Source organism: Zonotrichia leucophrys, chromosome 1, assembly GCF_028769735.1.
Source record: "Zonotrichia leucophrys gambelii isolate GWCS_2022_RI chromosome 1, RI_Zleu_2.0, whole genome shotgun sequence".
Taxonomy (NCBI): Eukaryota; Metazoa; Chordata; class Aves; order Passeriformes; family Passerellidae; genus Zonotrichia; species Zonotrichia leucophrys.
Window position 1 is genome coordinate 55,191,312 of NC_088169.1, and position 72,089 is coordinate 55,263,400.

A 72,089-nucleotide genomic window follows, 5' to 3' on the forward strand; every position below is an offset into this window, starting at 1 on the left:
TTTCCCCCAAAGCTGCAAGCAACCCTTGACAAATTCACTTTGCTTGCTTGCAAAGGGAGGGGGAATGGCATTGCAGAGCAATATTTAAATGTATTGCTAAAATAGACCCTAGATAAAAAAAAAGGAACCCTTCTGGAGTAATCACTGAGAATGAGGAAAAGGAACCTAACTCCCAAAGACAAAAGGAACAGAAAAAAAACAGACAGCAGTAAGAGAGGAGAAAGGAGAGCAACTCCATTTCTTCACAAATATGAGTGTATGTCTGAGTGCATGCACATAAATTCAGATTTCTGTTTGGAGAGTTGGGGGGGGGGTGAAATGAGGGAAAAAACCACCACTTCTTTTTAGTATATCAATACTTTCAAATATTTCATCAGCTTTAAAATATTTATCTCGTATTCTGGACACTAAACTTTTTGCAAGAGATCTCAAATATTTCCAAAGGGAATTATTTTCACCAAATTATTCTGCTTTATTTCATTCCATTAAAAGGTTTCATGTGAAAGATTTTTTTTCATATTGAAAATATGTTTCACATTTTAGTCTGCATTGTTTGTATGCTTAAACTTAGTTTTGCAGTAGGACCTGATACCTACCTGATGCTTTTAGTTTAAAATTCTCAATATGTCCAGAGAAAAGGTGGCCATCCTTCATAAAGTAATGTCTGGTAGATGAAAAAGTAAGGTGGGAAGTTTATTTGGAAATGTTTATATCTCAAAAGCTGAGTCTGGGAATATTTTTGGAAGTAACTCAGAGGTAGAAAAGTGGTTTCCTAGAACCTGTGTAAGTCTGTGGTGGCACAGGACACGTCTCTGCTTTCCTGAGCGACCTGAATACATCAGCCTCAGCAGTCCTCCCTGTTTAGCTTTCTCTTACACTACGAGCACGAGCCACAATGAGTCATGCAGTACAATGTTTAACATCCTTGGTCTAATGATCTGTGAATATAAATCTCTTTTTTTGGCATACACTATGTCAATTAAGAGCCAATTAAGTCAACTGGTAGACTATGGGATGCTGTAATTATATGTTCATCGTTGAAGGCTGGAAAATTGCCCAAAACTTGTTCTAGTTCTTCAGAATTTTACATAGACACATTTGTAGAAAGCTTTGTTGAAATTAAATATATCAAATTTGAGGTGATGAGCTTGGATTATATAATATGTACTTATTTTTAAATAGAACTTTTATTTTTCACTGTCAAAGTTGTCTAAGATAAATAAAGCACATTGTGTGACATTGTAGTACGACTTTTTTGGTTTTTTTTTGTAGATGTAAGCAGTACTGATAGTTCACTAGCTAGTGTTTTATGATGCTAGTCCATTCTAAGACATGATTTATCCAAGGTGAAACTCCTTAGCAAAACAAATGTTATTGAAGTGGTTCATTGGTTTATAAATATGCAATGAATCAGTAATCAATGAGCTACATGATCAGGATAAATATCAGCAATTGATCAGCTAAACCAAATATTGATAAAAACTGACAAATTCCTGTGCACATTTTTATCAATAGTTAAAAAATGTTACTATTTTCTCCCACCAACACACCCACACCCACAAACACATCCACACACCCAACTTTTATGCATATCCCCTTTCTCAAAGGCTTTGTATGTTACCAACAACCTCCTTTCCTGGGATTGCAAGGTACACTCATGGCTTCTGGTAAAGACATAGGTGTTTGAGCTTTGTCTGTACCTGTACTGCTCCCAAGGGACTGCAGGTGCACAGCAAGTGTCTTGTGAGACAGGATACATCTGAGGGGCTGGTCCCCATGTGTCACCCCATGTGTCACCCTGAAGTGCCACCCAACCTGATGGAGTGCAGCAGCTCAAGGCGGACTCTGGGGAGGCTGCTGTGCCCAGACAGGCAGGAGGTGTGATGTCTTTAGTGCCAAACAAGGTCTGACTGCTGCAGCTTCCCCTACAAGGGGTTTCTCCCTTGCCCTCTCTGGAGTAGTTTCATGTTTTTGTTAGGCTGCTCTTCCACCTGTTCCCTTCTTTGCTTCAAAAGTCTCTTTGGTTCTCATTGGTTACTGTTTAATCCCAATGAGGTCCAGCTTCATCTTTAACATTATCAGTTTGGGGTAAGGATTCTTTCATGTATTCAATTCAAATACTCTCAGTTTATACTGACAGTATTTGAATTGAATATATGAAAGAATGCAGTGCTGTCCAAGCTGTTTGCTAAGGGTGGGATGTGCAATCTTAAGAATTAATAGAATTAAGGGCGAACTTGACCCTTATAAGTGATACATACTGGATATTTCATCACGATTAGCTTGACATTTTTATTTAATTGTCTGGACTTTCTTCTACAGATGTAGATTTTTGAGAACTGTTAATAGATTTAAAAAATAGGCAAATAATGTTTGCACAAAAAATGGTGAGTCATTCATATGCTTCAGAATAATTAAAGAGAATTTTGTTACTCAGAGTGAAAGTGTTAATCCTAAGAATAGAATAATTTGAAATACATTAGTCATGTTTTCAGAAAAGTAATTTCATCATTTGGCAGGATACTTGATTTACCCCACTTACAAATTCTTATGCGTTGACTGTAATTTCTTATATCCAATCTGTTCTAAATTATTAAGATAGTATTACACTCTTGGTAGTGACAGTTACACTTTATTATCTCCTGGGCTTTCGACTGTTTGATATTGTAATATGTAATTAAGTCTGAAGAATGCATATTTGTTTAATGACATTTATAGCTGCTAAATCAAACTTCCATATAATTTTCTCACTGACAAAACCTACTTAGTAAAGAATTTTAAAAGAATTTCACTAATTCTTCAATGAGATTGTATCTGAATTAAGATTGTATTTTTTATTTATCAAAAAACTAGAGCGATTATTAATAATCATGGGTTTTTTTGTCTTTTTTTTCCTGTCTGAAACTGCATCAGTCTCCATAGTCTTTTACTCTCAGCAGGACTTATTAACTCAAACACAGAACTGTGTTTCTTCACATAGCTTCAAGTGGACAGCTGGACAGCTGTAAACAGACATCCTGCATGGACAAAATAACTGAGGGAGAACTTATTTGCATCAGACTGAATAATAATGAAACAAGGAGAAACCTTTCATCAGCAGTGACCCTGAACAAATTACTATTTCTGAAACTGGAAGACCACAGTTTTTCGTTACTTTATAGTATTTTTACGTTTGTATCAAGTCTTTTTTATGTTGTTTCATGCTTGATTACAAGAATAAAGTGATTATGCAATGTCATGTTGAGAGAGTTGACATTTTAAAATGTTTTTTTCTGAGAAAGTAAATGTAGAGCTGAAATGTTATTTGTAGCTCATAAAACCAGATTTTGTGACCTTCCAGTGTTGAAAGTGCATTCAGTGTTGGCAAATGCATAAGCTACAAGTTGATTAATCTTCAACCAATGCATGGGAGTTATTTTTCTTGAAACTACATTGAAAAGAAACTGGGTACTGGCTGTACCAAGGCTTCAGTGGTATATGCTAGAAATGACAGAGCTGAGAAAAGACTGTAATTCAGAAATGACTGGAATAAACAGCCTACTATTGCCCAAGAAAATTATAACTATGGAGTGTACTTTGATGGACACTGCAATTATTTAATTAAATATTTATATATTGAAAATATTTATACCTCATTTAAGTTTAGCATTACCAAACTGTTTCAAGTCAGCTTCATATTTCTGCATTAGGATGTTTGTACCTTATATATTCATATATATATACATATATACATATATATATATATATATATATATATATATATACACCTAAACACACACACACATACATGCAAACATGCAAATATTTTATTTTAAAAATTTAGAAATGCTTTGGAAAGGTGAACATATTTACAGTAAATTTCTTTGTGTTCCAGTCTAGTTCTTGATTTCACAGTTCTACTGTGATGCAGAGGCATGATGCAGTCTCAAAGTTACTATATTGACTTACTCATAAAACAGTGACATTCATTTTAGCTCTAGACAGCTAACAAATTATGTATTGATAATACATAAGGGATGATGCAGAATAAAGTGAAAATTTTAGCAAATAGGCAGGAGATAGTTTGTAGTTTTCACATCTAAACCACAACGTTTTGACTGGTAATGCAATGCATCACCTGAAAACTATTTAATAGACTAAATTATTAATGGTTCTATGCCACCTGTTAAACTACTATTTTGAAATGTTTATTTTTAAAGGCTACTGTTTTGTAAAAAAGGTTGATTTTTAAACCCACTGTTTCTGCTGAGAAGAGAAACTGCAGTCACAGTTATTCTGTACTATCAGTGACTATTTTGTACTATGAACTGATTTAGTGATTGAAATTAGTTTGTTTAAATATTTGAAGTCGAATTTGAGACAAATATTTTTCTCCCTGCTGCACAGTCTAAAAATGAATCCTGGCAGATAACATAAAATCTATAAATAGTTATATTAATACTGTCTATCATGGCTGAGTCTGTAACTCCTGTTCTAGAAGAGATACAGATTTGTCATTACAGGTTGTGGGGAACAGTACTGGTAGATGCTTTCTGAGGCTGCATTTCCCACCAGTCCTTATGCAGATGGACAAAGTCCCAGATGTCCATTAATCAGGGTTAGCTATTCACCTTGTGTGTACACAATAATGATGTGGATATGAAGTTAAGGGGTCAGATGACTAGGTTTCTCTGCTACTAAGAATTACCCCTTCTTACTTTTCAATACTTCAATTTGTTTGAACATCTAAGTTATAAAAGCTCTTATTCTCTTGAAAATAGTTTTCTATTTTCACATTATTTTTCAATAATAATGAGAATATATACAGTCATAATACTTAATAATCTATCCAGCAATGTATGCTTGTATATTATATTATGCTATATTTTTTCCTCCTTACATTCAATATTTCTTCATGCAGGAAATATCTTGCAGTGTGTTTACTACACAGACATGGAAATTTTATCTCACAATTGAAACTTAGTTATCTCTTTTGCAAATAAGATTATTAATAATTTTGTTAATTATTTACTTATTTAATTGCAATGTAGGAAACCATTTCACAAATAAAGTGATTCAAAGGATTTAAATTGCTTTTGTAACAGTACGAAATTACAGACAGGTTGTAAAAATATATTGTTACAGGGGTAAATTTCTTGTTTCTGTTAAAAAGTTCTACAAATAGCATGAAGGGAGGAAATAAGATCAGATTTCTCTACAACAAAGTTGGACACCAACGTTGCAACACTGAGTGTGAACATACTGCTGTGACTCTCTGTAGCAAAGCTGCCTTCCTGGCTCTTCCCATGCAGATTTTCCTTCCAGAATTCTTTCATTTTTTATAAATTTAATACAGAATTATAGGTTGAAAAATGGATTAAAAAATTAATTAACATATTTTTCCTCCTTATTAATTATTGCTCAACATGTGTGAAAGAATTTCTCATCTTTCTTGTGTTTACTTTCTATGTGCCATACATATACATTTGCATATATATATATTTAATCAGAGATGCTGTTTTTCTCTTTTTGTTTTGGTTTGGTATTTTTGGTAGAATAATTCAAAAATAGAACCATGTGAACCCATTATCAGATCAGACATCAAGTAAAATCTGTGTAGACACAGACACTGTGTAGCTTATTTACATAATATACAAGAATGTCAGTGCTGACTTAAATCACATTTATGTTTGTTTAACTGTAACATTAGTGGTTATATGGCGCTTGCCTCTGCTGCTCTGGGATATTGACATTTATTGGTGGACTGACAGTAAATAGTAACTCCCTAAGTTGTTTTTTGAGGTTGATGATGTAAGAAATAAACTCACAAGTTAGGGCTCTCTTGGTGGGGTCTGAACTCAGCTGATGGATACAGTAGCATCCAACAACAGCATTAAGGAATGTAATAAATTGCGTTGAGTATTAAGAGCGAAAAACATGAATAATAATTAGCAGTTAGCATTTGCAGTAGATATTACATCCATGTGACACTTCAGACACTTTAAAAGTCAATCTGTATTTCACACTAGATGCATTATATTTTTATTTCAAGCAATGACATTATTATGCCTGCAGGCAGTCATCAATCATCTTCTGACCTAAAAGTCATGGATCACTGCTATTAGGATTTTATTAAATTGGTAAAGAGAAACTTTGAACTTTGAAGGAGATGACATTTTACATGGAGAAAGATAGTACAATAAAAAATCATTGTTGTCATCAACAATAAATGAACACTGAATATGTATTTGAAACAAAAATCAGGCAAAACTGATGTAAATAATATAGACTAGTGTCTGCTTTTCTAACTTATTTTAAGTTTAACTTAATTTTCCCTAGCTAACACAAAGCTTTCAAGGATTTAAACATCCTTTAACAGGATGTTTAAACCATATATCCTTTTTTATCTTTCATTACAACTGAACTAGTAGTATCTCTTCAGAAAATTACAACAATAGAAGGTCAAATAATTTTGTTACTTTTTGCAAAAACATATAAATTTTTAGCTACCTAACTAAATGCTTATAAACAAAGTTACAAATACATTAGTGTCATATTCTTTCATTATTTTCTGCTCAAAAAAGTGTTTTGATAAAACATGCATCTGACTAAGAGTTTTAGTACTGGGGTTCTATTGCATGTTTTGTATTTAAAAGAAGTGATTAGTATTCTCCTATTGTACAAACCAGAACTAAATATGTATGGAAAAATAAACTTGAAATTTCTTCCTCCTCTTTCCTTACAACATAACTTTCCAATAAGAAAATCTCAGATATTTTTAAAAGATGCTTTGGAAGGATTGTAAGGAGCCCTTGAAACAAGATCAGTGAGGTGCAGTGAGGGAAGGGAGAGAAATTAACACATTTTCAACTCTTTTGATTCAAGAAGTCTATCACTGATTTCAATGAGGTCAAAACCAAAGGAAGGATGACATTAAAAAACCAAATTATTCAATACAAAGTTATTTTTTCCTGCAATCTGCATTAATTTTAACTATTTAATAAACTCATTATTTTTTTTTTCTTAACTAGACTTTCCTCTAAAATTCTACATTTAGTCTATTCACCTCTTGCACCAAGAGTGGTGGTTTTCTTTGAACTCTTGGTTGTGAAATAATACATTTTTCTTATTCTCTCCTTTCTCAGAAGTATCCAAGTTGGTGGAAAGCAGTCATGAGAAGCAAATGAAAGCATGAAGGAAAGAAGAAGAAAACAGGGACCTGGAGACCACATATCCCTATTGTTTTGAACACAAGTACAATCGATTTATAAAAAGAGTCAAATGTGTTTTACTCTTAATATTAGCATAAGCTTCCTCTATGGCCTTCCCATAGAAAAAAATATAGCTTTATGGAAAATTCTGTTGTATGGTATTAAGACAGCCATATGGTTTCAACCCTAAAATAACTTTGCATTTAGAAGTTTAAATAACTTCAGTTTTAAAAACTGATTCACTCCAGTCACCTTTAAATCTTCTTCTGATTCCTAAAATGTATCTCTTCAGCTGTATAGTCAGTTATGAAGCCTGTGCATCAGTACAGCTCAACAGCCACAAAATATTTAACAGCAGAATTGTTTTTATAACAGAGTTCTTAATGGGGATTTGATGATGTAACAACAGATGTCTACCACATGAACACCTTCATGTGAACCAGTCACTCTCAGCTCCCTCTAAAAATGCCAGAGAGAAAGAAAAATTTCTCAGACATGATCTCAAAGACATCTAAAGTAGGTCAGAGAATCCATGTCCTTATATCCTTTTTCCTATATATTGGCTATAAAAGGACACTGAAATAACTAATTTAAATACTTATATCCATGTTTATTTGGATGAATCCCACATTAACTTTATTCTTTGCTGGCCATTTTTTGCTTTTCTTCTGTGATAGTGACAGTAGTAGACAGTCTTCAGATAGAAAATGCCATTTATTTTATTAGCCTAGAACTGTTAAAGGAAGTAACCAGTTAGTGATATGAAAACTTGAATTCTTCAAAAGTGGTTTCTTTTAAAAAAGTTACATCCATTGATGACTGTTTTGAGGGTACACGCCACTTTTTCTAAGAATGTGGGGAAATGAAGTAGGATTGGAGGTTGACAGAATGTTTAGTTGTAAAAAGTCAAGGGAGTCTCCCAGAATTTTATTTTTTTTCTTATCCTTTGAAATAAAAGGTAAAATTTCCTCAGAATTTTGATTCTTGTATAAATCAACAATATGTTTTCAAGCAAAAGATATAGCTGCAATTTTCCTGTATAGAATTTGGCATAAATGTGGTCAGAGGAAGAAAGATTAGCTTTAAATAGGAAAACACCAGTGTGTAAAAAAACTCTGCTAAACAAAGCAATGCAAAAGAAGCAACCTCCTCCTCCACTTTTATGATGGCAGGAACTGCAAAATAACTATACTGAGGATTCATTATCAGTTTGCAGTGATAGCTGGCAATCCCCAGAAAATGAATCCCAGGAAACTAGCAGAGCTTGATTCAGAGACAGTTAGCCTTGGATATGAAATGATCAGAAGCATCTCCATGTTGCAAAATGCTGAGATCCTCCCTTGCTGTTGCACAAGTGTGTGTTTGAACACTGAATTGTCCATAATGAGGTTGAATTTTGGTATATTTACACCTTAGAAAGCATTTTTGCCTATTCTTAAGAAATTGGTTTGATCTGAGTATCTATAGGTGGAAATGGTAAATACTGAAAATGAAACACTACAGGATTTCACTGAATGAAAGAAGAAGGTAGTTTGGAATTCTTAGGTCTTTTTCAGGTTAATAATGTTGACATTACATATTTTAAAAATGTAAACTTATTTTACCATATTTTTTGCAAAAATATCATTTTTAGCATCATCCCCTGAGAACACACTCCCTTTTTTTCCTTTCCCTAAGTTAAAACTCTGTTATAGTTCTGTGTAGTTTATGTGATCACATATTTCAAAGAGGTATACAGCTATAATAATGCTAATACAAGTGGAGAGAAATGTAATAAAAAAAAGAAAAAGAAAAAAATCAGAGCACGTACTATGCTTTACATATAATTATCCATACTGAGTATCATCAATTTCATAATATAATATATAATATATCAATTTGATAGGGGATATTAATTGCATTTTGGAATCAGGCTATATTTTCAATATGAATACATATTTAATGAAGTAGTAGTAGTTGTTGAAAGTGACCTATAAATGAAATTATTTGCAAATATTTGGGGTTTGGCTAATTTTGAGGAAAATGTTTTGAATTTGTATGTTTTTGTTTTAAACCACTAGTAACTATGGAAAAGGTTGTGAAAAGTTTGTCAAAGTTTGTGAGCTTTTGGTTTTCTCTCTTTATTTTTTTTAGGATTTAAGCAGCAGAGAAATATTTTAGATGAGCCTTTTGTTTACATCATAAAAGTGATCAAAATGATGAGACCCAAAAGACAGATAATTTCAGCATGCTTCATGCCTCTTTGTGAAATAACGTCCCTATTGTAAAATTAAGGTGAATTTAGTTCTAATATATATCATAAAAAGGAGATTCTAGGGAGTCTCAATCAAACCACATCTTGTTTTAGCACTCTGTTCAAGATGATTAAATTTCCCATTTTCTGTTCTTGATGGGAGTTGAAAAGGGGAGTTATTTTTATTCCTAGTTCTATCCTCTGCTCATAAAATTATAGATTGCAGATTTTCAAAGAAAGTAAGAAGTCAACTCCCAGATGCATGCACTTCTCAGGAAAGAAAAAAAAAGTTATTAAAAATGTCGGTGCTGTCTTCTTTCAATTGTAATGATCCAGAGGAAAGAAAAAGAAGTGGTATAAGATCAGCAAAAATTCTGCTAGGACCATTCTTATAATATGTTACAGTGAAAAATCTATTGATACACAGCAAAAACCAATGTAAAAAAAATCTATGAAAAAATAGCATTTTGGCAGCTTTTCTAGGCTAAAACTGGCAGTTCAGGACACTGCCAAATCTTTCACAGTGAATACAAAGATATATTTCATATAACTGACATCCCTAACAGGCTATAATAGTTAAAAAGCTTAGATAACACTCAGTATTTAGTTCCCATTATAGATATTTAGGGAAAGAAGAAACTTCTGGCCTTTTCTTGACAGTCATGTCAACAACCAGTCAAAATACGCTAAATTTTCCTGAATGCTAAATGTCTGACACACATGAGTTTGTTTATCTGCAAGAAGGAGGATGAGAAGACTGGTCATGACTTTTTTTCTGAGTAGCCTTGCTACTTGAAAATCTGTCCATTTTAAATTTTAACTATCTTCAAACAGCAAAGCTCCTATTTCATCTTTTCTCATTGTACTTCAGTATATATTCATGAAGGTACAAGGCATTATATATGACTGTTGTTTTCTGTCTGCATTTTTTTAACTTTATTTAAGATGCTGATACAAGTAATTATATACATTCAGTACAAATTAAGAACAAGATAAAGGAAACAAAAAAAGTATTTACTTCATTATTTTATTTTTAGGAATGTAGTATCTAGAAAGTTGATACACAATACAAAGTCAATAGGTAGCCAGATAGTTAAAACTTTTGGGTCAAACTTGAACAAAGTTCAGAATTGTCTGAATGAGGTTTGGGATACAAAAAGGGGAAGATATTTTATATTCAGTACTGAATGGTAATATTTGCCTATGCAAAACATAATATTTAAAAAGGATTGAAACAGAGAAGAAAGAATACTTATAGGAAACATAGTTGGAAATACTGGGTTTAGGGTGATTTGTGTTTAGAGCTTTTTCCCCAAAAATAAACAAACAAACAAAACCACACCAAAAAATAAGTCAACAAAAAGACATCTCAGAAAGATTAAAACTATCTTCACCAACAAATAAGTCAACAAAAAGACATCTCAGAAAGATTAAAACTATCTTAATTTCAAAAGCAATATGCAATACCATTCCACTGATTGGAATTCAACAAATGTTTTACTAATTGTGAGCTTTCTTTTTTTTTTTGTCAGTAGCAGATGCAGTTAAACAAACTGTGACTTCAGACTATTATTACAATATGGGATAGTAGCAGATTCAATTCCAGTGCAGCCATTTTTTGTATATTTTCTGGATTTTGCTGCTTGTCTGAAATTAGGAGTATTGAATAAATTCCAAGTTCTAAAATAACTGTTTACTGTTTCATTCTCACATAATTATGTTGACTTAAGTTTTGATTACCAAACTTCATTGAATAAATAATTATATGTCTAACTAGATCTAGACAGAATTTAACATTAAACTAAGCACTCAAGTCTTCACAGAAAACCAATTCAACATTCTAAATTAGTTTTGATATTAAATGCTGGGCTTTTTCACACCCTGGGCTATATACTCAATCAAATTTAACATTCACAATATACCACTAAAATATATGAATTTTAGAGAGAAGGACAGTTGTCTCCTTGGGAATATGTAGTGGTGGACTGGAATTAGATAGCAGTGTTTATAATTTGGTTTTTTTTTTGTTTTTTTGGTTTTTTTTGTGGTTAGTTGGTTATGATGGTTGTTTGGGGTTTTGTTCCATTCTTCATTCTGATGAAATTTTAATCTATTGTACTTATTAAACAAAATTATTTGGTCTCATCTTAGTTTGGCTATCTGAAATGTACTGTTTTTTCTGAAAACCACCTGATTATTTCAATGATCTGCATATATATACATGAGGAGAATTAGTCATTTATGAGTTGTGACTCAGTGCATCCTAAAATAAACCTCTAAGGCAGATGGATTGACTTGCATTTTAGGGTATTTATCTCTCTGCACCAAAACCAGGCAGAAAATAGCTGTAACAGAAAACAACTTGCCATTTGATGCCACTGTAACAGAAATCATGCTTTCTTCCTCTATCTTCTATAACAAAATCAAAAGTGCCACAAATATTTTTGCTGGTATAGAAGATGTTCACATAGTACGAGAAAAAGAGCATGAAAAATTCTAGAATATGGTTACACAGATGTCTAGATAGAATGCAAAGCCCAAGAAAAATACTTTACTTGAGCACTGTTAATATATGTGGAATCACTGAGTCTAAATATTCCTCACTGTTCCAAGTAAGCCACCAGAAATCTGGTTTATGTGGGATTTCTTGTTTCTAATAGCTTTCAGTGCTATTTTCTTAATTTATCAGTTAGGGATTAATTAAGTCTTAATAGTTAGGAATTAAGTGAGTCTTTGAAACTAGGGAATTAACAGAAAGTATAATTCTGTTTTGTGAATGGGAATACCATGTAATAAAAATAAATCTGAGAAATATGAGATTTATCAGATTTATCTTATTAAACATGAAAAATGTGAGATAAACATATGTGAACAGAATAGGGATGGAACTGCAAGCAAGAGGCTAAAAAACACAACTTAATATCCCTCTCTGTCAATGGCAAAAATTATCTTATTTCTTTACACCCAAGAGTAGAAATAGCAGCCAACTAAGGGAGCTTTTAGCATACAGCCTCAGGGTCCCACAGTTGATCACTGGATCACTTAAGTGTTTAGCTATTTTTTCCCCCTCTGATTTTCTTTTTATATTCTTTTAAATTGAAATTATTTCTCTTCCTTATGGCCAGAATAATGTCTCTGACCTGTAAAACATTAATTTAAACTAATGGTCTTCTTTATTTTTGAAGGGTACATTATCTTTTTGAATCACACAGATTACCTCTATTAATTACAGCATATATTATGAGTAAGAGTATATGGTATATGATACTTATAAAATAGCAGCGCTGTCAAAATCAAACTAAGCTTGAATTTCCTAATAAGTCATGAGGAAAGATGTCATTTATCTCTCAACAAGATTCAGGAGAACTTATATGCATTTTATAGGGTAAGTGAGCACACAAAAAGCTTTTGCAGTTTATATGTGTATATATATATATATTCTTATTTTATATGTGCAGTTTATATGTATATATATATATATATATTCTAATTTTATATGTGTTTGCAATCATGCACCATTCAAATACTTTAAGGGGTGATTGATTTTGATCAGCAGTGTTTGCAGGCTTATAAATTATTGTAGAAGAAAGTTGAAAAATAAATTTTCTTTTTAACATTAAAATCACATAACTTTTCTAAGAGTGAAATCACATTTTAGGACCCCTCAAACAGTAAAGCAGGAGACTTCTCTGTACACTGTCTTAGCTAATCATGTAAAATGCAAACATGTTTATATTTTATCTTGGTAGGTTGGCTGTTTGTGGCTTGTAATGTATTTATGTATGGTGACTGGATACATACCTTGAAAAAAGTTTTTAGAGAAAATACAGTGAATTTTAAAATTCCATCACTAATAGAATCCATTTACTTTGTTTTTAAACTGATAAAATGCCTTAATCCCAAGAATTTGAATGATGATAAATTGGTTAGTAACATTAGCTTTGTGATAGACACTGTCACCTTTATCATTGTGGAGGAACCTAGATGAGAGTTGAGCTAAAAAACTAAAGTGCTGGGTATTGTTTACACTTATAATCCCATCCTAGGGTCTTCTTCTGGGAATAGCTTCTTGTGTTCATAGGCTGTTTAGGTAACCACTGAAAAAATTAGAATGCAAAGAAGCAAGAATCAGAACCAAGGGTACCCACACTTACAGCATTAACACCTTCTTTCTTTCCAGTATCCACAAATCCTAAATGCTTTACTGCCGCCTGTCTTTGCTCCAGCAGGTTCACAGGGCAATGTTTGTTTCTGAAACTTCATTCCACACCTGTGACTGTTATAACTACTGAGCATTCAACTTACTACAAAATTCAAAGTCATAGATTCAGGAGACTGGATGTGTAGTGCTGGGACAGATGCTAAAAGCTGTGCAGGAGATGGAGCTCTGGTCAGTACATGGACTGTTACAGATCCCAGAGTTTATATGTATTGGCAGAATTCACAGAACATTTTAGGTTGGAAAAGACCTCCAAGATAATCGAGTCCAACTTTTAACCAACCTCCACCTTGTCAACTAGACCATAGCGGTAAGTGCCAAACCCAGATGTCCATTTCTTGAACACTTTGAGGGATACTGACTCCAACATCTCCAAGGCTTGACAACCTTGTTCTGTCTTTCCCTTCTTTCAGGAAATGCACTGTGTGAAATTAGGAACATACTTTGACCTTGGAAATCTCTCTTCAAGAGCTTCACTCCTAAATTTTGGGTTCAAAACTGCCAACTACTCTTTGACGTTCCTAACATTTTTAAATTCAAGTGCACCAAAGGCAAAAAATAGCTTAAGACTGACTGCAAATAATTAGCTGATAAGCACTTTCCAAAACACATGTGGGGAAAAAAAAAAGAACAAGTGTTCTCAATCCTGTTTGAGTGAGTACAAGATTACCTCAGCAGACTAGATAGATATAGATATTATGAATATTGACAAAGATATTAGCATGGATATTGATGTTCTTATAGATACAGATATAGATAGCAAGAGAGAGAAAACTTAGCTTTATATATGCAAAACTTAAATTTTAATTCAGTCAAAAAAAGGTACATGACTGGATAAAATTTAATTAATGAGCCTGCTGTCTGTAAAAAGTTTAAACCTTTTGCAACTCTTTCTGCACTCAGTAATAATTGTAGATGAATTACAGCTTGAACTATAAATAGTTTCAGGCAATCAGACATTAAGAAGGCACCTGACATTGCTAACTATTCAAAGATATCAACATTTCATTACTACAAAAGAATATCAAGAATCAACTGAGAGATTGGTGGTATTCTGATGATATTGTGAAGAAAAGGACAACAACAGTTTAAGTAAAGTATTTCTAAAGCTTACTTCATTAATATATTAAATCATTTCACATTGAACAATATAACAGGTTCTATGAAATTTAGTTGTGATTTGTAATTATAGTGGTAGCTTTTCTTTTTTTCAGAATTTTTTTTGAATACTAATGGCTTCACTAAATTTATCTGCAGTATAACTGTTCTAATTTTTCTGTATCACAATAAAGCCTAAGTTTTGATAGTTTTTCTTAATTTCTTCTTATTTTTTTGACATTTACAGTACTTTTTATTAGCTTATCTATATTATTGTTCATACAACTGTCTTTATTTTCATATTACTTCTGTTTATGGAGATGAAATGCAAACTCTACCAATGTAAAATTTGAATTTCTTTCTTTGTTTTCACAGGCCAGTATGCAACTACAATTTATTACAGATCCAGAACACTTAATTAAAGAATTGAACTTCTGCCTTATGTTGGACTTTTAGAGACTTAATCTTCATAAAGTTTATCCCCCACCTGAAGAGGGAAGGTGCCTTTCAATGTCTCCAGAAAAAAAAACAAAACCAAAAACCAAAAACAAACCCCAACCAACCAACCAACCAACCTGTTTGTTTTAATGTAGCATCTGATATGTTTGCTTAAATTTAGCAGATTAGGTCTTTCAGTGGAGGGAGGGGCAGAATAAAATTTTGATAATTATGTTTAAACTGTGTTGACAATAAAATGTCAACTGTGTTGAGTGTGGAAATGTATGGTACCTGTAAAAATCTTGCTAACTTATACAATTATTACAAGGTAAGTAAAATATTCAAATGAATAAGGCTTTGAATAAGATCACCTTAAAAAAAGAGAGAATCTTCACATAAATTCCATTGCGTTGTGGATCAGATTGCTATTATGTTTTATTTAGACCTGGCTGAAACCCATGGAGGCATTTGAATTTTCACTAGCCAAAATTAAATGCACTCAAACCTGGAGAAAAGGTGAAAAACATCACAAAAATTGAGCCACTTAAAATCATTTGAAGCAATTCAAAATGAATAATGTGATTCAAACAAACTTTTTGAGCTTTGAACCTGATTCTGATCTGATCAGCTGCTGTGTAAAGAATAGGTCTGTGTTTGTGTTAACTCATACCAATTGTTGTGCACTTTACTTTTGTTTAGTTACATTGATTGTGGCATATATCATCAGGTTCCAATATCTCACAGGCTGCAGTCAGCTGTGTTTCTTGATTACAAGCCAAAGGATAAAGTTATTTACTAAGGATGACAAAAAAGCGGTCAAAGCTGTAAATCCTCTATGACTTACTGCTTTTTTGTTTGCCTGCTTGTTTTAATCCTGTGCCCACAGACAACTGACATTCAAGGACTTTCCTATTTGTTCTCCAGCACCGATCATGTAATCCCAATTATTTGGGTTTTCATGTTAGAAAATTAAAGTATAAATTGATATAATTTTCTTCTGGCCTTGTTTAAACTGGGATAGAGTTAATTTTCTTCTTAGTAGCCAGTATAGGGGTGATTTGGATTCAGTATGAGAATAATGTTGATAACACAGCGATGTTTTGGTTTTTGTTAAATCCTGCTTACCCTAAGTCATGGTATTTTCAGGTTCCCATGCTCTGTCAGGGAGCAGGGCCAGAAAAGAAGCTGTGGTGGGGAGCAAGGCCAGAAAAGTTGACCTGAACTTGCCAAAGTGGTATTCCATACCAGAATGTTCAGTCTATAAACTGTGGAGAGTTGGCTGGGGTTTACCAATTGCTGCTTGGAGACTGGCTGGGTACTGGTGGTGAGCAATTCTATTCTGCATCACTTGGTTTTCTCAGGTTTTATTCTTCTGTGACTCTCATTATTATTGCTGTGATTGTTTTTATTAGTAGTAGTAATAACAACAAATAATAATGATAAATATTGTTGTTGTTGATGTTGTTGTATTCATTTAATTTATTTAAATTATTAAGGTGTCCTTATCTCAACCTATGAGTCTTATCTTTTCACACCAGGGGAAGAGGGAAAGAGGAGTGACAGAGCAGCTCAGTAGTAGTTAGGTACCAGCTGGGTTTAAGCCATGACAGTCCTGGATGTCCTTCTTCTCCATCTCACTAGAGTCAGGGCCCCTCTGGTACTTGCTATAGTTACAATACATCTACAATAAATTTTCAAACCCTCTTTCTTGACTTTTTTTTTCTATATTTTTTTTGGTCCCACTTCCTAATTATCTTGATATTTATGGTTATAATTGGTAAAAGAAAGACACCACAGCATAAGACTATGTTCTATAAATTATTACAGCAAAAAAAATCCCTCGTGGTGGGATAATTTATAAAAGCATTTTCTGTTCTCTAAGTTTCTGTGAATCTTCTGTGAATATTTCTGTGAAATATTTTCTTTTGAAAGCAATAAGAATATTGTGCAATTCAAATTCAAAATCATGCTAACTCAACCTTTTTAATTTTTAATTTAGTTATAAGGCACAGCTAGTGTAGTTTCCTTGGAAACTATTGGATCCAGCAAAAAAAAAGGAAAAAGTACAATACTTTATACACAAAAGACTCTGTTTTTGCTTACTGGTTAATTCTGCGGGCCACTGAAAATGTTTGCAAAGAATTTTATCCTCAAGAAATACTTGGGAGAAGAAACTTCTCAGACTTCAATCTTAATACAAAGATGTCAAAGTGTTTATGGAACCTTTTTAATCTAATGGTATAACTGCTGATGTAAGTATAAAAGTTACAGAAATGCCTTAACCCTAATCACACAAAAGTGAAAAAATATGTACTAAAACAAGGCAACAGAATGGTAGAAAGTAACACTTTTTTTCTTACTGTGGTGCAAATATTCAGACTTATGTATGTATATGGAGATACTTTCAACTTCTGCAATTTCTATCTTTTGAAATATTTTGCTAGTATGTGGAAATTGTCCGATGCTAATTTTCCTGTTTGAAGTAGCTTTGGATAATTTGCTTGTAGATTTTAAAAAGTACTGCAAAATTATACAGTAAGTGAAATTTTTCACAAAGTGCCTCACATCAAAATCTATTTTCAGGTTCCACAGCCCTCAATGCTATTTGCCTGGAGTCTTCAATGGCAGCTCCTCACACCACAGACATAGTGAGAAGGGAACAGACATGAATATTGAGGAGGCAAGCACTGGGTCTGCATGGGCAGGTGCAGCTTGGCACACACCTTCAGTGCCCAGCACAGTTTGGCAGGGCATGTGCTGGCCATGCCCCAGCAGACACGTGGCTGCATGAGCACTGAGCCTCCTGAGAGGTGGGGTTCAGTCACTGGGACAAACTAGAGAGTGACAATAGAGCTGTGAATTTTCCGGATTGGTACTCGCATGTATACAGCCACTTCGTGTGGCAACCAAAGGAGCTGTTGTTTGCCTACACTGTTTAACAGTGTCTTCTCTCTTGCTCATTGCTGATGTTTTGAATCTCGTCATATTTGTGTATTGACTGAATTTCTGTATTTTGTGATTGTCAGGACTCTTGCTGTCTAAATGAGGTTATATTGCAATTAAACACATGGAAAATCCAGAGGTGGTGTTGAGCTCACTATCAGTGAGCTGAAGTGGTCATCACAGTTTCTTTTGGAACAAATTTTTGTTCTATATGCTTATATGTACACTCATCCGACCCATAGACAATACATAGTTTAAAAGTAGTAAAGCTTTTCCCGTGAATAAAAAAAAAGCCAAGCTAGTAAACTCACAGATGTCCTTCATTCATATTTCCTGATTTTGCTGCTGCGTGTATAACAGTACAATTTCAATACAAATGTCTGTGCTTTAATTGCATGTAGATGGATCTTTACCATCTCATCAAGATGATCTCTCACTTTCTTCTGAAATTTGTACATGTCATCCAGCTTCTGAGGACCCCTAGAAATAGACTTTCTTTTTTTTTACCAAGTGACTCAGAATTTCATTAGTAAAGAAAGTTAGAAGACTTAGAAGCTAGTAGGTGTTCTAATCCTCAGGTTAATACTGTTTTTTTTTCACAGTTTCTATTGTAATGTGGAATCTGTAACGTGTATGCAAAGCAGGATGAATATTTGGGACACACTTCTCTGAGCAGACACATCTTCAGATAATTCTTTGACTGACCTACATCTACTCAGATACCAACATTTTTACAAGCCTCACCTCATTATCTCCTTCTGGCTCACTGTGTGGGATCTACAATTGCTCCAAAAAGAAATTTTGTGTAATTTCAAGAGATACTGTGACTATCTAATAATTTCTATATCTGGGGTTTTTAAATACATTTGGACTACTAAGACTAAATAATTGCATTTTCTTGTTATTTCTTCATGTATGCAACGGTTTAAAGTACTTGCGTACAATTTATGGACTCAAAATAAAATGAAAATAATAAAAATACTGTGACTATCTAAAATTCTATATCTGGGGTTTTTAAATACATTTGGACTACAAAGACTAAATAATTGCATTTTCTTGTTATTTCTTCATGTATGCAACGGTTTAAAGTACTTGCGTACAATTTATGGACTCAAAATAAAATGAAAAATAAATAAAATATACACTTGTACAAGGATTATAGTCTCTCCATGAGAGTATAAAATTGTATGGGTTACTTTTGCAGGTTTTATGTGCGAATTTTTACATTATGAGTTTTTTAAAAGCTTCATTGCTAGTATGTTGAGTTTTTTTTCTGCAGTGATGGAAAGGTGTTTGTCCAGCCTGCAGAGATTCCGATTCAAATTCAATTTTATGCCTATTATATTTGATAAATATTTTAAAAATCGTGCTCTGTTGAATGAGTAAACTATTTTCTGCAGTCCTATTTTCACAAGATTTAATTAGATTTCTTTTTTTAATGTGTGCTAAAAGTTTTGCACAGAAAAGAGTATCTTGTTGGTTTTGCTACTTCTTTTGATTTTTTTACCAGATGCATAGTCACTGGACATTGAATGTGCTTCCATATAAGTAACTTTTTCCATATGCTCTCAGAGCCTTTATTAACACTTCCTTTATATTATCTAGTTCTCTGTAAATAAATTTATCTGCCTGCCCAACAACTGCTAAGGATCCTCTTTTTTTGTGTACATGGATAAATCACCATGTGATGTTTTTCCAATAAAGAACAGAATGGCATGAATTTACACATTATTTATCCATCATTTATAGATTTAAATAAAATAATAATAAAAACAGAGTGGTTTTTTCCCATTGAAATAGTTGTTTTAAATTATTTTATATTTTTATAGATAAATCTGCATATAGGTAATTAAATTTATTTCATCATTGATGAAATTTACCTCCAATTTATACTTTGAAAGTAAAGCTGTCTATTTTTTTTTTTTTTTAGAACATAATAAGGGATTTACTACTCAGCCATAGGTTCATATATTCATGTATTCATTATATGAATACTGCTAATATAACAGTTCTGAACTAGCCAGAACTTTCACCACTACTACACAGTGGTGAAAAGATGTCTGGTAAAATGTAATAATAAAATGGAAGTTGAAACCAGCAAAGACAGAGATGTGTATTTAGTTAAAAAACCCCAAAAAAACAAAAAAGCAAATAAGGAGAAAAAAAAGTATAAACTCCTATTATGATACAACCAGTATCTTCTGTATAAGTAAGAGACCTTAAATGTAGAAAGATAAGATGTACATAATAGTGGAAGAATTTTAAAGAGGAAAATAAGTGGTCTAAAATCAAGCATTGGAAGGGTTATATTACTATCCAAACTTAATTTCTTGAGTCTTGGGAAAAGTATCATAATATACTCTAATGGGGAGCCTCAAATGGTTAATTTGCAAAGGTAGTTTTTGGTAAGTCCACAAGTAAACTTTACACAATTAGGCAAAATCAGCCAAAATTTTCCTGTCTGTCCATTAAGATTCTGTGATATTGAAGGGAAAAGTAATTCATAGTAGGCATCTGGACAAAAGGTGGGCATTGTTTAGGGGGGAAGGTTCATTGGTCCTATAACTTGTTTTGGGTTTTTTGGTTTTGCTTTTTCCCCACAAAAGACAACCAAATTCTCATTGAAATAATAAACAGACTGAAAGAAAAACTTTGACTTAGGAGAAGCAGAGTCATGTCTAGAAATATTTATCTCTCAGCAACCTAAATTTAAAAGGCCCAAGAAACTTTTGGGAAAAAGCATATAGGAAAGAGTCTGGGTTTTTTACATAAATTTACAATTGATAATTTACATTAAATTAACAATGGATCAATTGATAAAATGCTGCAGGGTTTAGTAACTAATCATCAAACTACCTCTAGGTCTGCAAGGTCAAAGTAGACATACTAAATATAGTAAGTGCTGTCTTTTCAATCAAAATGAAAGGAGAATGACTTGCTTCACCCTTAAAAAAAAATAAAGGCTGAGAAATTTTAAATGTAAACATTTAATTTTAGATGTAAAGATTTTGAGAGCTATGGATTAATATTGCAGAGCTGGACAGCTTCATATTTGTGATGTGTTATTTCCTTCAGGGCATTAGATTTTATTACTGATGAGATGAAGCCAGATAAATGATCATAACCAATAACATGGATGGACTATTGTTCTGAAATTTTTCTCAGTAGAGTATTTAAGAAACCAAATATAGAAATGTTTCAAGTTTTTCAAAGTCATAAAGCACTGAAAAACATTTATATCTATAAACGTTCTGCTGTACATATCATGTACATTTTATGCTGTTTCTGTTATTTAGCTATCCTTTCACTTCTAAAATTATATATTTTTAGATTTATACCTTTATTTCACCATTGATAAATTTTATTTAAATAATTGCCACTTTTCTATGGAGTGCCATCTTGAAAATTATTGTAGTGATACTTCAGACATCATGTCAAAGGGTACTTAATTTTCTTTAACAATATTTCCTGTTTATCTCTGTAATGCAAATGCATCCCATTAAAAAGAATTTCTTGTAGACATTTGAAGCAATCAAATGATAACAAGTATTCATCCATCAGTTTGGGATAGCTTTTAACCTATGCTCTCATAATCCTAAGTTTGGTGAAAAATCATTTTGCAATTTTCTACAGACAATTTTTTTCTTTATATTGCTTCAAGAATGATTTTCTCAGTTTCTTGATTTCAAATTAAAATTGACATAATATTAGTAGCATAACTATATCACATACATTAGAGGGAGATTTGGATTAAAAAAAAGAAACTTATGAAGTTGTTGAGCCACAATTTGTAGGCTTTCTTTATGGCTTTTTTTGAAATAAATCATTATATTGGTACCTAGGCTTAGTGCCTCTTCATCATTATTTGACACCTTTCCTTGTCCTCCTTATTGTCCTGGAGTTTTTGAGGGACAATATGAATGTGTGTGCTGTCCAAAACAAAATTTGATGGCCACTCTCTTTTATTTCCTCCAGTGAATAGTATTGCTGCTAACAAGCTCTCAAAACATGTTAAACACCTACACTCAGACATGCTGAAGAGAAACCCATGGAAGAAACTGTCATCCGTAATGGGAAGGGAAGGGAAGGGAAGGGAAGGGAAGGGAAGGGAAGGGAAGGGAAGGGAAGGGAAGGGAAGGGAAGGAGGGAAGGAAGGAAGGGAAGGGAAGGGAAGGGAAGGGAAGGGGAAGGGAAGGAAGGGAAGGGAAGGGAAGGGAAGGGAAGGGAAGGGAAGGGAAGGGAAGGGAAGGGAAGGGAAGGGAAGGGAAGGGATATAATATAACTGCATAGAAGGAGTCACTAGTGTACATTTACAATGGTCACATTTGGCATTGGAATTACCTTCATGCTAGAAGTGAGACACCTTGTTACAAGGTCAAAGGGCATTGGGTATACACAGGTTTTAAGACACATGAATGGTAATATGTGAAAACAAGTATATATTTACTCTAAATTAATAAAGCCATTTTAGATTATCTCTGCAAACAATACATATATTGTTTGACATTCATTAATCAAATCCAGAAGAAATATTCAAGTTCCCATAAATTTTAATTTCCCTCGCTATATGTGCATATATTCATGAATGATATTTATCATTTTAATCATCAGTAGTATAATATTCATTTCTTTCTATCATCAGTAGCAGAGTTTTGGTTCTAAATTTTAATGTTTTTTTTTTATTTTAATCTGTAGAATACATTAAAAATATGTCATGAATTATAGTTCCTGAAATGACAAAAATATACCCATTGGGAAAACCCCCATTTTTATTGTAAAAATCAAGTTCAAATCCACTACAAAATAAAGGACTCTGTTATCTTGAAAATTTAGAAACCTTTCAAAAAAGGAAAGAATTTAAGTACATGCAAATCAACTTTCTTTTCCCTCATGAATGGGGTCTCAGGTCAAGCAACAACAGCCAAACACATTATATTAGTTTGATACACCTTTATATTTACATTTTCATATTCACCATATTCCTTCTACTCTCTTTGTCATTTTCTGGTTGTCATTGCTGAATTACAGCTGATATTCTGACTGCCACATGCAAAACATCCATTTTCCAAGTGTGCAAGTGGAAACCAGATCCATGGAGTGGCCATGCTGCCTTACCTGCAGTTGTGGCTTACAAGATCACAATTCAAACCAATTAGAAAAGATTTGTGGGTCCTCCACTCACAGTGCAGGAACAAGTAAATTCTTAAGCTACTTAATATTGTTGATTGGTACAGAAATGAAGCACATAATTATTCACCAAAAGTCAATCCTTCTGAGAAACTTGAGCTCTAGAAAATTCTTCATTTATATAATACATGGAATACACTATTCTGCTTCTCAAACTACTTTCTCTTACAAGGGCTCACAACTGAAAAATTATAGCTTGGTTAGAAACAATGTATGGATGGAGCAGAAAATAAAATATGAAGCATGAAATGGAAATGTCAGCTGGAAACTACCAACCATCTCCTAGCATTGCTTGTGTTTAAATAGAAAGAAATATTTAGCAATTAGCATGTCAGAGTCTGTCATTTTATTTGCAACTCCATAACTGTACTTTCTGTCTTCAGAGTACAAGTTGTTAATTCTCTTTTGTTTTATATGTCTCTGTTTACGTCAGATACAGTTTGTTATTTTATCAAAGTATTGGAATGTAAATTAGTGAGAAATTATGTGTGATCATTTCAAATTGATTATAATATATATCACACTAGTCTCACATTAAAAAAATGACAGAAGTAGGAGTTCAAATCCATGCTCATCACTTTTATCCAAATGGTTGTCAGTTTTTGTACATTAAAGCCTTCTTCAAAACACTCTCATCACATAAAGAATTTTCCAGAAAGGACTTCTAAAAAGTTGTAGCTGTATTTTTTCAATTACTTATAAAATATTTTTTTTCATCATTGAAGTGTTAGTGAGATCTGTAATGCCATGAATCACATACTTTTCCAATGAGAAACAGCAAACATTACCAGCAATTTTCACGAGTATAAATGCAGTACCTGAACCTATACCCTGTCTGACTCAAGAGACAAGAGGAGAAGAAGAAAGGCAGAAAAGCTAAGCCAAGGCAATGGAAGGCACAGAAGAAAGATGAAGTCCTATATTTCTGAACAGAAGGATCTAATACAAATCTTGATGAAAAGTGTGCAGTCAGAATTAGTTAGTTTATCATGCCTTGCTTCAAGTGAAAGCAGCAGTCATTTCTGTCCCAAATATCATGCTAGAAAATACTGCCATACTATTCTTGGAATCATTCTTATTGCATTTAATTTTTGCCCTTTTGAAGAGAAAAGGTGAATAAGATATTCTGCGTTTGAGCAAATTAAGATTCTAATTCTTTTTCATTCAATTGTTTTCTGTGACACCAGGAATTTGTTTCAGAGATAGCTATTCAGGAAGGCTTCAGAGCTTGACTACAATCTCAGATATCTAGAATCAAATTGTGAAACTTTAGCTAGTGACCAATATTGGGGGTACTTGGGTTTTAGTAATAGCAGGTCCCTGGACTGAGTGTTAAGAATCTAGAGGCATGATTCTGTGGAAGTTCGACCATTTAAAAATAAATTCTTTCTGTAGTCATCAGGGGCCAAGAAAAGAGAAGAAGGTGTCTGTTTTGATATATATTTGAGGGTACCATTTCTATTAATTTTGAACTGTAAATATATTTGGACACTGAAAATGAAGAGAACTGAGGTAATGTTGAAAGCAGGATTCATCCCGCTTTTCACCAGAATTCCCCCCAGCACACACACACAAAGATCGACAATGTATTGAAAACAAAGTGCAGGTTGAAATAAACCCCAAACAAAGCAATTTTCCCATTTTTCACTAGGTATCCTATGGGTTACTTAGCAGATTTACTGAGAAATCTTTTTACTCCTTGAATGCTTTTTAATCATTTTTTCCTCCCTAGAACATCTCATTCATCATTATCTTTCACTGTTATGGGGCTTTCAGGCTGACCAGCAAAGACATTCAGCTAAAAGAAATCAGAGGATCATAGAATCTTGGGTTTGGGTTGTAAGGGACTTTGAATTTCATCAGAAATGGTTCCTGCCATGGGCAGGAACACCTTCCACTAGACCTGGATACTCAAAGCCCCATCCAACCTGGCCTTGAAAACTTCCAAGGATGATGCAACTACAACCTCTCTGGACAGCCTGTTCCAACACCACAGCCCACACAGTAAAAATATTCCTTCATAATATTGAATCAAAAAAATTAAACATTTTTTATGTTTCTAACAACTTTTATTCAGCTAATTATTATTTTTGTCGACATATTGTAAGGTTGTGGAAACCCTGTATTTGTTTACAAAAATTATAGCAAAGGTAATCTGTCTTTCCTCATTCATTTGAAAATTCAAATTTTCTAAAATCTAAGAACGATTTATCACAAGAGTGGTCTTTATAATTCTATTTTACCTGCGGCGGGGTGTATGTGGCCAAAAGGTCAAGGTCCGGCTAGCAGAGGGTCAATGGCCGACACCCACCTGCATAAAAGATCTCTTAATGCATTCACTTTCTCTTTTTTATCACCTGGACATCTTTTTATGAGTGCCCATAGTGAATCCTGAATGACAACATTGTCATATCTTTGATATCCACTACCAGAATCTTTCTACATTGTCAAAAATTTCCTACATTACTATTATTTGTCATATGTGGCTTTAAGAAAATGGAAGAGACACAACAGAAACTGGAGAACAGCACAGTGATGTGCATCTGATCTATCCTAAACAAATTGATGTCCTCTCTTTCTTTTCCACATTCACAATCATTCCTTGAACAGAAGTATTCAATGTGAACTTGAATGAAGAATTTTGCCACTAATGGTCATTACCATCCGTTTTGAACTATGCACCCCACTTCAAATACCCAACAGATAAACTGGTTAAACATGACTTTTAAAAACCCCACTACTTTATCTAAATTCAGCAGAGATCTTTTTTTTCCCATGGGAAATGAGTAAATTATATTTTTGACAGAAAAAACTGTCTTCCCTCTGATTTAGAAAGCCAATGAAGACAACTTAAATGCAAATATGTCAGCCAAGGAGGAAAAATCCCCACTATTTCATAGAACTATAAATATTTCTGCTTTACAAGCAACTTGTGCATATACCAGCAAGCAATATCCTCTGGTAATTTTTTCAGAAAGGCCTAAAATAAATGTTCTGGGTTTGCTAACATTTTTCCAGATCAAATTAATTAGTACTGTACACACCTGATTACAGTATGTATACATATATAGCAAAACTTAATGAAAATTGATTTCCCTCTTTTATTCTTTGGATTGTTAACATCTGGCTAAACAAGAGGCAGGCAGTGCCTGATTTTTCATACATTTAAACTTAATAAATTATTTTGATCTTCCCATTAAAATAAGGAGATGACCTAGACCTTAAGAGTGGGCTGTTAGACATAATGTTAAGATAAATAGATAATGTACAGCTAAACACTGATTTTTAAGTTGTCTATTAAGAATTATTTTCTGAAGTGTGAAGACTTCCTGTGAAACAGAAATCATCAAACTCACTTGTAGGCCTGGAAATTAGAGTGAGTTAGTCTCCTAATTTGGTGCTGAATACAACTTTGAGACGAGCAAGCCTTTACATTCAGATGGAAATCTTCTAAGCTGATGGGTTTTTAGCTGTTTACCTTATTCTCCAAAAGCATTTATTCTATGTTTCCTTTAATTTCTTTGATGTTTTTTCTCTAAAAAACATCATCATCTAGTCAGGGTACAACAATACATGATTACAAGAAATTGATTATAAATAAATTTCTAAATTTATAACTTTTTTGTTTTTTCATTCAAAGTCAGATTATTTCAAGTTAAAAGCCACTTCTGATGTCAGGGAATTACGTACTTCACCTATAAGTTTTGACTTTTAAAACATAAGCCTCTCAAGAATTATTTCAAATGAAAGACAATATTTTATCACAATGTTACAGAAACAAAATCATCAGTATATAAAATCTAGTACAGCTACAACAATGTTTAATTATAATAGCTTCATGTAAAATGTATTACAGTTATGACAAAGAAATTTCTTAGTTTTCCTGGTCAATTGCATTCTGTTAATATTTCAAGGGGATGCACATGTACCATTTTTAGAGCCATTATACTTTCTAAAATTTTAATTAACTCCCCATAAGCAGAAGCCAAGTTTTTATTTTGAAAACGGAATAGAATACACTCAATCATCAGAGATAAAGTATAGTTACTTGCTTCAAGAACTACTGACATGGTTTTTCTGCTTGGTTTTTATTTTTTATAAGGTGGAAGAATGTATTGTCAATTATGACATGAAATCAATTATGTTATGGAAATAAAAATGATTGCAAAAACCCAATTTTTGCTTTACCATTTAGCTTAGAGAACTTGTCCATGATCTATTCAAAAAGATCAAAAGGTAATTTCCTGCTCACAAGAAAGCTCCATAACCTCCAGACAGCAGGGAGGACAGGAGAAAGAAGGAGAAGCAGTACATTTCACCTGACGGTTATACAGATGATCAAACAATGGGGAATTAATAACATTCATGGACCTTAATAACATTCAGAATAGATTTGAAAAAGAGGTAATTTTCTCTTTGAGTGGTGATCAGCTTACAGAGAAGAATTTCATACCTATTTGACTTCTTGTTTATTTTCATTTTGGCAGAGAGCAACCAAATCAAATCTTTAAATTTTGCAGTTGGAGAGTGTAATTATGATTTTTTTTTAATTTCCCTGCCCCCACACCCCCACATCCCCTGCCCTGTTACCCCTCAACCCCCCTACCCCAGCCCCCAGCCATCCTTAACTAAGTAGCAGAAATGTTGCTATAAAGCTCTCTATAATAGGATGAAACATTCAGGGACAAGAACAGTGCTGCAACAAAAGGAACTATTTTGTTACATTGGGTCAGACATAGAAATTTTAAAAGTGAGACCTGAATTCTCTGAAATCATGGCAATTTGGATCTGTGCAGGACATTGCTTCAGCTGACTTCATGGGTCATCCTAAACCTTGAAAAATCTATGGTTTTTCAGCTGAGTTCAAAGACATTAGGATATCTTCTTGGAACTTCAATGATGAAATGTCATAGCCCCAAGCAAAGAAATATTACTAAGAAATATTAATAGTGTGATTATATATATAAAATACCATGTCATGTTAGCACACTTAAAACATAGTGGAAAAAGTACTGCTGCTACTTCACCCATATTGTAAGTTCACTTACAAGGAACCAGAGCACTTTATTTGGATCACGAAAATCACCAGAAAACTGACCTGATCAGCGCAGGCTTTGGAATATTACCCACTCCTGCTGTTTTATATAGCTACCAAAAACATTGCAAGAGGAAGTCCAAGGTCACTCAAGTGAAATTTCAGGACCCTGGGAAGAATTTTTTTTTAATAAATAATTGTGAGTTGTTAATGACGTGAGAAAAATGCTGACATGTGTATCACCTGCAAGTAGCTAAACATCTGGATAGTTAGGATTTTATAATTAAACAGCTTTTTTATTTACCTTCCCTTTGTCCTTAATGGTATAGAACATGAAAATTAAAGCAGCCATGTTTTATAGATTAACATATCTTTTATAATATTTCATAGCTTTAATTTCCTAGTTTCTGCTTTATTCTTTCCAATGGACACATTCTATCTCTCAAGCTCATTTTTCAGTTGAAATAATTTTAATTTTGTTGTGGATATCAGATACCTGCATTATTAATTAAGAAAATCATTAATAATTTAGCCTGTAAGTTGCAGGGAAAAAAAAAAAATCTCAATTCACTCAGCTTGAAAGAAATCAGAATAGAAGTGGTCTTATTGATTTATTAACACTATGCAATTAACCAGCAGTCATTGAACTACACATTCAGGATCAATATCCTAAAAACCATCCCACAACTCAGTCTAGAATTTCTAATCCCCAAGCCAGAATCACACAACAAACCCACTTCTCCCTGGGGTAGATGTGAGGGCTGGTTTTTTGTGCATCCCTGATGATCTCTACCCCCCACTAATGTACTCGCCAGTATGACAGAAACCCAGACACGTGTCAGACACATTCACCTGAAATGTGGGACCCCATGTAACACCCCACTAGCTGAAGTGCAGCTGCCTGCTGCACCTTTCAGGAAGGCTGGAAGGCTGCTGTGCCCAACCTGGACAGGAGGTGAAGCATCACACGGTGATTTGTGGCAGCATCAAAACAGGTTTGACTGCTGCTCAGACGCCCTCTTCTCTGAGGGTCTCCTGTGTGCTTCAGAAATAAAGCTTGAAAATATGTGGAAAATACTGGGATCTCTAAGTGACTCCAGTAACCTCTTTTTTGGCAGCTATTTTGTCCCTCAAGTCCTTATTACTCCTCATTGATTGTTAGAGAATTCTGGTTGATTAGCACTACTTTTGATCAAACAAATCCTACTAGCATAAATTTTCCTAAAGTGTTATGTTTGTGTGCTTTAGAAGGACAAGACTTTGAAGTTTCAGATCTCTTCTAAATACCCAGCCAGAGTGGGAATAGAAACAATACCTCATGGAGCACTGCATGTTGCACTGTAAGTAGAGGAGAGAGATTTATAAACATGTTGTTTCTGTTATGATGAAAACATCTTTGTCACTTTGCAAATATAATAAAATAATGTTTATATTTTCAAAATTTTTCTCTTTCATCTGGCTATTCAGAATTTTCATTTAAAGATGTAAAGTTGTTTGGTTAATAAGACCAAATTTACACCCTAATTCTGAAAGATACATTTCATCATTGACTTTTATCACTTTTTCTTCCCTGGAAAAATGAAGTCATGATCCAAAATTTGAGCAATTCTGGCTACATTGGTGCCTGTGAGCGTGATTCCTCTTCCCTAGGCGAAACGGTGCAGAGGAGCTACAGAGTGTAGATCCTATGAAATATGAAATCAACGTATCTCTATGACACAAAAATTAAAGTGATTTCTCTGGTATCCTAAAAACAAACCTTTATTTTATGTGAAGCTATGGATTTTGACTGTTCATGTGCTGTTACAGCATGTATATTTAATAGAACCAGGACAGTTCTGGATTGACTATGTAGGGCGCATAAGGAACTGATCCCTGCAGAGCTCTGCCTATACCCTGACTTGAATCCTGACAGGGATCTTGCGCATACCTTGGACCCTGTACACCTCGGCCAGAAAACCTGCTGCCAGCTGCTGACTGAACCTGCTTACTAGCACCAGACCTGCTCTGCTCCTGCTGTTTGGAAGATCTGTGGATCTGTGGATCTTCTGTCTGTCACTGAGGGCATTGCCCTGCCCTTGGCCACCAGCTCTCCATCCCTTCAGGAGTAGCTCACTATTTCTGCTCCCTGACTATCTGCCACACAGAAGGATTTGCAAGTGCGAAGGTTGCACTGTGAAGACAGACCACAACCAGTGTTTACTAGAACATCTCATAATAATTAAACTGTTATTCTTCTTATTGAGCTGCTGTTTATAGAAACAATTTTACACAGTAACTCTGGCTACTTCACAGCTCAGACCCCTCTCACTCATAGAAATGTGTCTGAATCATCATCTGAGAACCCTACCCCAACAGTTTACTCAGGTGCCAAGGGTCACAAAGATGTGCCACTAGTTCCTTATTTAGTGGTTGGAAAATACCCCTATGAGCTCTATGTTTTACAAGACATATATATATGGGAACCTGTAATCTCTCTCTGCAGAGGCAATATGCAGAGCTGTTGCCTCTTGGATGCAGTTAGAACTATAGAATATTTTACTGAAGTAGATGTTAGTGGCCTTGAACACGTCCAGGTGTTTCTGCTGCTCTGACTTTGTCAGTTCTTGCAGCTTCAAAAAGACTGACAGTTCTGGAAGGAATTCAGTTCCTGGGAGATATTCAGAAACTACAGAATTTTTTTTTTTCAGTCTGCTCTTTTTTGGTAACTGTTTCTCTGTATGCATACAGAAGCACACAGCTTTTCACCTAATGGACCTAGCTAACAAAATTTTTCTTTGGTATGTGGACCCATGTGCCCAGTGCCTGGGCAACAGACATCTAATATAATGAAAAAAAAAAGAAATGGAAAGAAAAACTAAAGATCTTGGACATGTCTGATGATCAAAGAAAACATCTCTGTATCTAGCACACTGCTTTTTTTTTTTTTTTTTTTTTTTTTCTAGGGACTTGAATTAAAAGAGAATATTACTCTTATAAAGCTTGAAAGGTCAGAGACAGACTTGATGCTTCAATGCTTCTCTGACAAATATGACCTCTTCAGGGCAGGGTTTAAATCCTGGAAAATACTTGCATTCTTTTATTAGTAAAATCACCATTCTTTTTACAGTGTGTTCGTGGTCCACCCCTTTCATCTAACTGTTGGTTGATTTTTTCTTCTAAGCTGCTCTGATATTCCCCATTTCCTGCCCAGCCATGAGAAAAATAGATTAGACAAAGCTTTCAGTGTAGGACTTTGAATATTTTTTTATTCCCAACTTTGTTGTCATGCCTAGCTGAACTACAGTTTCAGCATCATTAAGACTGAATGTAAATGGATATATGATACAGTAATGAACAAAAGAAATGTTTCTTCCTGGGAAGTGTTAAACTTTATAATATAATATATTTTAGAAGTATCTGCATTACTTAAGACATGCTCTTCCATTATGCATTTATACAAGACAAAGTATCTGCAGGATCTAAATCAAAATTAAATGAACTCTTTCAAAAATTAATTAACAGATTGGGCAAATGTCCCTCCACTCCCTGAAAAGAGGGAGATTTTTGTTGTTGTTGTTTTGACTTTTAGTGATTTTAGTGTTTTTTAACTTTTATTACCTCTCTGTTTTCTTATGTGTACCATGAGAAGGAAGATCATATGAATAAGGTAAGAGAAGTGTCAGAAATATTATTCTGTTCCTGCAGACTAGATAGTAAGCATACAGAAAATAGAGCTACTGTTAAAAATCCTATTCCATTAAAGTAATGGAAAAAATTTTTAATTTTTTTCCCACTTTACTCTTTCCACAGTTGAGAGTCAGACTCGTCTATTACTTTGCAATGCCCAGAAATAATAATTTGATTGCAAAAATTTTCCTGATAGAAAGTTAAACACTTTCCATACTGTTTTTCATCCTGGATAATTTGATCACTGTAGGGCATGTTGTGCATAATTTTATGAGAATGGAACACAGAAATTTACTTGACAGAAAATAATTTCGACTGAAAAAACTATTAAGAAGAAATAAGACAGAGTAAAAAACATTCCCTGATTGTTTATCAAAGGACAGCGAAGCAAATTGAAAAGGAGCAATTTATGCATTTTGGTGCATATTCCTTCCTCGGATACTTTTGGTCACACTGAGGTGAGACTGAATCAGTGCCCACAGCTTTCTCAGTTTTGTGTGGCAGGTAGAACATAGCAGGGGGTGAAATGAATTCATCTTTCTGTCTTCAAGTGAACTAAAAGCAATTTTATTCTTCCCATGTGGTCACTTGAGGTGCTTGTCATGTTCAAGCTAATGATATCAGGCACCCTCAGGTTGTTTAAGTATTCATGAAGTAATTAAATTCTCATTAACATATAAATAAAAGAAAACTGAAAACAAGTTTAGGAGGCACCTAACATCTGTTCTAATGCTTTTAAGTACTAAAATGTGCCACATACAGAAGGAAAAGTGCATTCTGTCCAGGCAAGTATTTTGCATAGATTATTTATAGAAACTGTAATTAAACTGATTTGGCATATTAAGTAAAATTAACAGGAAAGTATTATTTAGGTAGCTCAGTGTCTCTATACTTAAATAAAAAATTTAAAATAGGAAAGAGAGAAATAAAATTAATTTTTATTTGTTCTGAGATCCAAATAAAATTACAAGAACAATTGAAAATGTATTCCTTTAGAATCAGAGAAACATAAAATCTCACACTGCAGGCATACTTCCAGCTGTTCTTTCAAAATACATTGATTTTTAATAATAAAATGCTACTGGCATTTGAAAAAAAACAACAATTCCACAAAATGACTTTCAAGTTTACTATTATATTTCTTTAAATTGCATTTAATGCACAATTTTGTCATACAACTTGAGACTTCAGTTCAGACACAATCTTATTCTCAAAAATGAATTTTCCTTCTAACATTAAGCAGTTTATTTCTTTAGATAATTTTTACCAAGAAACTACTAAAGAAAATATGTTTTATCTATCTATTAAAAAAATGTGCGCCCTGTATTCTATACCATGCCACTGCAGTTTTCTGTATGATAGAAATAGCTAATAAAATTAAATAATCTTGAACCAGAGTATGAAACTCAGAGGCTGAAAAATAGCAAAAGAGAAAGAAAAATCTAACAGAAGAATCTTCAGAATGTGTTAAAATAACCATTTCATCAAACAGAGACAGCTCTGGAAGAATACATTTCTGAGAAGTAAATCTTTCAAATATTTCTTTCAGTGGAAAGATACTGAATTGATTGTGTTCTTTTCTGTTTGCGATATTGTCTGTCCAGTTTTTTATCATAATCTATATTAAAAATAGACTCTGTACAAGTCTAATTTCATTGTGGTCTTATTGACTTAGCACAAAGTACATAAGTTACACTCATATATTTTCCTTACTTTTAACAGAGTGGAATGTAACATTTTTTTAACATAGAAATTTAACATTTTTTTACCATTTATGTTATATTGTTCATTTCAAAAAGCAGTATTTCATGCCTTATTCCTTGCCTTATTTCATGCCTTTCTCCTTGCTGTGATGCCTACAGAGGGAAACGTATGCCAGTTATGCAATGTGTTTGGTGCATGCTGAAAAGGATATATTGCAAAAAGGGGCACATAGACCTTCCTGAAATAAAAAGATAAACCTACTTTTTCTTGGTTTTAACTGTGGCAGACAAAATACAAGTAATTTAAAAATAGTTGCCGTGAGTTATCATTATAGGCACAAACAGCTATTATTCTTTTTACAGAGTGCTATTCATTACCATTTACAACATTTACAAGCCACACATGAAAATATTCTCTTCTTTGTTTGGTTCAAAGCCAGTTATGAACTCCTATCAGTACCCGTCAGCTGTTATGATTAGTAGAGAAAAATATTTTCTTAAGCATTATAACAGTGAAAGAAAACTATGTACTACTACAACCTAGAAGAAAAGAAAAAAAAAAAAAAAAAGAAAATTGCTCCAAACCCCATACAGCAATGAAGACACGAGCTGAAGCCTGGATAATTGCAATCTTATACTGGTAAAAGCTCATGAAAATTTAATTCGGTAACTCATGAAACAGGAACTGAGACTTGGTTCTTACATGCCTACAGGACAAGGAAATTAAACATTACAAGGCTTGCTTGAGAGAATGTCTGCCCCAGAGCAATTATCTGTGCTTACCTTGGAATCCCAACTGATCTTAGATTATCTCACAAAACACATGAGAGAAATATGCCAAAACAAACTCTAATCTTTTTATGAACCTGAAATAGGGAGCAAACTCCTGAAGTCTGTATGAATATAAAGCATCAATATTTGTATAATCTCTTTAATGTGGGGATGGGTAGTGAGCATGCACTTTCATGCAGTACTGGTTCTAAATAAGACCTCATCTTTTTTTGCTATTAGTCAAAGCACTCTTTTAGAAAACTTCATGAGTAGACTTTAATTCAAGACTAAGCAACTCAGGGTTGAGTTGTGATGGAGAAAAGATGGTAGAATCAATAGTTGTTGACCATGTTGGGTATATTTCATAAAAATGCTACCAGTATCCGTAAGTAAAGACATATTGGTATATATAAAACATGGTTTAGCCATGCTGCTGTCAGGAAACAAAACCGAGCCTGGAGAATTTACAGCTCTCTCTGGACGAGGATGTTCTCAGTTGTTTCCTGTTAAACACTCATCTGTCTCAATAGTGCACCTCCTGCTGCCTGGCACAGTTATGTTGAACATTACACTGACCAAAAGTGTAGTCATCAGTGGATCAAACTGATGTTTCTATTTTACATGTACTTTGCTAAATTAGAAACGACAGACCTCAAAGACTCACTTGATCATCTGCACTGTACTTATTCGCTCACCCTCTGACTGTGCTCCTGACAGCTGTAAATGTCTCCGAGCTACATAATTTCCAGTGAAATACCTTTATGCATGTGCATGAACTACTCCACTTCTTCAAGGTCATGACTACATATTTTTTATTGCTGAAATTATGCAATTGGTTTGTTCCAAAATGTAGCAAGGTGTAAGAGTATAGAAAACCTTCAACATTTATCTACAAGAGAGAACTCTGGAAAATTTTAAGGATATCATGTTCAAGTAAACAACAGTCTTCTTTTTTTTCAAGCAGAAATCATGCAGATATCAAATGCTGAAATAACTTTGAGTATAGGAATTTAACTCAGTGAGTTAAGATGTCATAAACCAAGGCAGGGCTAGAGCTCAGAATTCTGGATTGCTTCTATGATCCTGGTGAAATTAAGATTTTGTGTCTCCATTTGATTGTAATTGAAGAACCTTTTTCCAGCGCACCTTGCTGATTCCTTATCAGTGAGATGACTGCTTTACCCATCTGGTTTCATTTTTGATTCTCATCTTGCCTCCCTTCATGGAACAGGCTGCTCTTGCTGCTCCCTCATGAGATTACTCTAATCACGGGGTGCAATTCAAAACAAGGGCCACTGTTTTACCCAGTTTGTGGTAGGGAACACACATTTTCTTTTCACTACACCAGAGAATCTTCTTCTTTTTAATTTCTTATATTAGTCCCTTGTAATTCACAGCAGAGTGCCCAAACCAAGTCCCTGATGCTGGGATCAAATGGATGAAAATTTATACATTGAGAAAATATGATATATTCATGACTTAGACTTTTTGAGATACAGTATTTTTAAAACAAAACAAACCTGTAAGCAAGATTATTCTTCCTGAAAGAAGTCACTTTTCACTTATAGAATATATAAGTTAATAATTCAAGGCCAAAATACGTAGGTCATGTTGTTGTCCACATTAGTGATATAAAAAATACCTAACACTTAAAATAAATGTGAGACAGTAGAAATCAATGAGGCAGATTCACAAAATAGTATTTTATCTTAGGCAACAAATGAATTTTTCACCACTTGCCAAAGGGAAATCCGGTATTGAAATCTTCAAGTCAAGACTCGGGGCATTCTTAAAAGGGATTTTTATCTCAAATACTAAGTGTGAAGATAAATATTAGAGTGATTCTATGACCTACACTATATAGGCAGTCAGAATAAATGATTTAATATTCCCTTCCGGCCTTAGAAGTAGTTCATTTGTCATAATCTGCAAAAACCAGTCCCCTCATAAATTATTTCTGAATTTTAAGAAAGTACTAGATAATTAAATAAGTGCACAGGATAATTAAAGAGTATCAGGTAATCTGATCAAGTCCTCTCCATTCTGCTTACAAAGATTTAGGATATTAAATTTTCTCACAATTTCAAATATACTGTTGGTATTTCATGATCATGAAAGAAAGGAAAAAGATCCTACATTCAATATTTTTTCAAGTGATTAATAGATTTCACTACTGGAACCCTTCTCATAAATGTTCTTCTTCATTAACCTAACAAGTCACTGCAGAATAAAAGAAACCAATTAAAAGAAATGTTCATACTTACAAATGCTTGCTTAATTTCTCCAGTTTCTTCATGGCTCTAGAAAACATTACAGTATAGGATCAGTTAGACAGCTATTGTATATTAAGGAGTCCTATAAGATTTATAAACAAAATAGCCCTCAAAACATGGCATAAATTCAAAGAAATTTAACAATAAAATTAGCAAACCTTAGAGGAATTTGTACTTTGGAAATATTTTAGGTTTTTACTTCTATCAGAACAGTGGAAGGAATAAAAAAAAAACTCTTTTTTTTTAATATTTCTTTGATACATTCTATGAAAAGATATACTTACATTCATTCCCAAGTCTCTTGCATAACACAGACTAGTCCTAAAGAGTGAGGTACATAAAAGTAAGGTAAGCATGAGAGGAGCATCTTTATGATGTACATAATTCTCAGAGAAACCAACCAAAAATAAAAGGCAAGAATTGGACAGAAATTCATACATCCTCTTCCCTCTTACTAATGGAACTGGTAGAAAATCTAGTCTACACCTTAAGTACATAAATGAAGGAGAAAATAATTACATGAAAAAATTTGCTTAGTTAAGATCACAGAAGCAAAATAATCTTTAAAAAATGTGCTTCTTCTTGTTAATTACTTCCAATATGGCAAAAGACGAGCAAATAACTTTTCTACCAAGAATTTGGCAAATTCTACTTTTTTTATCTTTAGTCACTGTTTGAGAACTTAATTATTTCTTTTTCTTATGTAGTTTAATAATATGTTATGTTCTTTTTCAATTTTTTTTTTTAGTTATTTATTTGTAAAAACTTAATTTGGGATAGTCTAGAAATTTATTTTAAAAATTCAGATGAAGGATTTCTTGCTACATTGTGCCAAAGTATCCAAATAATTAAGTGGAAGTTTTAGGATATTTTAAAAGAAAAAAATCCTTTCACTTCTGGGTACGAATTATATTCATTAAAGACCAAACATCGGCCTCCTCACTTTTCTTAGGATAAAAAGGATGGTCATCCTTGGTTAACTGACAACCCTTCACATTACAAAAGTCCCCACTTTCCATGGAGAACACAGTCAGTCAAAGTACAGGGACTACACATACTGTCATTCCACCTTGCTCATTTTAGGGGTTTAAAAAGATACAGAGAGTCTGATAAAAGCAACAAAACCATTCTAGGACTATCCACAGCTTTGTGGCTTCTGGGTGGTTCTGGGAGGCAGTATGGGTTTTATGACTATTGAACAGACTTTTTGTATACGTGACATAGATCTGTATTCCCTGATATGGATTTTAGAGGCAAGTGAATAGACCTTCTTTATTAAGGATGATGCTGGTATACCTATATTATGCCATTTTATTTACATTTTGTACTATTACTTTCACATGAATGCTTTGGCTATGTTGGATTTTTGCTACAAGGATATACATTATCATCTAACAATCTACTGGAACACGTCATTGACTCTTGTAAAGGGATTTTAGCTCCCAAAAGTGAAAAGAGTGATTTCACTGTTTACCTGGTTTTAGGCCAGACCACTAATTAGAGTAAGAAATCCCACATTTCGTTGGTACAAATAGCTCCTTTTCTATAGACACTTACATTCTAAAACTTGTTGCCAAAATTATTCTTGAGAATCATGAAATTACTGAAGGTATGAATAGATAGATTCAGCTCTCTATTAAAAAAAAAAAAAAAGATTTCTTGAAAACACTCACACAAATAGCTGCTGAGTGCTCTGACAGTAACAGAAGAGGAAGTATGAAACTAATTTTTCCATTCTGTTGGAGGATATTTTTAGTCACACTAACGAGCACCTTTACTGTCAGCCTCATCTACAGAGTTAGAACAAAATGTTACTATGCATTAATCAATCACAGATTTGATGCATTTCTAGTGGACCAAAGTAAAGACAAAAAGGACACTGAAGGGTAGGTTTTTTCTTCACATAAGGAAAGAATCAGGTCATTTTCCCTGGCTCTGAAATAAAGGTTTCAGAAAATGTGTGCCAACATAAAATTCACTGCAGTCATAACTAGTGTATTTATTTTAGCAATTGTGAATGGTAAAGACCACAATATCTGTTCATTCACTTAAAAAAAAAAAAATACAACCCTCACCTTTTAACTTCTATTTATACCATCCCCAGGACTTCATTGTACCAGTACCTCAGAAGCAGTCAACTGTCTCTAGACTTTATTACTGCAATACACCAAATGCATTTTGGATGCTTGATTCTTTTCTTCTTACTTCTGGATGGATAAAATTGTAATCAAATGCTGCAGTTATTCACTCCTAATAGGATTTAGCTATTTATAGTTTGTTCCTTCAGTTTCACTTCACTTGCAGTATGCCATCAATTAAAGCAATCATTACAGAACTTAGAAAACTCAACTAACAATAGTTTATTTTTTTATGATGTACTACGCTGTCTTAATGAACTATAAACTGTTCAGCACAGAGATATTTAAGTTTCACTTGTTGCAATTAGAAACTTCTGTAATCTTATCAAAGCACTGACCACATGCATGTGAACTTGCCACAGCACTGAAAAAGCAGAGATGAATAATCTAGTATTTAAATAAGTTTTTAAGCAAATAAATTATGTGAGTTTAAATTCTCTGGGAGTAAAGAGTTTAGAATGAAGGAGTGCTGAAACCTGGGTGTTTATACTACATCTGGCAAATATTCAGTAGCACAGAAGGGTCATTTATAAAATTAACACTAATGGTAATAGGTAAATTCTTTGAAAAACATATAGATTATATGCAACAACAAAAAATGATATTTGTCTCCTACTCTGATAATAATACATTCTTCTTCACCAATAGTTAATGCCAGTATCCTTACATCTTTAATGTTTTGCACAGAAAACAGGATGTATTTACTGAAATAAATGAAGTTGTATTTTCACTGCGTGACTCTTCCCTGGCATTCTGGAGAGGAAAAAGTCAATGATATATGATAAAATTAATGATTTAACAAAGAGAGTTTTAAATTAACAGAGTAGATATAATTATTTCTATAGCTAATAAAATGTTGTTTTTAATAAGTTCATTTTTGCAGAAGGGTGTAACAATCCTCATATTGACCTTGCTTTATGCACTCTTTAAAAGAGCTTCTACGTCTCTCTCCTTCTCTTTTTCTGGGAAAATTTAAAATGTCTTATGTTTGCAGAAGGTTATGAGTATTATATAAGACGAAAGCCCTCAGGCTGTAGGAATATTCTATTTTCCCCTGTGCAAGATAATTCTTATTTTGCTGAAATATAAACATGAAGAAAACTTGAGACACTAAAATCTTGTTTAATTGCACTAGTAAAATATGAAAAAAGTTTAAACTACTAGTCACTTAAATTCCTCAAGAAAACAATTGTGAGATATGGTGGCAGGAATGTCAGCTTCTAGACCAGGTAGCTCAGGTCCCCAGCCAACCTGGCCTTGAATATCTCCGGCCCTGGGGCATCCATAACTTCTCTGAGAAATCTGCCTCCTCCTTCTTAATTTAAAATCGTTCCCCCTTGCCCTATCACTGTCTGCCCATAAAAAAAATTCACTCTTTATCTTTTTTCTATGAGCTCTTTCTAGGTATAAGAAGGCTGCTATAAGGTCTCTCCAAAGCCTTCTGTTGTCCAGGCAGAATAACCCCAGCTTTCTCAGCCTATCTTCGCAGGAGAGGTGCTCCAGCTTTCTGATCTTCTTCATGGCTTTTCTCTGCACCCTCTCCAGCAGGTCCATGTTCTTTTGAGGCTAGGGGTCCCAGAGCTGGATGCAGAGCTCCAATTGGTGTCTCACAAGGACAGAGCAGAGGGGCAGAATCACCTCCCATAACTGCTGTCCACCCCTCTTGTGATGCTGCCCAGGACATGATGGCAGGTTTGTATCTTTCATTGTTTCCTTCTTTCCCTTTAAAACTTCCAAAGAAGAATGAAGAGAAGAGGAAGAAAAAGGGATGTAGAAAAGGAGGAAGAGAGGCAGGAAGGGAGGGAAACTGACAAGAAGTCAGGGACAGGAGAACATAGTATAATCAGAATTTCCAGACGGATTGGAAAAATTCTGTATTTATCTCAGTGTCCTACTACATGTATTAATCAGTAGGATTTTCTGAAAATTATGCTAGCAGTGTGAAATCTTCTCTTCATACACTTAGTGACACGCATTAATTTCTTCCTTTTTTTTTGGGGGGGGGTGAATGGCTGGGAAGGGGAATATATATTTTGGAAAAAAAGGGTAGGAAAGTTAATACGAGATATTATATTTGTGGAAGATTCTCTTGCCACACAAACATGAGCCTTCCAGGCATTTGCATTTAAAATACATAGGAAACCAGTGTCTGATTAGCTTTGCATATGTTGTAAGCATTTCACATTATCTCCCTTTCTGACTTTTTAGAAATGCACAACACCTGGAGAGAAATACTCAATTATAAAACAGTAATTTCATCAGAATCCTTATCAGATCCTCATTGTGTAAACTCTAAAATTTTTCATTTTATATTTATTTTAAAATTGGCTTTTTATATTTTTTCCATTTCCACATAACATTATTCATTGTATAGAAATGAAAGCTGCAAAGAAATAGGAAGCCAAGTGCACAGAAGCCAAAGAGTCATCTCCCTGGCAAGGGACATCATTCAAGAGCATTTGGAATAGCTCCTTTTTCCTGCTCGTGTTTCTTTTTTTTCTTTTTTAATGGTTTTCCAGACAAAGAACAGAATGATAAGTAGCTGGCTTGAATTTTTTTAAGAGCTCTATGACAGCACCAGTCAGCAACAGAAAGCTTTATTGCAGTGTGGCCACAGTCACAAAAAATCCTTCAGTGTTTGGACTGTAATAGAAATAGTTATTGCTACAAGATATTTTAAACCCAGCATTATTAAGTATGCAGAAATTTTAGAAATTTTACTGGAAAAAATACCAGAGGATTGGACTCAGAGTTTGGAATTCTGGCATTGAAACAAACTGGCAGGGGCTGTGCTGTTCTACTTTCATACTCCTTTCACCAAAGCTGTCTGAGCATTTTGCATGTCCCTGTAATTTACAAAGATATAAATAGCCAAATCCAGTAAGGGATTTAAACTTTTTTTTTCCTAGGTTCAGTGTTGTGATCTAAATTCCCCATGTCATTCACTACTGAATACTAGGGGTACTTACATTCTTTTTTATTACCTGTGATGGAATTAAACTTTTCACACATCCATAGTAGGGGTTAGTCTTGATAGGCATCAAACTGCTGAGGATCTGTCATGAAGCTGAACCCGATGGACCAAAATTATCAAAAGGGTCCATTTCACAAAAATGCTATAGAACATAGAAGGGTTTTGGCTGGAAAGGACCTTCAAAGATCATCTTGTTGCCCCCCTTTGCCATGGGCAGGGACATTTTTCACTTATTTAGTACCTCAAACACCCACTGTGGTCTGAAATACTGCATGGTGGTGGAATTGACAGCTTTTCTAGGTAATCTGTCCAGTGTCTCCCCATGCTTATTGTAATTCATTTCATTTTGGGTGCAATCCAAACCTACCCTCTTTCACTTTTAAATCCTTGCCTCTTATTCTGTCACTACAGGCCCTGGTAAAACATCCTTATACAATTTTCCTGCCTTTAGGAACTGGAAAGCTGCTATAAGGTCTCCCTGGAACCTTTTCTTCTCCAGACTGAACAACCCCACCACTCATCTTGTTTTCATATGAGAGGTGCTTCAGTCCTCTGATCATTTTTGTGACCCTTTTCTGGGGGGAGAAAATCACCTCCCTCAACCTTCCAGCCATGTTTCTTCTGATGCAGCCCAGGACACAGGTGGCTTTCTGGGCTGCAGGCACGCATGTACAACTCCTCATCCACCAGTGTGGCCACATTTCTCGTCACAGAGAAAAGCAAGGCACAAATTCCCAAGGATATTTCTGGGAATAGCAGTGAGCAACCTCAGAGAAAGGAAAAACAATTCTTACCTCAATTGCTGCTCCTCTTGTTGTTCACAAGTGGAATGCATTGTGGAAGATTGTTTACTGGAAGGGAACTGGTAATTGGATTCTGGTGTGAGTGTTTTGATTCATTGACCAATTGAATCCATGTGTGCGTGTGTGTGTGCCAGGATTGTTGGCTGACAGTCATGAGATTCTGGTCAGTTGAGTGGAGTTGAGTGTTTGTGCAGATTCAGTTTAGATGTAGTGTAATATCGTATAGAATAATATAGTATAATAAAGTAATTAATTGGCCTTCTGATATCATGGAGTCAGATGCATAATTTCCCCTATTGTCCAGGTTGCTCTGCTTTTCTGATACACCAGTATTCCCAAGGGCCTCTCCTCAGGGTTGCTTTTAGTTCATTCATATCTCAGTCTGGATTGATATTGAGGATTTCACTGCAGAACTTTTTGTTTCGCCATTTTGAGCTCCATGAGGGTGCACAGGCCCACTTCTCAAGCCAGTCAAGGTCCCTCTGGATGGCATCACTTGCCTCCAGTGCGCTGACTGCACCACACAACTTGGTGTTGTCAGCACTCTTGCTGAGAAGCAAGACACTCTGTGTCACTGATGAATATGTTAAATAATACTTGTGCTGCTACAGAGTCTTATAGGAAACCTCTCATTGCTGGTTTCCACTTGGACGTTGAGGCATGGACTGCAACTCCTTGGTTGCAAAAATCCAGCCAATTCCATATTCATCAATTCGTTTATCCATCAAATCCATACGCTTCTGATTTAGAGGCAGGTTTATTGGGGAAGGACTTATCAAAGGATCTTTATCAATCCCAATAAATGTTATCTGCAGGTATTTCCATTGATGCACTCACTCTATTTATTGTAGAAATGTATTAGGTAAAATTTACTCCAGAAGAAGCCATGTTGACTGTCTCTGATCCATTCCCTGTCTTCCTTTGACATACTCCATTATCTCAGTGGGTACTGAGGTGAGTCTAACTGGATGGTTCTTCTCATGGAGCCTCCCCATCACCATTTTTAAAGATGACTATTAGTAGTCCCTTTTTTCCAGTCACTGGGGACTTCCATGTGAAAATCTCATTGACACTGGAATGCATATTGACCAAAATTTAGCTCTAATAATGGACTTAGGATTTGTTTATATTGATAGGTGAATCTAAATATAATTCATGTCCAAACTGAGCACTTGGACTTTTTGATTTAGAGGCTTCATTCACCAGCTTATCCTGAGCAGGACAAGAGAGGAAGGGTTCTGTGTCTACCATATACATTTTATATTTGAATCCTTGGGAACTGAAGAATCTGCGAATGATATTGCTTGCCTTCTGAGACCTTTACCTTGCTGTTTGAGGTTTTGTTCTGCCCTACTGTAATTTAGAGTCAAAAAAGTTAATTTAAATCACAGGTGTTATAAGATAGCATAGATAAAGAATTTTGATATAGATGGCCTAGATTTCAGTAGAAGTGTACATAAAAGAAGTGTCTTGATAACTCAGTACTCTTCAAAAACCTTGTACAGCGGTATACACTCAGTAGTTCCGGGACCATTAAGGTGTTTCATAAAGAAAATCTAAAATGGTAATAAAGATCTAGAGTCATTCAAAATAAAATGTTGAGGACAGATCTTCATTTTAATCATCAACACATGGTTGCTCAAATTTCAGATTCAGTATGTCATCTCTCTGAACTGAAAACTAGTTTTTGAAACAGAAATGCTAACACTTAGAAAAAAGAGAAAAGATAGACTGTTTCTCTTTCAGAAACAGCCTTCCTAACCATTCAGGAACATTTCATTGGCAAAAAACAGTGTGACCCAAATTTTTATCTTATCTTGCCAAAACTTTTCTCCCATTTCTGTTTTTTCAAGAACATTGCATCTGCCCTTCCCCACAGTACTTCAGCTCAGGATGGATCAGAGATACTCAAAAATCAGGTCTGCTAAAGGTGTGTATCTACAAGAAAGACCAATTTTTCCAGGAAGAAAAAAATCTTAATTACAGACTCTCCATTCATAGGACAAACAAATATTCAGTTCCAGCCTTGAAACCTGAAGTGTATTTGTATTTTTTTCAGTGACTATGTAATGCAGAATTCATGGACTTAGACTGAAGTCTCTGCCCTTCAGATGAATAGCTTCTTTACCTTTCTTTACCTTTCTCTTTTTCCAATCCTGGATGAATCTTGTTTCATTTTATTTGCCCTCATGGCAAGGCTTCAAGAAGAGAGATAAAGAACAGCTGTAAATGGTTACCAACGTAACCTGAAATGTAGTTGTTACCACATGTTATTGTGAGGTTGAAAATGGAATTTTAAACTTTTCAGATAGCAACCTTATATCCGGGGTGAATGAACTAAACACTAGAACCCATCATTCTTATCTTAAAAGGAACGTGAAGACTGTATTTAGGATAGCACTTGAAGCTGTTAAGGCCAGTTGACTGGAGTTACAACTTCAAGATGAGTAAATATAGAAAGGGACACTTCTTGCTTTACAGTTGTGGGTGAGTTCCTGTTCACCATATCACTTGCTGAAATCTCAGAATGCTGAGCTGTTGTGTTTACTTCTTGCCAGATATAATATAAGGAACCCATACACCGGTCACGGAGCTCTGTGATCCATTTGGAGGGGTAAGCATTAAAAAGTTACTGCTTGCAATCTCAGCATGTAGGACCTCTCATCTCCTAGTAGGCCTTGTCCAAAGTCATTTACTTCCTCTGAATCAGAAGACTTTTGCTTATACATTTTGCTTTTGTCTTTTGTCTGTCTAATCATAGGTAACTTTTTCTTTGATCCAGGCATCTCACGTACAGTGTGGTAAGGATAATTGTCCTGCAATTATTTCAGGTAGGCAGACACTAACAACCCTAAATATTATTGTAGAACCAGTTGGCAGAAATAGAGGATGAGGCCATTGAAGAGGGTGAAGAAAAATATCTTTCTGGGGCAAGCTGTTAGGTTAAAGGTGCTGTACAGTCTACGGTGTGCAGACACTTTGATGTTTATTTTCCTGTTGTTTCTTCTTGGATTTTATATAAGGCATGCTGGGATTTTACATAAGGCATACTTCATTAGAAGTATAGAATATATATTCCTAAAAAAACAAGAACTGGAAGAAAGAAGAACTGCTTCCCTTCAGGTAAAGCCCAGGTTGATCAACATCTAAGAAAACTCAAGGTGCACAATTAATAAAGAGACCTGGTCAATAGCAATGGGTAACATACTTGATTAAAGCACAGGAATTTGCAGAGGGGTCTTGCTCAAGTTGTTGGTGTGTGTTCTGAATAAGTCAGTCAGGCTGCCCTCTGATCCAGCAGTGAAGGGTCCCCAGCCTGGCTGGGTGCAAGGGTCTTTCCTGGAGAAAGAACAGACAAATCAAACAGTAAGGATCAAGTAAATTTCCTCTCTTTCATGTACAGATGGACCTCTCAGTTGAGAAAAATTGTCACACTCAAAGACTTATGGTCAATGGCCTGATGCCCAAATGGAGACCAGAGAGGTATTTTTCAGGGGTTTTATTGGAACCAATTGTGTTTTATACCATTCTCAGTGACATGAACGGTGGGATCAAGTGCGCTCTCAGCAAGTTTGCTGGCAATACCAAGGTGTATGCTGCAGTTGATGTGATAGAGGGAAGATATTCCAAGTCCAATGTCCCACACCGGCATAAGGGAAATTCCCCATATCAATAAAAATCGAGAGGTGAGTGGACTGAGAGAAACCCTGGGGAGAAGCACTGTAACATTGTGTGATTTTTAATTGTCATGCATTTCTAGCAGTTAGTTTTGTGATCTTTCTTATTTTGTACTGTTATAGCATATTTTATTATTGATGGATTGTTCCTTTCCCCTCTGTGTTATTGGTTTTGTCCTAGCTGTCCATCTCTCCAAAGATCTGCCCCTCTGTTCCCCTTCCTCGTCCTACTGAAGGTCAATCCCTCCCCAAGCCTGCCTCTTTCTCCAGAATCTTCCCTATCAATTTTGTATCCTTCAAAACCCCATTGGTTTCTTTAAATTATTCTCCTCCCCTGCAGTCCGCTATTGGTTCAAACATTGTATTCCTTGCCTTGTGTTCCATCCCCAATTTCTCCCAATTGGTCAAAGACTGTATTTTTTTAACATATCCTGTTTAAGATCTCTTATCTTAAAGATGGAACCAAGGTCTTTGGTTAAAAAAATACAGTCTTTGCCCAATTTAACAGGATATGTTAAAAAAATACAGTCTTTGACATCTCATATCTAGAAAAAACATAGAATTATTATTTTTGAGATGTATTTGAAGGACATATTAGCCAATTTTTGCCTAGAGAACAGACAGTAGAAAATTTGAATCTGAAATCTGAATCTTCTTAAGCACTGAACCTAAACTCTCCAAGTGTTCCAATCAGTAGACTATTTTCAGGGCAGTTGTAATAAATAGAAGATGTATAAACTCAGTGGCAACTACCTCCATATTCTCAAATGATATTAAATGGACAGGTGCTCTATCTGACTTCATGAGGGTTTGATTCAATATTCTGTTCATGAACATTGAAGATGTTTTGCATCTAATAGACTTTATACCCCAGAGGCAGTTAGTCCTACATCATTTAATTTCTGGATCTTACAGAGCTTGGGCACGTAATTCTGGGCAGCTGATATTAAAAAAAAAAAAAAAAAAGTGAAAGCATATTTTCTTGGTTTGTGGATAATGCTCGTTTTTATTCAGTCCAAAGAATTTTATTTTTTTCTGTATCAGCAAACTCTGTACAGTTTCTTGGTTTCAATTCTATTGTTTCTGTAGTACAGTTCTAGGGAAAAAGAAAAAAGAAAAAAGCATGAAATTTGACACCAGCAGAGAAGGGGATCTAGCGCCAGAGGGTGAAGTATGGACCAGATAAGTGGACAATAAGGTGGACTTAAAACTGGTTGAACTTCCAGACTTGCAAGAATTATAATGAGCGCCATGAAGTTCAGCTGGAGGCCAGTCATCAGCAGCATGCCTTAGGGATAAATGCTGGCTCCACATGAACGGATGAAGCACCAAGCTTCATGAATGACCTCAGTGACTGAGAAGAGCACAGCCTCAAAAAGTTTGCAGACAATACAACACTAGAAGAAGTTAACTAAGGATTAATCAGGCGATTGTTCTGCCATTTAGAGGGATCAGAGGGATCGTGTCACACTGAAGAAATGGCCAGAGAACAATATTATCTAGTTCAACAAATGGAAATCTCTGGAGGTTGCCAAGATGCCATTAGACAGACAGGTAGATAATATCATCAAGGCTATCCTTCCCAAAGAAAAGATTGGACAAGATGATCTTTCAAGATCCTGGACCATTTTATGATTTGATGACATGCAGCATCATGTACCTGATCAGAAATGCTGACACGCACATATTCTTTGTTAGTCACTGAATTATCCATGAGCCACCTGTTTGCTCTTGTATCACAGAAGAAAAACAGCTGCATCAGCAGAAACGTGGCCAGCACCTTAAGGGAGGTGATCCCTGCTCTGTTCAACGCTGGTGAGACGCATCTGGATTGTTGAGTGCAGTTCTGGGCTTCCCAGTACAAAAGAGATGTGGACTTACAGGATAAGTTAATGACAAGCCACAAATATGATTAAGGGTTTGGAGTGTGTGAGATACAAGGAAAGGGTGAGGAAACTGGATTGATTCAGCCTTGGGAAGATTAGGTTTAGGGATATCTTATCAAATTTTATAAATAGCTGATGATAAGGAATAAAGATGAGGAAATCAAACTCACTTGAGTGGATACTTATTGAGAAGACAAAGGCAATATGTACAAATGGAAATACAGGAAATTCCATTTCTGTGAAACAAAATATTTCTGCAAAATGATAACATACTGGAACAGCTTGTTTAGAGAAATTGTGTAGTCTACATTCCTGGAGATGTAGAACATCTACACTCCAGCTGGACAAAGACATAAACCATCTATTCTAGCTTATTCTGCTTCAAGGAAAGGTGTTGGACTTTGTGATCTCCAGAGGTTTCTTCCAATCTCAAAGATTTTGTGAAAATATAATATTCTGACATCAGCTTTTACATTAGTTACTCATTAAACAACCTCCCTAACAAGTTTCAGTAATTCTGCTCAACTCTATTTACAAGTGGACAGCTATTTATAAGGAACAGGATAACTTTCCAATATTTATTTTCCACAAAATTAATTTTTGCAGATGGTTTGCTTCTCCATACTATTTTTTCCAACAGTGAAATCAGAATACCTGCCTCAATTACTAGACTTCATTCCTCATGAAGTTCACTAATTCTTTATGGAGTGCAGCACCATCCCCTCTTGATCACATTGTAGTAACTGAAGTCTAGCAAATGAACAGGAAAACTCAGAGTGTAAAGATTTTTTTATGTTAAAACCAAAAATGGCTGCATATTTCACCCACCAAAACTATGTTTTATTAAATCTTTTTTCAAGTGTTGTGCCATAACCTAAATGGTTACATGAAGTATTACATTCATAGAATATTGTAAAAATATTGTTTAGAGAAAATAGTGGAATATAGTGTATAAAAAAATCCCACATGTAACCTGTGTGCATTTTGATGGCCTGTTCTTGTAAAGTGTACAGCAGAAGTTGTTAGCATATGTAATGGATTCGTGCTTTCAGTTTTCTGCACATAATAAAACTTGTTTAATGTGGCATGACAGCTGAGCTTTCTTGCAAGTATATTTTGAAGAATAAGATATACTCTATGCTCCTTTGCCCCTCATTTTGAATTGCTCCCAAATTCAACTTCTCTTCAGGAATAAGAACTAATTACTATGCTGGTATTTTTTCAGTTTCCTGAGCATCTGTCTGGTTCTCTTAAAATATCCCAAAGGTATTTACCACTTCCAGACTTTGCATCATTTCCTCAATTCCTGGCAGGACTTTCTTTAAGACTTAGCCCCTAAACACTACTTGATAATGTTTCATGAGTTTTTCATTCACTCTTTGGCATGTGAAAACCTTAATTATATCCCTGTGAACTTCTGGCATAGGTCCAGATGCTGAGAAAAGAAACAGCAAGCTCACCTAAACAACACCTCTAATTGAGAAGCAGCAGTATGAAAAGAGGCAAGTAGTAACGCTCTCTTAGGAAACAGTAGTGAGGTGAATTCTGCTTACAGACATTGCAACCCTAGTAAGAAATGAATTTGATCTAAAAATGTTTGGATCAGAAACACTGTGTTTACAGTCTCATTAGCTGGCGCAAAATATGACAGAGTAATAATTCGGCAAATATGATGACTTTAAAACATTGCATAGGAGTCTGATAATTCATACATTTTTCTCACATATCTAAAAAAATGAATTTTACCTGGCTACTGTGTGAATATATAGGAAAAAGGAAATGAGCTTGAGATACCAGGGTTTATAACTAAAACTATGTTAGTTGTGCACATGCAGTCTTGTTCAGCCTTAATTTATATCATTATCAGCAAAAATGGAAGACAAAGACATAAAAACATGGTTCCTTTCTTGGCTCTGTGGACAGATTTTCACTTTGAAGGGAGAAAATCTGAAAATTTTTAAGTGGCATGGGCTACAATAATTTTATTTAAGTGACTTTATGTGGGTCCACCTGCTGTGTATCTCCTTGGGCCACAGGAGGACAACCTGTGTCTCTATGGTCTTCATCATAGGCTGTAAGGGAATCTGAGCTCCAGTGCCTGGAGCACCTCCTCTTCCTGGTTTTCACTCACCTGGGTGACTGCAGGGTTGTTTCTTTCATGTTTTCTCACTATTCTGCAACATCTTCTGTGCAGTGGCTTTTTTACCCTTTCTTAGATAAGTTATCACAGACATGCTAGCAATGTCATTGTGGGCTCAGCTTTGGTCAGTGAGGGGGTCCTTAAAGCTGCCTGGAGCTGCTCTGTCTGCCATGGAGGGCAGCTTCTGGTGTTTTCTCCTAGAAACAACTTCTGCAGCTCACCTGCTACCAAAACCTTGGCAAGCCAGTCCCATATAGAATATTTGAAATTTCTCTCAGAAGCAGAGATACTTTACTGATAAGAGCTATAATCTGAATCGTCCATGATAATATACTGGTGCAAAAATCAGCTTCCATATAATTATTTTTCATCTGCAGGTCTACCTTTAGCTCAAAATGAAGCACTAGAAATACAGAAGTAGGTATGACAATGCTATACTGGAACTTCTCATTTCTCATAAACATTAGTCTGGAGAAAGTTAAGTTTCAAGTTATTATGGCAAAAAAGTTTTAATTTTTACTGCAACATCCAAACACCATCACACCAGTTTTGCTGCCAAGCTGCCATAGAGAAAGCTGCAGCTGTTATCTCTAACAGTAATTATATGAATATTACATATGATGCATTTCCACATAATTTTGTGAAAATTGACCTAGATAAAAATCACATAGGATTTGGTGTAAGGCTATTCTAAGCATCTTTTCAGACTAAATAAACTATTTGTGAAAGCAGACATTAAATCCAGCCCCACATCTATACCCCCACAAATGGATAATTTATACAATTTTATTCATGAAGTACAGCATATTTGTAAAAATTTATTTCTTATAAAAAAAGTAAAATCTCCACTGACAATGAATATTTGTTTTCTTCTTGGGAAATTTCTACACACACTTAGATGATCTCATAGCAGTGAACAAATTAGGAAAAAAAGTGAGGCTTACCACTGTTGAAGGCAGCATTCAGTATGACTTCTTACATCTCTCATGTTAATGACAGCTGTATGAATACCATGTAGAACAAAAAAAAATTCCTACAGCTGAATATTGGTATTAATCTGCTATCATACATAAGTACAGAAAATAAAACCAACTCTATTAACTTTTAGTACTACTATTAGACTGAAAATGTTACTGAAGACGATATAACAAATAATCACCTCAACAATTTTGTCCATTAAACATATTCTAAAATTCTGTTATTTCCTAAGCATTTAATTATGCCAGTCTACCAGCAGTTGGATTGGACTATTGATGCTTTGATATACATAAAAGTAAAATGCTTCTACCTGAGATATTATTGTAAGTCTCTTCACAATCAATTAAGAGGAAAAAAAGTCTTTTAGGGCATATATGACTTATTTGAATCCTCTATCTTAGAATAAACTTTTATTTAAATTCGAGGCTTTTAAAATTATGTCAGACAAGTGGTATGTAATATATAACGATAATTCTTTGCACTCACAATTGCAAACACATGCTTGTGCTTATGTTTAAATAAAACTCAAAAAACCCCATAAAATTATATTAAACAGTTATGCTTCCATAAACATGTATAATTTCTGTCAATTAAAGATAGAGAGTGATATTTTAAAGCAGGCTAGAACCATATATCTAAGACATGGCATACCTTTTTCAACAGATTCTTCTAAGGCTAATTAATCAGTCATTAACTTAGTAAGCAAAAGAACTAAGTGTTTGTTGGATGTGGAAATACCTTTGTCCCAAAGACAGTTAATGTTAATAATCTTCTGCCTTGTTCCCATTAGAATTCATGAGCTCAAGTGGAGTTGGAGAGATTTGGATATCCGAGGTCAGCATAAAATAAAGCCAGAAAACTCCAGAAATTATCCTAGCTTTTAGAACTCTATAGGAAAAGCTGTAGGTGTTTTTAAAACAGAAATTAAAATTAGGTGACTAAGATTTTGTAAAAAGATGCCTATCTATACTCTGATTAACACTGTACAGTCTCGTCAGGTTAAACTCTTCTCTCTGTAAGCCATTGACTGCCACATGTTTTAGCTGAAAGTACAGTGCTTTACATCCTGGTGTAGGCAAAGAAAAGGAAGTCTCTGAAAGCCCATTAGTCACCTAAGGGTTCTGAACAGATATCACAAAAGCTGGTATTAGCTTCTGCACAAGAATACTGAAGTCCTGACACACATTTATCTCAGAAGATACAGGTAGAGAAGCAAAATATGGCCCTCTTAATCACATGTTTAGGACACAAATATGTTTATAAATGAGCTTCATTTGCAACCTGATTCTACTATCAACATATTAAAGCTATATTTCATCCACAATACGAAATGTACTAGTTAAAAAGATAGGGTCAGCTTTGGAGAAGCTTTGAAGGATGTGAAGATGTATATACTATCTATTTTTCTGAAACTGCTTTGTATTATTATTATATTATTCTGAACAAAATTAGACTTGTTTCATATGAATGCACGACCAAACAATAAGGGTAGAATCATTCTTATGCTTTTCCTCTCTCCATTACGCTTCTTTGCCTAGTCAAAACTTAATTATTCATGCAAATAGAAAGAATGAATATTTTCCAACACATAATTATAGCTGTTTTCACTGCAAAAATTTCTGAGATAATTTTTGATGTGCATTGCAAAAAAAGAAACAAAACAGTCCAGATTTATGCTAAGTGCACTTCTTTAAATATTCAGATGAACATTCATAGAGATTGCTTTGCAAGGGATTCTCTAGAGAAGCTGATTTCAAAGCACATTGAGCTCAATAGAAAAAAAAAAAGCAGCTATTTGGATCAGGCCCTACATTCCCTATTTTTTCATAATGCATTGTTCTGCTTACCACAAAAAAAAAAGTCACAGGGCAGAACAAGCTAGGAACCCTGCAGTCTGTTCACTGACAGGATTTATATTAACAGATGCTACCAGCAAGGTGAAGCTACAAGAGGAATTAGGACAGGTTAACATCTAATGCTCTGCAACAATATAACAAGCTAAGGAAGATTTTATTTTATCCTACTCTTCTTCTATTTTACTGAAATATGCAAGTGAAGTGTCAAAGGAGTCCTTAAAAAGATTACATTTAATTGCATGAATATGCACCCATACTTGGTAAAGTGTCACACTCATTTTCCTCAGCTGTCCATCCTAATAGCACATGACAGCATGCTCTTAAAATCTCAGGTTGAGAAGTGTTTGAGTTATGAGTTCAGACTATTAGCTGAAATCTTCTGGTTTAAACATTCAAAGTATGAATTAAAGAATACTTCAAAAAAAAAAAAAAATTAAAATCTGGGGATGTCTGGCATTCACAAAATATTTCCTGGTTTCTTGGTCCCATCCTTTCTCTGTCACATCCTGAATTGTTAAGGTGAAGACTAAATTGTAGAGCCATTTTTCTTAGCCTCTCTGGGATTTAGCCAAAGTGCACATATTGATTTTCTTTTGTACTCCCATCCAAAATATTTGTTTATAAAGATTTGTTCTTTGTTTTTTTGACAAGGAACATCTATATATGTTCACACTATCATGTTTGCTTTCATGAACATCAAAAAAACATATTCTTTTTCTGCTAAAACTATATTTGAAAAAGTCAGTGTGCATTGCAGTAAAGACATGCAAATGTTAATGTACCATTTTTTACAGAAGGTGTGCTATTCCTGGGACACCTCTGGGAAGATTTAGTCCAGTCTTGGAAAAAAATGTGAGTTTCCTTTCTTGTGCCTATTATTTAAGTTTTATGTGGTCACTTCAATATTTGTCACTAGTTGCTTCTTCCTTTTCTCTTGGCAGCTTCTCTGCAAGTTAAAGAAGGGGACGTCATTGAGAGATGGGTATGAAAGAGAAGCTACAAATAAATCTGTGCTTTCTTGTGACTCAAAAAAGACCCAAAATCCTCCACATCTGGTGAAGACAACATGTTCCTCATTTCATTCTTGAATTATTTCTCATTTCATTCTTTGACAGTATGTTTAGCCTCATATTTTAAGCCGTGAAAAGCTTTTTTAAAAATCATGATTGAAATGTGCTCTTAATTTGCTCTCGTCTACTACTCTCTCAGAAGCTTATACTGGACAGCTTGCAGTGTCTATTTATTTTTCCCATAAAGGGATGTTACAAATATGCTTGTTGAAAGACTGGAGACAAAGAACTGAGATCAGCCACACAATTGAAATCAGTGGGCAGCAAAGAGAATCTACAGTGGATGAACTATGACCAGGCAGCTTCCATCTGTGGTGCCTAATAAATGTAGAGGGCAATCAAGAGTCATCCTTGGGTGTTCCACTTATTATTTGGACAAAAGATAAAAAATAATATAGATTCAGGTATAGAAATACAAAATGTGCTCATATTGCTAACCATATCTTTATTTCCTTTTTAAATTTAGTGTGGTAGTAAAGAGTATTCTGTTAGTAGCACTGATCATGAACATGTTCCTTGATTAATTTCTTGAGTCAAATTAATATGCCTATAAATCTATAAACTTTCTTTGGGCTCAGGTTACATAATGTCCAGAAAAATATCCAATGGTGACTCTGAAGCTTCTTATAAGAAATTTAAAATGCCTATAACATACTCAAAAATTGTTGATCTACATAGCAGTCTAATTCCACTGGAAGAGTGCTCCTTACAACCCAAAACCTTCTCCAGACTTTTAGTATTATAAACTTGTAGTCATTAAAAACCTCATGTATTGCCTACCTGTTAACAAGCTCTGTAATACAGCAGTTTAACACAAACAAATGTGTTTTTCAAATTGTTTTTCATTTATAAACAAATATACAGGAAAATTAATACGTATGTATTAATGTATGGGGAGAGCAACAAATATTTCATATAGCAGGGCTGAATGAAAAAGCTTCTCCTGTTTACTTCTGACAAGCAAGTAGCCCAATATTTTCTGCAAAACTGTAGGTTGTCTTTTTATGGCGCTCATTTGTGATTCCTATTTAATAAAACACAGGATTAACTTTCCCATGAGCAGAATCACCTGGCAAAACATGCCTCATGGCCTACAGTAAGTACAGTAAAAACCTTTTCACGATAATTTTTATGGTTCTAGTTGTTTTGTACTTATGATTTGTATAATTTTATATTTTTTATACTTCTTTAACTAATAGAAGTACACATAGCACCATCTAGAGATATAAAAGCAAAATTTTTAGATGAATCACTATCAGACAAGCAGCATACAAGATGACTTCACAATTTATAACTACTACTCATACTATATTTTCAGATGACAAGCTGAAAGAAAATCACACCTTCCTAAAAAATGCAAACACTTCTCTAATGTGGATTCCCTGCATGACCTTTCCAGAAATACACTGACTGAGCAGCTTCTGACTATAATTTGTGTTCTATGGCAAATTACTAAGATAATGAGTAGATTATGCAGTATTTAATGACATTCTTAAAAGCCCCTCATGCTGAGTAGAAATATTAAATATCTCTTAAATAATATGTAGGATAAACACAGAAAATCAGACTGGCAATAATTATTATGTAGTGTTGCTCCACTTAAGAAAGCAATCACTTAAACTCTCCTCTAAGGTCTATGAATATGCAGCCAGGCAGAGAGAAAAAAGACCATGTGGCTGAAGGCTAGCCAGCTTGCACTACAAGCAATATTCAGCCATCTAATTTTGTTAGATTATTATATATATATATTAGATAATTCAGTGAAGGAATTCATCTCTTGCATCTTTATAAAACATGTCTAAATCGACTGTACAATAGCAGTAATTTTGTCTCTTGAAGAAGACTATTTGCTTTATCTTTTACAAAGGTTAGTGGATTGATGCAAATGCTAAAGAGGAGAAAAGAGTTTTTCAAGACATGATGTTTGCGAAAGAATGAGGATAAACCAAGAAAACAGACAGTCACTTTCTTTTCTTCCCTCTAACTGCTAAGTTTCTTATGTGAGGAGTTACTTCAGCCAGGATATTTCAGAATAACCCTTCAAATGGAAGAAAACTAAAACCTCTTATAAAAAACCCCAAACCCCACAATGTTATATATATATAATTATTCAGATTTTACCTTTAGGCTAAGGTTGTATTTTTAATCCTACTGCTGTGAGAAAATGTTTCAAGCTGTGTTAAATCAAAAAGCAAATGTAGAATTAATTTATTTTTAATATCATATTACAATAGTCTCCAAATCCTTTTATACTGGTATACAAACAAAAGTAAATGTAATTAAATTAGTGACATTATATGACTGTAAAATGAGCACACTGGAAGCAGCATTAGACTCTAGAGTATTTACAGGGAGAAAACCTATATTGAAATTTCAGTTATAATAAAACTATTAAAATTATTCAATATATTGTAAGAATACTGATAAGAGTTAATGACAGTATTTCTCTAAGACTGCAGCTATCTCCTGAAAGCAAGTGATAATAAAAGAAATTTGCCAGAAGAGCTGAAAAGTGATAGTTGAAGTGTACATGAAGGTCAGATAGATTAACAATATTTTAAAATGTATTACTTCAAGACTCTCCTTTTTGTGAAATATGATGGTCTTAGTAATATGTTATTGACACAAGATCACACAGCACACAGCATTGGCAATTGGTGGGGAGCAGCGCTTTGGAAGGAAAGTTGTTATCATCCCTACCTCATTCCTTGCAATGTTTTTTCAGGCTATATACGTGAAAGTAATTTACTTTCCAATATTTTAACCTTTGGCCCTAATTGAATGACATTACTTGGATTCTCATGGATAGCTTTCAGTCATTAGTAGGATCATGGAACTAATTTAGAAAATACTGGGAATCAATAAAGGCAAAATTTTATTTATCTAGAACTAGATACTCTGATTTTGGTTCCAGTAGTTTGGGACATTCCTCTGAGAACAAAAAATTACTAAAACTGCTGTAAAAACCAGCAACATAATCTAGTTTAGGATATTGGTTACTCACATATGCTTTTTTTTCAGGAGAAAAACAACTCCAAAGAGCAGTTCAGGTATTCTTTTAAAGTGGTTAGGATAAGTAATCTTCTAGAAGAGTCAGTTCCTCTGTCTGTAGCATTTCCACTGCTCTCCTCTGTCTATCAAGGAGTGCAGATCAATTGTTTATATTGCACACCTTGACTGCGGTCAAGGCAATTGCACTTATTATCAAACTCACGATTTTTCATCACCTTGTTTTTCATGAAGGCACTAAATATTAAGTTGTACTAAGTTAGCCTCTACTAGATTTAATGAACGTTATCTGTTGCTTTCCTTAAGAAAAAATACAGAATCCTGAAGGATAGAGGTTTGCAACAAAAGTGCCTTGAGATAAAAAAATAAAAGAGGTACTGTATTAAGTATGTATTTTTCTTTAAAATTTGTAAGCTAAAAGCACTAAGATATTAGTTCTCCTAAATGACAAATGCAAGCATAGCAAAAAACATCTCTATCATCTGTTTTTTTAAAGTGAATTCTAAATAGAAGGAAAAAAAATTGAAATACTATTATTACTTTTTATAAAAAATGTAAATTAAAGACCACTGAAATACGGACTGTGTTATTTTTGAGCTCTATAGGTTGATCACATGCAGTAAATACTAGAAAATCTAATTAAAAGGTGCGGAAAGTGTTTTCTCTAATAATCTGTTTTATGATTTTCAACAATCAAATACAACAAAGAATATAAATAAAAGTTACTCTTTGACCTCCCTTTGGAGCGCGGAAGTGTTGTGTACAGAACATATCAGTATGCAGCTACAGCAGGCCTCATTAGTTTGCCATCTGCCATGGTGGATAGATGCTAAAATGTTGTTATTGCAAGGTTCATTGAGCAGTAAAATTATAATATTTTAAAAAAATGTATTTTAAGTAAAAATCCCTTGAAAGAAAACAGCTGCTGACTGGTGACTGAGGCTGTGATCCCATTAAAATAAAGGACATCAAACAAATAGAAGAAATTTTAAAACAGTTACATCAGCCTTAGTTCCTTCATCCTGTAAGAATAAATGAGGGAACCTTTTCAATGTGTTCATATGTATTCCACAAAGTAATCTTTAAATGGCACATGAGATACTATGTTTTATATTAGTTATTTCATTTCTAGCGTGCCTTCAGTGGCTCCTCCCATTTCAGAGTAATATATAGTTCCCTAGAGCTATTTTGTCAAAATAAAATGTAATCATGCTAAAAAAGAAGTTAAAATATCTGAATATTACAGAGTTAATATAGCTGCTTTTAATAGGTTTTTCATATATTGTATTTTTAGTAAACTGCTCTCGCCAAATTATAAAGATCAATGATATTATGTAATAAACTTTAAGTAAAAATATACTTTCTTGTCTGTCTCCTTATGTACCTTTACAAAAAAGTAAAAAGATTATTCTTCCTTAAAAAAATAAAAATAGAAATGGTATTCAAACCTCTGCTGAAATCCATTCTTTTTCTTATAATTAACATGCACTGTTCCCTACTATGTTATCATGGAATTACAGGGTCACAGAATATTTCCCCTGAGTTGGAAGGGACCGACAAGGACTGAGTCCAGCTCCTGGCCCTGCAAAGAATACCTGGAGAATCACACCATGTGTTGGAGAGTATTGTCCAAATCCTCAAACTCCGTCCGTCAGGCTTGGTGCAGTGGCCACATCAGGGAACAAGTAATAATTTCTGCAATGAAAATCAATTATAGTCTTATGTTGTCAAGCAATGGCTAGGTCAGCCACACCTCTCCCCTTCCTCTCCCACACTAAAATGTCATTCAGAGTCTGGGAATGGCACGTCTTTCTCCATAACAAAGCTGAATGAAAGCTGCTGCTGGTCTTGTGGGGCAAGTTGCTTCCCCATTGCTAGACATTGCTGCTAGCCACGTTTCGCTGCTCTGACAACTATTCCTCACTCCTTTCTCATCCACAAACTCCTGATAACATTCTCCACAGTGACATAATTGGTTTGCTAGGCATTTCTCACATGTTGCTGTTACGAGGAGCTTTACTAGGCTGTCATACTCTACTGCCTGTTCTGACCGACATCTCCAATATTGTTGAGAGCCCCTCTTAATCTGTGGAGTGGGCATCTTTTGCAATATTAGGATTTCTTGAACCAACACAGATGAATTGATTTGTAATGGCTCCGACAGGTTCAGAAATGAGTCTGAAAACTGAAATGAAAACTGTAGAATATTACAGTATTCTATTACATATATATTCTCAACATATATTCTAATGTTGAGAATATAATTATAGGCAAGTTTTACAAAAAATAATACCATTTATTCACCTTCATAGAACAAAATATATCTAATTGCTGTAAAGAGAAGGAGGTCCTATAAAAAAGTGGAGGAAGAAGAATATCGTTATTGACTTCAGTTAGACTAGTTCGTATTGCCAGTCTTACATATTAGCTAGAAAGACTAATACATTTCTACAGACACTCATCACTGAACAAGATGGGCTTAGGGGTTCTAAGAGGACTCAGTACTAAGAAAGAAAATTGAACATGAGTACGATGTGACCTGTGAATTGATCTATTCATGATTTTCCAGATACTTTATTTCATTTTTATCATCTGGAAATGGATGAAATAGTAGGTTTTTATGGTGACTTATATGGAAACTATTAACTATAGTTTTGTGTGACATAATTGTAATTTATTAGATAGGTAATTTACAAGTCAATACCATCTTAGTAGCTTAGATCTTATGAGTTACTGTGACAATGTGTCATTATTTACACCAGAAGTAGTGATTTGATGTACTTACACACATTGTAACTGTTTATGGATAAGAGCATAAAATCTTTTAAAAGTATAATAAATAACAAGAATTGTCAAAATGTAACTCATACTTTTAATGCAGCAGTACCTTAGAAATTTAACTATTTAAGTTACAAAGTGTATGGAATATAAACTGAAATGAAATACACGGCAAGTTAAAATATGCAATAACTTAATTTAAAATATTAATATCCTAAAGTGCAACCCTGATCACAATTATAAAGTCACCATAATTCCACCATAGCATTCAAAGAAAATAAAGTTGTATCCTAAATGTTATAATGTGATACAGACCAAGAACAGGAAATGTTTTAACAATTATTTAATGTACAATTTTGGTACTTTCTAAAAAAAGGTGTGACACTGTTGTTTTAGACACTTAAAAAATCCTAACAAATACAGAATTAATTACGGTAACTGTCTTAAAAAGCTTACTTTGTAATTTAAATTGAATTTCCATTAAGTTTGGAATAGAAGTAAACTATGATAAGAGTATGGTAACTGCTGGGTCTATCTGTACCTCTTTCATTATCATCTATTCTCAGATATTTTTCAAAGTAAAGTCCTTTTGTCATCATGCTGAGGTTTAGTTGCCAGGGGAATCTGTCCGTAGTGGGCTGGTGTTGCTCAGGGGGCGTAGGACCAAACAAGGTTAAAGCAGTGTCTGGCAAATCTGATCCATCTTGTAAATAGCTGGAATCCAAGAAAGGCAATCACTGTAGGTTTGTAAACAATGTATGTTCCTGAGGGCAGCGTGGATCTGCATCATTACTTCCTGTATTGGTACAGATCACTTGCCATGGTCAGAGGTTCGCAGTGGAGCAGCCTCTGTTTTCACAGTGGAAAAGAATTCAGCCCTACCCCTAAGATATAAAATGTAAACATATGTGTGCATGAAAAGCACATCCTCAAACTTCTACTCAAGGATATTGGCTTTTAAAAAAAGCTGTGTGTCCATCCTCTTTGCAATCCATTATATTTTCACTAATACTGGTTGAAGCTAGACAAGGTATTGCACTTGACTACAGCAAACACAAGCTATAGCATGAACTCTCCATAGTCACAAAAGCATGCATAAAAAAAAATATATATATTGCCATATTTGAAGAAACCTTTATTCTCCATAAAGTTGCTATGTCACTAATGATGAAAAAATAACAAGACAGGTGGCACACATAGAAAACATTTTCTTACAACATATATATTTTCTCAGTTAATTTCTCCATAAATGTCCACAGGTGTCTTAATATTAGATTGTCCTATTCCCTTTTTAAACCTTTACACCTGCTTTGAAAGCACCATCTTTCTGCAACCTGGAAGAGTTTCAGATGGATATAGTTGTTCCATATTTTCAAGCTTGCAAAAGTACAGAGCCTCTATAATTTATTCTGTAAATTATGTTACTTACTGTAAATCACCCTGTAAATTAACTTATTGTAGGGTAAATATCCTTTTGTTGGGTGCCAGGTAAGGGCAAGAAGAAAGAGAGAAGGAATGAGTTGGAAGCTTCTTAATTGCAAACTGCCAGGAAATATTTTATCTTTGAATGAATGGAAAATATGTAATAGTAAAAAGGCAGAGTTTGAAAGGAAAGGTAATATCTTTCATTAGTCTATGCAACACAGTTTCCAACACCTAGGCTTCCCAGTCTGCTAGCTCTTCCAAGTCTGATAAGAAGGCTACAGTCTTTAAACTAAATACTGGGGGGGAAAAGCCAACCTGTATGTTATTATTGTCTTTCTGATTCATAGAGCTATATGAAATTTTCCTTTTATGCCTGAGCAGTTTTTAATTTTACTCTTTCAATTTCCTAAATTGTATTTAATATCACTATGCGCCGCGTTGTTTACTGTGCATATTTCCCCTGTTAACTATTCAGGTTTATAATTTGTAGTAATTTTTTATATTTGGCTTATGGTAACCTTGGAAAAGTTACTGAGATTCTGTCACTGTCAGTGAAGGGCTGTTTTTGTCATTAACACTTCTGAAATTTAGAAGTGACGTTGAAATGCCTGGTGTTTCTCTTGCATATTTTAATGGAGGTATGTAACATATCTACATCATCTATATCTACTTATATCAATATCATGTCCCCATGATACTCTTTACTAAAATCTAATTTATGAGAAATATATCCCAAGGATAGCACCAGGTGAGCATAGTAATTTAAATCCAGAATTAGAGATTTCTGTCACAGCCAGTCCAATTCATGAGCTGAGTCTGTTGCAAAATGCTATGGTATCACTAGGTCATATTCCTAAACGTTTAGATTCCAGAAATAATTTTTGTTCTGAATGTGTCTAGTGTTCCCATGTTTACATCTCTGTTCTTTTTCTTTTTTTTCTTTTTTTTTTTTTTTACACAATCTGGGGAGGGCAGTATGTTGATCAAGGAAAATATGGTTTTTGTAAAAGACAAAAATATAGTCTGATAGCTGTGTTTTCCATTAAACAATGCATATGCTACCTGAGATTAATACAAAGAGTTCCCAGAATTAAATTCAGATTTTGATCTAAATAGAAAGAAAAAGAGGAATAGATGGGGAAATCTTTGTTTCTGACATCATTTTATTAAAGTAACTCTGTGAGTCCTGGGTGGCTAAGATGAATATTTTTTTGTCAATGTTGATCCCCAACAAATAGAATTTACAGGCAAGTCACACAACCTGAATTAACTAGAGTGAGCTAAAAAGTGCACAAAGAAAAAAATCCCAAAAATAACATCTCAGACATCTCTGCCCACTTTTTTAATGGTGCCCACTTAGAGTCATAAATGGCTGAGTCCCAGCAAACAAGTTAGCTTATAGAATCTCATTGCAGAAGAAAATAAATACATCTGTATGCTTTCTAACTAAAACATATGGGAAAAAAAAAGAAAATACTCAAACTGAAAAAAATATTTCAATCTAATTAGAGGTAGTATACTACTTCTGTAATACTCTGAATGGCATAGGCAAACACAATACGAACATATTTTACAGAGGAAGTGAGATGTAAAAAAGCATGTTCAGCTCTACATAGCAGGTATCCAAGTGACAGAAAAGCAGTAAGTTGCCAGACAAAAGGCAAGTTCAGGGCAATGTCAGTAGGCAGAACTTACACTTTCTTATACCCAAAGTAAAGAGCACCAGGACCAGAGAGAAACCCTTCTTTTTGGGAGAGGGACAAGAGCATAAAAAAACCCAAGCACCACCCAAAAAGAGAATTGGACAGGAAATATGGCAAGCTTGTTTTAATTCCCACATCTTGTGTCATAGAGCTTTCAAGCCTGTTCACCTGGGTCTGTGCAGCTAAGAACCACCATGCACCAGAGCCATGACAGCTTACTGCGCAGCTACAGAGAAGAGAGATACTAGTGAATAAATTTAGTTGTTTTCTTGTACTCTGCAGTGTTACACTTTTGCAACTGTATGTCATACTTAACCTATGAAAATAGCTTTGGTTTTGAGTTATCATAAGAGGCAGAAATAAAAATGCTTGCATAACTTATGAATCTGGTGAATCAGAGAATTAGAAACAGCAAATATTCATTTCACAAAGACTCTGGATCCTTTTTTTCTATGACACACAAAGAAAGATTCAATCCACAAACAGATCAAAGGTCATATTTAGCAGCACTGCTTATTCGAAAGAGGCCTGTAAAATGATTTTTTAAAAATATTTTGCTCATTGAGACTTTACTCTTCCTGTGTCAAAAAAGGAAAGCTAAGATGGGTAACTGTTTAAAGTTATATCTATTAATTTTCAAAGCATGCACTATTTTGAAGAAAAGCTGAAAAGCCTACTTAGTGATGAAGTTCAACACTTTCATGTATGCTGAATAGAAAAGAGAGTATCTCACCTTTCAAAAGCTAAGTAAATATTTAAATCAGCTAAATATTCAGATAAAGGCAACCTCTTCAGTCATTATTTTAACCAAATATCACATTCAAATAAGTATACCTCCCTGTTTTTACTTTCCATGTGAGCTGATGCATTCACCTGTTAATACTTCTTTTTCAGTTTTAACCTCTATTCTTGTTCTTGTTTTTGTTAGCTTCAAAAGTCCAAGGACTATTGTTATATACACTCATACATTTTAAAATTTGAAGCTTTATAATTTTTACTAATCTTTTAGCGCTGCTTAGCTATATTGAATTGTGCCTTAGGCATCCCCTTTATGACATAACCATGAGGTTTTTGCATCTCCTAAAACTTTGTGGTTTCTAGCAGACTGAATAATTCATTGATACTAGAGTCCTCACATCTTCCTATTCAGAATTTTTGTCATAATTGTTCCAAATCCATGTCAAAGTCAGTACCTATATTACATTCATTCCACTGCTTTTTTTTTGCCCAACTTAATGAAATTTCCTGAAACAATACTTAATCTGTCATTTTAATAGTAAGTAGCTTAAGGATATTGAGTATTTTCTTCTATAATACTTGAAATTTGTCTGTGTGCCACTTGGTTCACATGAATATTCCATACATTAAACGAATGAAAAATAAAAAATTAATCTGTCTGGAGGTAGAAGTTCTACAACATGCAGAGATGGGAATTTTTTGCAACTGCAACATTGTATTACAAGGGCAAGCAAAGTCAGGGTAAGAAGTTATAAAAAATAATGTGGGTAAGCAAGCTTCAGTAATAATATACTTTGTGATAGATAAAGAAACAAAAACAATTATTTAGATACTTTAGAGAAAAAGGGAAGATAAAAGGAAAGGTAAAGGCTCTAATTATCAGAAAGGAAATACACTGGAGGGGATAAAAACTAGAATTTCTAAGTACTTGCTCTGCTTCAGTTCACTCAAAAGGACTCTAGTGTAAAATGATTAATTATGCTGGGAGTAGATGAACAACATAAGAGAACAGACATCAACACTGCTAAAGAGCAAATGAGAAAATACCTGGACCAAATTAATGTTTTGAATCTGTAGGGTCAGATTAAGTCCATCAGAGAGCGCTAAAGGAATTAGTCAATGAACTTTCATAGCCAATGGCAAGTGCTTTTAGAGAACTCCAAGGAGATCCTAGAACTGCAGATTAGTAACTTCACATCAATTATAGGAAAAAATATCTGCTTAACAGAGATGCAATGTGAATAAAAGTAATTTTTATGAGTGCTGGAATGATTTTTAAGGCACAGAGCAAAATAAATGTTAGAGTTTAAAATGAGGTTATAAAACAGGCAGAAGAAAATTTGTTAGTATAAATTCTCCTGCCTAATAAACTTATTTTCTAGAAACATAGACACAATCTAGGTTGCTTTTCCTTGCCTTTTTTCTGACTCAGCTCTTTATAGATTAGCACTTTACACACATCAGCTTTTGCTTAATCTGTGTTAATCATTATTATAAAATCCATCATGAAGTAATAGAAGCAATGCAAAAAAAAAAAAAAAAGAAGACACTTGGGTTTGTGGATAAACAGCTAGATAAAATGCGGGTTCCATTTTTTTCTCAATGGTATTAGAAGTTCTAAAAGATGTGATCATTTAAGTAGTATTGTGTGGTTGAATTACTGAATCACTGAGAAAAAAAGCTGTAGAAACTTTTCAGCTTTTAGTAGCATGCACTGTGAAAGCCAAATTTTAGTTTTCTCTGGCCAACAAGATCCAGACTCTAATAACTGGAAATCAAAAATTTGGTTTTGTCACTGCTCATGCTTTTTACATTAGTCAATCACAAGGCGGCTTTTAGGCTAAATATTATTGATTGGAATTTGAAGATTTTGCAGGGACTTTATCTTTTAAACAGCTTATTTATTGGTACATTGATTTTAAAACATACATGAGACATTTGCTTGGATGGCATCTATGAAGAGCATAGACCGAGATGTTATTCTCTGTCAGAGAATAAAGTATGTCAGAGAAAGAAGAATGAAAGAGCAGGTAGCAGGATTTTGATGCAAATAAGAAGGTTGGAAGATTACCTATAAAAAAAAAAGGGTTGCACTGGGTATTTAGGACTGATAGTACAGAGCAGATGGATTTTGAAAAAGTAGCAGACGGATTTTTCATTTTTCATGAGATCAGAGCTGTCAAAGTACCAGCTGTGGCTGAGAAGGAAGGACAACCAATTAATTGTCTGTGCCCTTTTTGGGTACATGTCAAGTTCTGCTATCCTTTATCTACAGAGGCACAATTCCTTGACAATCCACAGAGGAAGGCAGTCTAAAAGAAGTTAGGATATTCTACATCTGGTACAACAATAAAGCAGTTTTCTACCCACATAGGTGGAGACAAATAGAGAGTGAATGGTGAGCCTGGGCTATATGAACCTTTGCTGGGTATTTCCCACAAGACATCAGATAATTAAGCTGAAGTTTAATTAAGCTACATTCTTCATATCTTGCTTTTCTTTCTGAATTTGCAGGGTGTGCATGTTTTCTAGTAGGCCATGAAACAGAATACTAGCTGGCACTTTTCTAACAAACCACACACACTCTGTCATTATTGTCTGGAAACTGCTACATAAATTGTCACTATCTTAGAACCATCATCATTAAGACTGCAAATTATTTCAGTGTGATGATTCCCCACACAATGTTGTTCAGGACAATAGACACTGGTTTTCTTGGAAAGGTGGTGCTTATGAATGGAAAATTTGAATGGAATAACAAGGAATGTGAAGTGGAATAGAATTATATCACATTGTCACCTTTCTAGAGCCAATTATATAGTTCAGTGAAGCAAAAATTAAATAACTAAAAATCTATTGAGGAAAATAATAGTGTAGAAAGGTGGTAACTAAAGTTTCATGTAAAGGCCAAACACTAGTATGAGTATGAGCCAAAGTCTTCTCAAAATTCCTTATTCCTTCTATGCAGATCTATAATAAAAATAGGATACAATGCTACAATTGTAAAAGTACTTCTAAGACCATTTTAAGCAGGACATGAAGCACGTACCTGAACAGTGTTTTAGTTCAGGTAAGGAGTGTATTTTTTGAGCAAATCTGACAGAAGCCCCCCTGTATAAAATACCTGTATTAGCAAATAATGTGGGACACCAGGAATCAGTAAAACTCAGCAAAGCAGAGTAGTTGCAGCTGAGAATCTAATGCGAATATTACAAATACTTTGGAAATTTTAACTTGAAGGTTGCTGAAGGTCATGGAGGTTTTTAAATTAGATCTAGCCTTGCCCTGTGAAGTGAAAGTTTATTAGCAGTGCACTTTCAATATAAAGGAAGCAGACTGTCATTTCTGATGATGAAAACTGTTGCTACGATGATAATCAAAGCTCAGTAAATGGACAGCCATTTCAAAAGTGCATCGCTGGTTCAAATTAAAAACATTATGGTCATGTACTTTTAGTGCACTTGAGTCTGCAACAGTGGGCAGTGTCAGAGTACATTACATGAATTTGTTTTCAATTAAACTGAACTGAAGATGTTTTACATCTGTCTACTGCATGCACTCCAGCTGTAAATAGGTAATAAATCCACAGGACAAAAACAGAGCAATATCCAAAGTAAAAAACAAATCAAAACACCGAAAAGCCTAGACTTATGACTATATCATGAATATCACACCTTGCCCCTAATGTCTCACTTTTCTGAGATCCTGTATAATTATTCCTCAGCACTTGCTGGAGTAAGGATGTTTTCTCAACCTATAAACAATATGTTGTAAAACACACTAAGATATTTCAAAATAATATGCTACCATAAGAACCAGAATAGAGTAATCCTCAAACCATGTAATAAAAACTTTTTTTTTCTAATTGCATCATGTTTTCAGTGTGACAGAGAATAGGACAATTTAAGGCTCAGGAAAACAGCACACACTACTTTGTCCTTACTGATACACAAAAGTGCACTAAGGATAACTCCTGGCCCCAGAAGCAGGTGATGCTGGCTTGTGCAGAAATCACAACTAAGCTCCTTTCTGACATGTTGCCTTCTCCACAGGTGTTTGCAGTCAAGATATAAGACAAGCCAGATGACACTTCCGAAAAATTGATGACTGTGATCACTGTACAGTTTTACTTTAAGGAATAGATCCTGGGAATTAATTCCAATATGAAAATTCCCAGTTTCAGCCTCTTGATTGTAGCCTAACAGTAGTGATTTTTTCCATTATTAGTAAAAGGCCATGAGCTTTATACTAACATAGTGGTGCAAATTCTTCTCTGGACTTGCTTGTCTTTTGTTGATTTTAATAATTCCTTAGGCATGAGGTCACTGCTGTCTATTTATTTTACATTGAAATCTGCAAATGCTATCTATATTGAAGGCTTGACAAACTGAAATAAACTTTTAACAGCAAGCAACAGCCCTTTCTGTCAACTAAGTTTGGGAAACACTATTGTACTGGTTTCAATTTTTATCTGTGAGAACATGAGAAGGAAAACATGTCTGATATGAAAACATCTCCCTGAAAAAGAGAAGGTGTTATTCTTGCTTAATGAAAAAGGAGGAAAAAGTGCTAGACACCACAGGGCAGATGAAACTATTTCTCAAATTCTCTTGTAATTCTGTATTGGAAATGATTCTTACACTTATCCTGTTTAATGGAAAGGTCTGGCCACTCTAAAAAAAAGGTACCTGTAGAAATTATAATAAGCAATGAATGACTAGGGACTTAACCTTTTATGAGTTAAAAAAAAATACCTTTTTTGTCAAAAAATGGAAGAAATATGATGTTATGTGCTTTAAAGGAAAGTACTTATATGAGTAAATTTTAAAGAAATATATGCTAAATGCACCTAGTTGTGATTTTTAAATTAATATAAAAACATAGATATTTTTCTGATATGTGACCCAACAGCAACTTCAGGTATGGAAACTCAGACAATACTATCTCTATGAAGAGCTGCATAATATAAAAGCAATTAAAATAAAAGTAATTAAAATAAAATCTCTGTATCTTTTCTTTTTAGACCAGCAGTTCTAAAAAGACTAGGTTAATGTTGGCTTATGACTACAATGCATGTAAGTAGGTAATTTAAAAAAAAAGAAGAGAATCGTTATTCATATATAACTTTAACCTAAATTTTTTCTCAAAACTTCTCAGCAGGATAGGGGAATGGGTAAGAAGCACAGAGATTTAAACAGGTCCAAATACGGTGGATGGTTTTATCTTAGAGAAATCTCTGATCATTGCATGCTGTTATTAATTCTGTCCTGAGTCTTATAGCTACCCTCATTCATTGCACCAGTGAAAATTTTACTGCTGAATGTAAGGTTCCACTTAAGAGGAACAAATTCAGTAACTGCAACATCTGGAATGCAGCTAAGCACCAGGATGCAAGACTAGATTCAATCAGCAGGTATTCTAAACAGCTTAAAAACCCCACTGACAGTGAATGTAGAAATTGAAAAGGGAATTTACCTAGCTAGGGATGAAACTGGAATATTTATTTTCTTTGATGATGAACTAATGAAGCAATTTTTACAGTTCTTTGGAAAACTCGTTCTGTTTTATTGTTCTCTTTTTTTTCCTTTGTGTATCTGGTACAAGACTGTCACGACTCAAACAGAATAATTTTGAATTTCTTATAGTTGTGCATGGTTGAAATGCCTTTTTTAAGTTTTTTGTTGTTGTTGTTGTTTAATTTAGAGTCTTTTTAATTTGTTTATGCTGCTGCATCTGACATGGATAACTAGTCTATGCTTTTCCATGTTCTTTGCATTGCATTCTGATAACTACACTGCTACCAGATAAACCAAGAGGTTTCAGCATACTGAAAGCACTACTTGCTTCATGACTACAGATCTAGGGATGCAAATTGTTAAAATTTAAAGCAATTTGTTTGTTTTGGAACAATTTTTCCTACTTCTTATATAACTATATAGCCTCGACTTTTGACTGTAATAAAATTAAAGAAAAATGCTTGTGGCTCTTGTTTCTAATGCATAGTATTTTTTGCATTTTTTGACTTCTCCCAAAAGAACTTTGTTAGGTTGCATACCTGCACACCCTAAAAAGGAGCACAAGGACACAGTGGAAGCCAGAGAAATCCCAAGAACCATATCAGGAAAGGGATGCTCAGGAGACCCTTAGCCCTTGTATCCAGAGGTAACCTCGTGTCCTGAGCCAAAAGGAATTATTCTGCCATCATGTTACAGAATGAGTGGGAGCCACTAACTTGGGGATTTATTTGGGACATCTGTAGGGGCAGAACATTTGAGGAATATACTCCAATTATTATGGAATGTTTAGACAAAGATAAGGAAGGGAAACGGAGGAATCTCAGTGGTTCAGGGAAGAACAAACATGGGAAAAAGAGGATCAAGGGTATAAAAGGGGGTGATTGAAAAAAGCAGATTTCTGATCAGTACACTTGTCTGGCCTCACTCCATGCCTGAGCAGCAGTATGTTCCAACAAGTCATTAAATTCCATATCTAGTTATTTTCCCGGTCAAAAGCCTCTCTCATCTGTGTGCACATGTATGTATAGAGCACCTGGAGTTAGACCAGTGGCCAAAGGCTTGAGTGCTGTTCGTGCAAGCACCTGGAATGAGTGCAGGTGTGCAGGTAAGCGTGTGGACACTGGCAAAGATCAAGCTGGGCTAGCCAGGAAGTAGTTGGGAAGGCCTGGGAGCCAGGGGAAGTTGTATTTTTGTTTTGGTTTGGTTTTTTTTTCAAGGCTGATACCACAGATGAGTCTGTGTATGGTGTCTGTGTGTGCTCAGCCTTGCTGCTGTTTAGACCTGTGTACCAGGTGCTGCAGCAACTTCACCTCTGTCAGACAACTGGATTTGATCTCTCCCTAACAAACGCATGATTTTCTAACACCACATGTGGTCTAGGATTTGCAAGAAGAGGGAAATGGACAACAATCCACCATGGATAATTGATTTTTCAAATGTAGTGCCTTTACAATTTACCAATTGTCCATAATGAAATTGTGATTTTTGCAAATTGTTGTTATACTTAAAAAATATTTAAACTTTAAAATGAACACAGTTCAGATTTCAAAGTTCGCAGTTTAAAGTATTTCCTTTGGGTTTTTGTCATTTGGCTTTTTTTCTTTAATTTCTTGAGAATTTAAATACATGTTTTTACATTGCTGACTTAGATCAAATGACTTTTTTAATATCTTTGAGCCATTTGGCTAGATCTAACAAATTGACCAAAGCAAATATATGATATATCTGATTAATTTCATAAGACTTGCTATATTTTCATCTGCTGCTTCACAGCATAATATAGTGTTCAATGACTGTCACTGAACTCCCTTAAAATGAAATTAATTTTGTCACAGACATATTTTGTTGTATCACAAAATAAGTCTGAGAACGTGAAATTAATTTTCTACCAAGATTCACACCATCAAAATATTTTTCTAAATGAGAATAAAATTAGATAGTGTGGATACAGTCAAATAGAATTAATATGTGATTAAACTTTGACAGCACTTTAAGCATATTTTTCTCTCTACTCACTCAGATATGATTACTATAATACTTACTGTTAAAACCATATTTCATTTTATTTTCATGCTTTAAAGATCATTGTTCTGATTGTATATGATTTCTGACTGAACCCAGCAGTAAGACTCATATTTAAAGCATTTTTTGTATGTTCTTAGGAACACAAAATGCTATCAGTTGTACCACAGTTAAATTTTCTACCTGAGCAAATCTACTGAGGGAGTGTGGTGGCTTTAATGAAGCTATTCCACAGTAGCTGAAGCCTGCTACAGAACTAAAACTGGCTCCTTCACTAGAATTAATGTGGCGCACATTTTCACTTAATAGCATTTAGAAGTTCTGTTCCAATTTATTCCTTTGTTTAAAATATCCCTTTGAACTCTTGATGTTAAACATAAAGAGCACAACACACCACAAAACACTAATAAAACACACAGAAATAAATTCCCCACCCCAAACCTCCCTTACCTAAGCAAACAAACACAAAAAAAAACCAACCAAACCCAAACAACAAAACCCCTAGGCCCTATTTTGCACATCCCAACACGAGGGTTGGCTGCTAGGGTCACAACCAAAATACTAGTTGGGTTTCTTTAGTCATTTACTTCACATTATTTGAATAATACTGTGATACC

General features: G+C 34.4%; 1 long non-coding RNA gene across 1 annotated transcript; it reads right to left on the minus strand.

The window, feature by feature from the left end:
• Positions 1-35,337: 35,337 nt before the first annotated feature.
• On the minus strand, positions 35,338-41,969 carry LOC135452674 (uncharacterized). Its single transcript, XR_010441676.1, has 4 exons — positions 41,882-41,969; positions 38,835-38,966; positions 36,751-36,786; positions 35,338-35,910 (listed from the first exon to the last, which is right to left on the minus strand). It is a non-coding gene; the product is annotated as an uncharacterized LOC135452674 (long non-coding RNA).
• Between the last annotated feature and the right edge of the window lie 30,120 nt (positions 41,970-72,089).